The sequence below is a fragment of the Protopterus annectens genome, chromosome 1.part2 (assembly GCF_019279795.1).
Source record: "Protopterus annectens isolate FY-2018-M chromosome 1.part2, PAN1.0, whole genome shotgun sequence".
Taxonomy (NCBI): Eukaryota; Metazoa; Chordata; order Ceratodontiformes; family Protopteridae; genus Protopterus; species Protopterus annectens.
This window is the reverse complement of record NC_056727.1, coordinates 660,442,655-660,514,743: the sequence shown is the minus strand read 5'-3', so window position 1 is coordinate 660,514,743 and position 72,089 is coordinate 660,442,655.

Here is a 72,089-nt window from a genome sequence, read left to right as displayed (position 1 = left end):
TCCCCAATATCAAAAATATTGGAAAAATGCATTCATACCCAAATAATGCCCTTCCTAACCATAAACCATCTTATCTCTCAAACCCAACATGGCTTCTGCCCTGGCCATAGCACTATGACTGCTCTTCTCTCTTTCCTAGATATAGTCAACCACACCCGTGACTCTGTAAAATAGTTTCGACAGTTCTATTAGACCTCTCAAAGGCTTTCGATATAATCTCCCATACCCATCTCCTCATCCACCTTGCTAATCTAAACCTTTCTCACAATACCCTGTCCTGGTTTTCAAGTTACCTATCAGACAGACCTCAAGCTGCAAAATGGAGGAAGGGCACCTCAAACTTCCTTCCCACTGCTGGAGTTCCCCAAGGATCCATTCTTGGCCCAATGCTATTTAACATCTTTGTCAATGATTTCCACTCTGCCATCCCAAATACTAAAATAGTATAATATGCTGACAACTCCACTTTAATCTGCTGTGCCACCAACCTCCCGGAACTTCAATCATACACTCAAACTGCCTTCTCCACCACTGAGAACTGGATGCTCCAAAACCATCTATCTCTAAACGCTAACAAATCCAAAATACTACTCTTCCCACCCTCAAAATCCTCCCCTCTTGATAAAAATTCTTTCCAAATTAGAAGTCACAACAATTCTACTATAGAAATTGTTCCCTATGCCAAACTACTTGGGGTCACCATAGATGAACACCTAAAATTTGACACCCATATTCAACTAAACATCAAGAAAACACACCAAAAACTTGGCCTTCTATACAGAAACATGCACTATCTCTCCTTCTACTAGACAAACCCTCGCCACTACCTACCTTCTCCCCTCTCTATTGTATGGTGCCCCTCCACTAACTAACTTATCTGCCTCCATCTCTTCCAAAATAGAAAGTTGTTACAATAAAACCTCTAAATTTGCCATAAAAGCCAAATACTCCTCCCACAATTGTTCTGCACTCTACTTACTTAACTGGCTAGAACTTCCCAACCATCTCGACTACCTCCAACTTACTACTGCCCATAGGCTATTATTTAACCCCACTATATGCTCTGCTCTTTCCAACATCCTACAACCATACACCCCTAACAGGCCACTTAGATCTGCTCACCTAAACCTTAGCACTGTCTACAAACCATACCACCCTGCTGGACGGCACCTCCTGTTCTTCTCCTTAGCCAAAAAATGGAACTCTCTCCTCCTTTTCTACAAACTATAAAAAACTTTGATAACTTCAAAAGCCACCTCCATTCCTACTTTTTCTCTAACTGGAAGTGCAATTGCACTTTCCCCACCTAGCCTTCTTCTCTCTCCACTCTAAATTGTATTTTCCTTACTTCTCTTTTCCTTACTACTTAACTCCCCTGGAAATGACTCATTCTTCAGTGTTATATCATGTACATTATGTATATATTGTAAATAGTTTGCTCTCCCTTTCTCCCTTCCCTATCATTTGTACTTCTTCTGACATAACTGCCTTAACAAGACTCATATTCTATGTAACCATTGAAAAATTCATCTCAACATATGACTCATATGCTAAGTAACCAATGTACCAGTTCATGTCTCTAATTTTATAATGTACCTGCATCCTTAATATTAACCTTAATTTGCTATCTTAATGTATCTGCATCTTGAATTGTAACTTTAATCTGAAAAATTTAATGTTTACTATGTAATGTGGAGCTTTTCTCCCCGGGCCTCCACTGAAAACGAGCTCCTGAGCCCAGCTCCTCCCCAGTCATCAAACTGAAATAAATAAATAAATAAATAATAAATAAAACCACAAGACACTACTTTCTACTATACAGTGCTAGTCAAAAGTTCAGAGATCACACAGAAATACTTAAAATAAATCAGTAGTACAGTTCTGACATTACAGAAAAATACTTAGTCTAAACTTTATAGCTTCTAGCTATCTACAAGAAAACACACTTCTAAAATAACTTACATGTAAGCAAGAGGCAGTGCTTTGAGTTGGATGTCAAGACAAAATACTTAACAATCTCTGGTTCTCACTGTTTAAATTGAAACTGCAGTTCTGCTAAAACCTTATATCATCTTTTACACTTTCCTGGTGTTCCCATGCTACACATTAACTACATTTACATTCTTAGCATCTCCCTTTTGTTATCTTGCAGCTGTTCAGGAGCAGAGCAATAAAAATACATTTGCATGTTTAAATCTAGCAATTTAACTCTTGGTTAAAACAATAGAAGGAATTTCTTCAGCTAGACTTTTTGACACCACTGTCTACTTGAAAGGGTCACCACATGCTTTTACTGGGTCAGTAGAGAGCACTGTTGCCACATTTTTGTAACAGCATTTCTTTACATTTAAGACAAGTTTACATTTATATTTACAAATGATAGAATTATCTGCACAATTCTATCTGGCTAGGCTGGTAGTCTTCACCCTTCTCTACCAGTCTTCACATGTGCATATTGCAAGGATTACTTGTAACAATTCACAATCATTTTTGGGATTGTGAGGGCTCTATAGCTAGTATAATAATAAAAGGATATTTATTGTGATAAAGCATGAATGTGACATATCATGGTTCTAATAATCTCTTTTCTTTTTTATCTCACTCCACCCCTTACCTTTTTTGTGGGGGGATTACCTGCAATCACAATGTTCTGATGTCACACATTTCTGCCAACAAACCAAATGCATTTCAGCACAGGTAGGTGGGCCAACCACTGTGTCTTCGCCTGCCAACCCTCCACTGGCTGCCACACCAACACCCAGCACCTCTGGGATGCAACCTAGCAGTATTGCCTTTGCCACCCCTGCCCTACCTGGTCCATCCTAGTCAGGTAGAAGTGCCGCAGCTATTAGTGCAGTGGTACCCACCAGGAGTACTGATGGATGTGGTAATTATGTCACCCACCAGGATGGTACATGATCTAATAGAGAGTGGCCTAAGTGCCATCATCAGCCGACTGGAGAAGTTGCTACTAAAAATAGAAAAGATACTCCCAAATCAAGCCATCTCACAGGCAACTGAAGAATGGGACCATGATGATAGTTCTGAGGGTGAGGACTAGATTCTCACTGTTCCCACAATTGATGGGCATGTGCCTCTGATGTCCCCTACCTATCCAAAATCATGGTGTCCATCACCATCTCTGTGTCTGCCTTGTATGTCCTGTTTGACTGTATCTCTTTCCTCACCTACCCTACCTACCCAACCCTCACTTTCCTAGGTCCCTTCCCCAACATTCATCTCTTTTTGAAACCAAAAAAACACCAAAATGGGTACCTGTCCCATAAATATGTGTCCCATACATTGCTCTCCACTTCACATATGTGTCTTCTCAACACACTTAGTTTGTTCCAGTTGGCTATACAATATTATTGCATTGTTGCCACCCATCCATATTGTGGTAACAGTCCAAATTTATCAAATTTTGTCTAAGTGTGCATACTACTTGGTGAAGAAGTGGATATCTATGGTTTGTTCCTAATTCCCTCCTGAAAATGCCTGTATTGTTTCCCCTTTGCTCTTCCCCTTTGCTCTTCCCTCTGCTTGCCACTTCATTTCATCACGTTTCACCATGAAGTGGTAAGGGATCTGGGATCATAAGTAGACTGCAACCTGAAATTCGACCACCATGTGTCTACTGTAGTAGGAAAGGCTTCCTATGTAGCACACTTGATTAGTAAAGGCATCACTTTCAGAGAAAAGGAGATTATAACCCTTCTATACTCGGCACTAATCTGGCCCATAATTGAGTATAAAGCCCCATTCAGCATGTACCATACAAAGCACCTGCAGCAACTGGAGACACCTCAGAGGTTTCTAACAAAGAAGATCAAGGGACTCCAGCACATGCCGTACACAGACCAACTAAAGTCCCTGTCATTATAGTCTGTATTGTATAGACTTCTTAGAGGAGACTAATGCCTGGTTTATAAAACAATCTCAGACCCTAACCTAATGAACTTGTTGCATATTCACAAATCAAATGAGACTGGAGATACTTGTTCCAGGGGCATAAATATGACCAATGACCTAAATAGGACATGCTGGAGGGACAGACTGCTGCATCTTTAGAATAGGCTGACAATTCATGTGAATTATGACACTGTTCAAGAGGAACCTGGACAAGTGGAAGGGGCACCATAAATTCTTACCAGGGATAGAGGCCACAACCCTCCTGGACATGGGCAGTCATTACTAAATGCAATACTGGGTACTGACTAGCACATTTATAGTATTTTATTGGGATGAATCAGCTGAGCTTGAAATGACCTCCAGGTCACTAGCCTAGTATACTCCTATGATCCTATGTTCCTATCACTTCCATTTTCACATGTTTAATCTGGTCAAAAAATATAATAACACACAACACACATAGCAAGAAATGGCTCATAAAAATGCCTTCACTTTTTGTTCTCTGCATTTGAATGGAGTTTAGCATCATGCACCAATGTCGTCTGTCCCTATTTTGGTCCTTTGTCCCCCATTTTGTCAAGGTTTTTCCAGATTTCTTACACTAAGCGGCTGATAGGTATGTACAGCATGTATATCATACTAGCTGCCAGGAATTCCTCCCATAACATATCTTGAAAGCCTGACACATGAAACATTAATAAAAAACAGATGTATTTACAGTTAACCCCAATCAGGCCAGTTACTGTATGTCCATATTTGTGCACAGTTTGGCAATGGGCGCTGGTGGACACTGCTACTTCACAAGTCAATGTTGAATTCTTGGAATTCAAATCACACATATGCTAATACTTTCCCATCCTCCACACAAATCAGCTTGTCTGTGATGTGCTTTGTGAAGAGGTATATAGCATGTCTAACTCTGGTTACTGGGCTGTAATCCTCCAATACATGGAAATTCATTCATTCATACAAGAGAAGGGCAGTGACATATGTGCTTGACTGAAAACATACTTTCTGATATTCATGTGTGCCCTGCAGCAATGCATTTGCAAATTATATATCAGTACTTGGGCCATTATCAAATAGACTCTGGAATTACATAGCCTGACTGCACTGGTACATTTGTTATGGGTTTATAGTGCCTTATCCCACTGATATTGTTAATAACTTGTATTAATATTGACATATCTCCATCCAAATATGAAGACACATAAAGCTATCATTCCACTACTCGAGTTTCCAACAGCCAGAAAAACAGGTACATGTCTGTCTCACATCTGCAATATGCATTTATGAAAGCTTATTTCACATGGGTTGCCAGGATGGATTGATAAGTACTTTTGCAACTTGCGCCCACACAATCATATCACAAATACTGGCTTTGCAGCCAAGTTTCATAATAGTATATGTTACCTGCAACACTATGATGGTGTTATCATCTATAAAGTGCACTCTGATAGTGTTAAAATCAGATGTCTGCATTGGTGTGAGCATTAAGTGCTGTGTTCTCTAACTTGTGTTAACTAGATCGATAGGGGATCTAATCTCACGACGATCAGCTTGAGTATGTGTGCCTATGTCTGGGTGAGTCTGTATGTATTCAGATGAACATGAGTCCAGGTCCTGCTGCCTTCACTCAAGTAACATTCATAAGATACTTTTATATTGCTACATGACTCCACAGCAGTTTCATACAGCCCTCCCAACATCTTCTTCTTCCCAGCATACCCTGGTGATGTCATGTTCTATAAAGTGCACTTTGACATTATTAAAATCAAACTTCTTTGATGATGTTAGTGTTAAGTACTGTATTCTTTAGCTTGTGTAAATCAATATTTATTTATTTTATTTATTTATTTGCATTTGTTGACCAGGATAGTCCTCTGGGCCGAGTCGGCCCATTTTCAGTAGAGGCCTGGGGAGAAAAGCTCCACAAAAAAAATCACAGTAAATTACATTACATTTACATATATGTAAGGTTACATTACATTACTTGTTGATATACAATATTCAGTCCAATGTACTAGGTAACATTAGTAGAATAGGAAATTATATTATTCATGTTTAAACCAGACTGACAGAGAAAAAGCTTAGTAGGTATTCATGTAAGAGACAAAAAGAAGGGTAGGAAACATAATTTAAGGAGGTAATTTAGGTAGGAGCATGAAAGGGACATTCCCATTTGGAGGATAGATGTGAGAGAAGAGCTGGATTTTGAAGTCATTATGGTTAGGTATGTTGCGTAGGTGAGAGGGGAGAGAGTTCCAAAGTTTGGCTATTGTACAGGATAGTAGAAGTTGGCCTGGGGGATGAGAGGGTTTGTGTACTTGAAGCAGGTTTTGGTTCTCTGATCTTAGGGAGCGGGAGGGAGTGTAAGGTGTTAGAGCTATGGCTAGGGATGGACAGTCAGATGGTTTAAAGATGAGCTTGTGAGTAGTGGTGAGTTGCAGATATCTAAGGTAGTTGGGGAGTTTTAGCCATTTGAGGATAAGTAGTGAGTGGCAGTGATGAGATGAACTTTTGGAGTTGGTAGCAAATGTGCTAATTTTGTGGTAGCAGGCTTCTAGTTTGGAGCACAGGCCTAGTTGGAGGTTGGTAAATAGGGGAGCGCCGTACATAAGAGATGGGAGGAGGAAGGTATTTGCAAGCGTTTGTTGGGTGGAGGGGCTGAGATAGCGATTGTGTCTGTATAGGAGACCAATCTACTGATGAGTTTTTTTGATAGCAGAGTATATGTGAGAGTCAAACTTTAGGTTTTCATTAATAATGATGCCTAGCAGTTTGGTTGAGGGGACTATTTCTAATGGAGTTTTATTATGGCTTGTAATGCAGAACAGGTTTCTGTCTAAAGTGGAATTTCTAGTAGGGGTAAAGATAATTAGTTTTGTTTTGTAGGCATTTAGGGCAAGGTGATTGGCTTTCATCCATGATTCAGTTTTGGAAAAGGCAAGTTGGATTTTTATTAGTGGTTCAGAGGGGGAGGAGGCTGAGGAGATGATGGTGGAGTCATCTGCATATTAGATGATGGAGGCTTCAGGGATGGAGAGGTGGAAGTTGTTGATAAATATGTTAAAGAGCAGAGGACCTAGAACTGAACCTTGAGGGACACCGGTGGGTGTGGGTAGGAAAGGAGAGGTAGATTCTTTCCACTGGATGGCTTGTTGGTGGTTGGATAGGTAGCTGGTGAACCAGGCAAGGGTGGACGATGAGAGATGTAAGGATAGGAGCTGGGATATGAGTAAGGAATGGGAGATGGTGTTGAAAGCTTTTGAAAGGTCTAAGAATAGTGATGATACATATTTGCCATTATCACGTACTAGGTTGATAGTCTCTAGAAAGGAAAAGAGGGCAGTGATGGTACTGTGGCCGAGGTGGAAGCTGTGTTGGGTGTGGGAGAGAAGTTTGTTTAGGTTTAGATGCTGCATGATTTGTGCGTGGATAGTTTTTTCTAGTATTTCTGAGAGAGGGGAGAGTATGGCTATAGGTCTAAAATTGGTTGTGTCTTTGTTTTTACCACCTTTGTAAAGTGGAATGATGCATGCTTGCTGGCAGATGGTTGGGATGTATGATTCCTGTATAGATCTGTTTATGATAATAGACACAGGATAGGCAATGGTTTCAGCAGATTGTTTGAGGAAGGTAGGTGGTAGATTATCTGGTGCATTACAACAGGGTTTTAGCTTGAGGAGAAGTCTTTTTATTGTGTTTGTTGGGATGGTTTTGAGGGTAAAGGGGGAGGAAGGAGGAGGTTTGCTGGTGCGGGGAGGGGGTAGGAGGGGTGGTCAGGGAAGGAGGAGGATAGTTTTACAGTGCAATCTATGAAGAAATGGTTGAAATTAGTGGCAGTTTGTAGATCGGTGAGAGTAGGGTCTGGGCATGGCTTGCTTTTATTGCCTGGGTGAAGGATATAGGAAACGGAGCTCCAAAATTTTTTTGGATTGGATAAGTGCATGGATTGGAGTTTGTTGTACTAGCTTTTGCAGTCTTTGGTTATTAATTTTTTTGGCTAAGTTCCATAGTTGTTTAAATTCTAGGAGGACATTGGTGGTGTTTTGTTTTTGATATAGTTTCCATTTTTTGTCACGCTGATGCATGATGTTTTTAGTTTCATGGGATAGCCAGGGGCAGGCATTTGATTTGATTCATTTGGATCTTAGAGGGGCCTGTTGATTTTGGATTGTTAGGAATGTATTGTTAAAATAGGATAATGCATCGTTAAGTGGGACAGTTTTTAGGGGTGACCAGTCAGTGTGCTTCAGGCATTCTGAGAATATCTGAGGGTTGAAGGAGGATAAGTTGCGGGTTAGGATATATTGGTGATGTTTTAGTGGGGTGGAGGATATACGGTCAACGAAGGTAGGTAGGTGGTCGCTGAGAGGATCAGGTAGAAGACTTGTGGGCAAGGTGGGGGTGGGTAGTGAGTATCCAGTCTATGATGGTACCAGAAGTTCCATCTTTGTTAGGCCTAGTTGGAAGGTTTATGAGTTGGGTGAAATTGTACAGATTGATTGAATGGGATGGGGTGTCAGAGTTGAGGGAGGCCCAGTTAATATTTACATCACCAAGGATATAGGTTTTGAGTTTTATATTGGAGCTAAACCAGGATAGTATGTCTTCTAATGTTTTGGTATTATTGCCTGGGGGGATATAGATGGAGCAGATGCATAAAGATTTACTGTTGTTAAGCTTTAAGTAGCCTAATGATATTTCAGCATTGGAGAAGGTAGGGATGGGGTTGGTGTATGGAGTTAGAGTATGGGTGGATGGGTAGATGATAGCCACTTCACCACCTTTTTTCCGGGTTCTATCATTGCGAAGGATTTCATAGCCAGGAGGAAGAATTTCATTGTCAGTGATGGAAGGTTTAAGCCATGTCTCAGAGATGGCTGTAATATCGGGTTGTTTGTGAGCAAGCCAGGAATGTAGGTTGGGGATTTTATTTCTGAGGCTTTGCGCATTGAAGGTGGTTAGCCAGATGGTTTGGGGTTTGAGGGGTTTGTTGGGGCTGTTGCTTAGATGTCTGACTGAGTTGGGTCCTGGGTTTGGGTGGATGTCGTCTGATAGAGAGAGGGAGTTGTTGTGGAAGAGGTGTTGGAGGTTATGTATGGGAAATAGGGAAGAAGGGTTGTTGATGGGGAGCCTTTTTCTAGAGATGATGGTATGAAAGAGGTGATGGGAGGAAGGAGTTGCGAGTACGTAGGATTTGAAATAATGGCTTGGTTTGGAGCAATATAGTTCAGGTGAAATTAGGCTATAAGCTGTGGACATATATGGGAGGTCTGTGATGGTGGCTTGGGGGTTTAGAGGTGGGTGGGTGTTACAGAGACTTGTAAGGAAGGTTAGACAACAGACGGACATAAGAAGGCTGATTAGTATTAATGTGTGTGTGGAGAGAGTAGCCATAGTAGATGGAGTGTGTAGGGTAAGTATGACATTGTGGATGGGAGTGGCTAACTGCAGGCTGGGTGTGGCAGAGGGTGGGTTAGGGTAGGTATAAATGTACAGGCACTGGGGGCAGGTGAGATTTGGGGGCAGGGTAGGGGAGCGGAGTGAGCCCACAGGGCGAACAGAGCAGGATGAGCCAGGTAGGAGTGAGAGGTCCACACAGAGCAGCAAGAAACAATCAGTTAGTGGGGCTCTGTAGCTGGGACTGTGTTTAAGCTAGAGGGAGGTAAATTGGAGTGGGAGTTAGTCAGTTTTAGAGGTATAGGGCAGAGCTGGGCTTTCTCCATTTTTCAGGGTGTAATGTTTAAGTTAGCTTAGGTTTGAAAGTGAGAACAGCAAGCATGAAAGTGAGCACTTCACTGTAGTGGGAGTCTGCTGCCACCTAGTGGTGAAATGGGGGAGGGAGACAGAAAAAAATAGATGGCTTTGAGGAAAAGACTAAGGAACAAAGCAACCGGAGGAGGGTAAAGGGCTGCAGTAGGCTGCTAATGTGCTCACTAAGGGTAGGGTACAATTAGTATTTAATACTTTCCAAGAGCTTAGGCCAGATACATACATGCTAGATAATGCAGGTTTTGAGGGGAAACACTTTAGTAGGCAGTCTGAGGTAGTTGTCCTGTGCAGGGGGTATTCATGTTTAATGTTTATGTTTGTAGAGGGGGGAGCACCCGAGGAGCAAGAAGCTAGATAATGTAGGTTTTGAGGGGAAACACTTTAGTAGGCAGTCTGAGGTAGTTGTCCTGTGCAGGGGGTATTCCCGTTTAATTTTTATGTTTGTAGAGGGGCAGCACCCAAGGAGCAATATGCTAGATAATGCAGGTGTTGAGGGGAAACACTTTAGTAAACAGTCCAAGGTAGTTGTCCTGTGCAGGGGGTATTCCCATTTAATTTTTATGTTTGTAGAGGAGGGGAGCACCAGAGGAGCAAGATGCTAGATAATGCAGGTTTTGAGGGGAAACACTTTAGTAGGCAGTCCGAGGTAGTCCTCCTGTGCAGGGGATATTCACATTTAATATTTGTGTTTGTAGAGGAGGGGAGCACCCGAGGAGCAAGATGCTAGATAATGCAGGTTTTGAGGGGAAACACTTTAGTAGGCAGTCCGAGGTAGTCATCCTGTGCAGGGGGTATTCCCGTTTAATTTTTATGTTTGTAGGGGGGGGGCACTCGAGGAGCAAGACGCTAGATAATGCAGGTACCTCACTGCAGTCAGCTTGTCTGTTTTCTCTTCATTCAATTATCACTCTGGAGACAATTTTACACCATGATGTGATTCCACAGCTCTGTCAGACCATCCTCCCAAAATCTTTCTCTCAGCATACAGTGATGATGTTATCCTCTATAAATTGCACTATGACACTACTCAAGCCAGGAATGTAGGTTGGGGATTTTATTTCTGAGGCTTTGCATTGAAGGTGGTTAGCCGGATGGTTGGGGGTTTGAGGGGTTTGTTGGGGCTGTTGCTTAGATGTCTGGCTGAGTTGGGTCCTGGGTTTGGGTGGATGTCGCCTGATAGAGAGAGGGAGTTGTTGTGGAAGAGGTGTTGGAGGTTATGTATGGGAAATAGGAAAGAAGGGTTGTTGATGGGGAGCCTTTTTCTAGAGATGATGGTACGAAAGAGGTGATGGGAGGAAGGAGTTGAGAGTATGTAGGATTTGAAATAATGGCTTGGTTTGGAGCAATATAGTTCAGGTGAAATTAAGCTATAAGCTGTGGACATATATGGGAGGTCTGTGATGGTGGCTTGGGGGTTTAGAGGTGGGTGGGTGTTACAGAGACTTGTAAGGAAGGTTAGATAGCAGAGGGAGATAAAAAGGCTTATTAGTATTAATGTGTGTGTGTGGAGAGAGTAGCCATAGTAGATGGAGTGTGTGGGGTATGACATTGCGGATGGGAGTGGCTAACTGCAGGCTGGGTGTGGCAGGGGGTGGGGTTAGGGTAGGTATAAATGTACAGGCACTGGGGGCGGGTGAGATTTGGGGGCAGAGTAGGGGAGCGGAGTGAGCCCACAGGGCGAACGGAGTGGCAAGAGCCAGGCAGGAGTGAGAGGTTCACACAGAGCAGCAAGAAACAATCAGTTAGTGGGGCTCTGTAGTTGGGACTGTGTTTAAGCTAGAGGGAGGTAAATTGGAGTGGAAGTTGGTCAGTTTTAGAAGTATAGGGCAGAGCTGGGCTTTCTCCATTTTTCAGGGTGTAATGTTTAATAGTTAGCTTAGGTTTGAAAGTGAGAACGGCAAGCATGAAAGTGAGCGTTTCACTATAGTGGGAGTCTGCTGCCACCTAGTGGTGAAATGGAGGTGGGAGACAGAAAAAATAGATGGCTTTGAGGAAAAGACTAAGGACCAAAGCAACCGGAGTGGGGAGTAAAGGGCTGCAGTAGGCTGCTAATGTGCTCACTAAGGGTAGGGTACGATTAGTATTTAATGCATTCCAAGAGCTTAGGCCAGATACATACGCTAGATAATGCAGGTTTTTGAGGGGAAACACTTTAGTAGGCAGTCTGAGGTAGTCGTCCTGTGCAGGGGGTATTCCCATTTAATTTTTATGTTTGTAGAGGGGGAGCACCCGAGGAGCAAGATACTAGATAATGCAGGTTTTGAGGGGAAACACTTTAGTAGGCAGTCAGAGGTAGTTGTCCTGTGCAGGGGGTATTCCTGTTTAATGTTTATGTTTGTAGAGGGGGGAGCACCCGAGGAGCAAGATGCTAGATAATGCAGGTTTTGAGGGGAAACACTTTAGTAGGCAGTCCAAGGCAGTCATCCTGTGCAAGGGGTATTCCCGTTTAATGTTTATGTTTGTAGGGGGGGTCACTGGAGGAGCAAGATGCTAGATAATGCAGGTACCTCACTGCAGTCAGCTTGTCTGTTTTCTCTTCATTCAATTATCACTCTGGAGACAATTTTACACCATGATGTGATTCCACAGCTCTGTCGGACCATCCTCCCAAAATCTTTCTCTCAGCATACAGTGATGATGTTATCCTCTATAAAGTGCACTATGACACTACTCAAGCCAGTTTTCTGTGGTAGTGCTGGCATTAAGTGTTGAGTTCTCCAGCTTGTGTAACTAGATAGGCATATACATGCATGCATACAAATATTTCAACCACAGGCATTAATGCCCTTCTAGTTTGCCATTATACTAAAACAATTGTTCCAATAATAAGTGTCCAGGCTGTTGTTAAAAATATCTAAACTAGTACTTGCATTAATGTAATTTGGTAGACTATTCCATGCATCAGCTACTCTGTCAGATAATCAATTAGTACACTTCAAATTCCTATAGAATCTTCTACAGAGGTTGTCTGATGATTCTCTAGTACTTTTAATAACCACAAACATTCCCAGAGGTAGTTGTCTCTAAATGCCCTTTATACCTGAATAGGATATTCTCTTAGATATCTGTAAGAGACACTGTACAAGTTCAGATATTTTAGTCTTCCATAATAACTTAAATTTTCACATCCATACATGCCCTTGGTATATTTCCACTGTACTCTTTCCAGTTTACGCATGCTTGTTTTCTTATAGGGTTCACATATTGTTATCTCATACTCACGTTTGGGTCTAATGTAACTACCAAACAATGACTTCATTATTTTTGATTTTTTTTAGACTTTATAAATCTTTTTATACAACCTATTGTTCTATAACTATCATTAACCAATTGGTTGATATGATTAGAAAAAATCATAGCTGAATCCACCCATGTATCCAGGTCCTTAAATGAGTCTACAGCTTCAATCACTGTGTGCTGTATTAAATATTCACCTTTCATTTATTTATATCTCCCAAATCTCATATGCTTAGTTTTTGATGTATTTATCAGCATATTATTCTCCTGTGCTCAAATGGTCAATTTAGTCAAGTTATTTTGCAGACATGCCTTGTCTGTAACACATGTAATCAGTTTACCCAATTTCAGGTCATCTGCATATAGACTGTAGAACACCTCAGATGAAAAAGTTAGATCTGAAAAATACAATCTAAACAAGTAATGGCCTAGGACAGAGCCCTGTGGGACACCCTGACTGTAACCAAGAATTTCATCTGTCCATTTGCTGTATGATACTTGCCATGTCCTATTTGTAAGCCATGCAGCTATCCATCTTATCAACAGTACATGAATACCTAGATGTATTAATTTATTGATCAGAGTTTTGTGTATGACCCTGTCAAATGCTGAAGTTAAATCTATACAAATTAACATCACAGCACAATTTTTCATTCATAGCTGTTATTATATTGTTATAGGACATCGTGCTACAGGTGGTACTATATCTTTTTTCAACATATGCATGCTGATATATGGTTTCAAGTCCCAACCTATCCAGTTCTGACAATAACTTATCCAATATTACCTTCTCCATTATTTTTCCAAAACATGAAAGTGGACTTAAGGGTCTGTATGACTCTGGGTTTGACCTACTCCCCTTTCCCTTAAAGACAGGTTTGATAAGCACATATCTCTAGTCTTGAGGAATATCCTCATATTTACATGACCTAGTGAATAATGGATATAATGGTACTGTAAGTTCTTGCTGAAGTATTCTCAGATCTTTGTTACTAATTCCTTCTCCTCCCTGTGCTTTGTTTGGATCCAGTTTATCCAGTTCTTTTTCAATGTAATCTAATTTGATTCCAGTATCTGGGGTTACCTGGATGCCACTAGGACAACTTATCACACCTTTTGAGGAGCCAAACTGTTTTGCATAAGATTTTATAACTATATCTATAATCTGTTGTGTCTGAGAATAAATTTTAGAATCTGCACACAGTTTATTAATGTGTGTCTTTACTCCTTCTATAAAAAGGTTTCCTATTGTGCTCAATATCTTTGTATAACTTTTCTTCAAATGTTTCTTGATCTTGTCTCACACTATGCTTAATCTGTTTGTCTAGCTTGTTTATTTCAGTTTTCACAGTTGTAGTTCAACCTCTCTTCCATTTCTTATAATTTTTATCTCTCACCTTAATCAAATATCTTGTTCTTATGGAAATATATCCCCTTGATGTTGTATGTCTAGATCCTGATGTTAAACGTTTTTTTTTTTTTTTTTTGCACTCAAATAATTTCTCTTTTAAAACTTTCCACATTCCATCTGCAGTTTTTCCACTGAACATCTCAACACAACGTTAGTAAGGAAATTATTCACAGCGTCTATTCAGGAATAAAAATTGCTTCTGATTGTAAAAAAACACTACCAGTTTGTTTTCCATAGTAACTGTTTTGCTTCCATATAATCTGTAACTAACCTTCTGTACATTGTCTTAGATTTCAGTTTGGCAGAATTATCTAGCAACAAATTAACCTTCCATGACCACTGCACGTCAATGGTCATAAAACTTGACTTGAAGTTATAGTAATTTCTTTGGGAACACAAACAATGTCTAGTATGTTCTGTCCCCTGGTAGTGTTTTTTTACAATCTGAAGCAATTTTTATTTCTGAATATATGCTGTGAATAATTTTCTTACTAATGTTGTTGAATCAATATTATTCTGGTAAATTTAAGTCCCCAGCTAATATGCTTCTTCCATCCTGTGTTTCATGCAAGAAATGTATGAATTCCTCTAGGTCATCTGCACTTGACTTTCATGGTCTATACACTCCAGCAACTGTTATATGTTCCAGGGTTGCCTTTATTTTCACAGTTACACAGTCTACAGTATTGGTGTTATCACCAAACATGTAATAATCACAGGTCTCATAGCTATCTTTAATCCCTATCATGATGCTTCCACCTGATTTTTGTTAGAATGTCTGTTTCCAGTCATTGTTCTTTAACCATGTTTCACAAACAATGACAATAACAATCTTCTGGGAGTGTAGCAAATTTTCCAGCAAAAAATGTATTATTAATGCTCCTAGCATTGACAACCATCAGAGAGGCATCAGCTGTTGCTATCTGTGAATTGTTAAATTTTCAACCTGGCAAAGATCCTGCCTAGTAGTTTGTCAAAGATTGCAAAATATCTGCTGCAAAAATGTTCTTCCCTGATCTTGACAAATGCACATCATAGTCTCCAAAAGGGCTGTCACTTCCCTAGATTGCTGAATACTTGCATCCAGAATTCCAAAGTTGTCAGGGGCATCATCTTGTTTCATACAGGATGAATGATCTTTGCAGAAAATAGATGCATAATTTCCTAAATGTGTTCTATTTGTTCTATGCCTAAAATTATTTAGTTCAGCACTCCAGTCATTAATATATGAAACAACAGTTCTCCAGGTCATCCTAATTGTACAAGTGTGATCATCATCATTAAGTCTAGCTTTACTTCTAACAATGGTAAGCAAATCATCCAACTTTTGAAACAAGGAACACAGATCACCAGTGTTATCAGCTGTTACGTTTAAATATCCATAGCTGCACTGTACAAGATATTTGTGCAGTAGCAAATCTTTAATTGCATACTCATTTAAAGAATCCATATTCAGCTTCAGATGAATAAAATATTGCAAAAAAAGAATAATCAAAATCAGTAATCACAGAATTCAAAGATAACTTAAATCAACTTATATGACAAAAAAATCGACTTCTATGACAAAAAAATTACACCAGCAGTATACAACTAAATAATAGCCATGCTCAATAGAACCAAGATCCTTTCCTCCAAAAAGCCAGTGTGGTGGCTCCCTGCCATTAATAAACTCTACAACAGAAGGAAGAAACTGTTGCAGAAAAAGGTGAAGTCCCAAGATTGGAAAAATTCCCTTATTAGCATCAACAAAAAGTTGAGATCCATCATCAAAACCTCCAAAGCCAGCTATGAAGGCAGAATTGTGGCAGACACTAAAAACAACCACAAAGCCTTCTATAGTTATATCAGGAATCTCCATGGCAATACCCAGATCCGCTCTGAGTTACCGCACAATGGTACCTCCTATACTGAGCCAACAGATATTGCCAACATACTGGCCGACAGATTCAGTGCCAACTTTACTACTCTCTCCCCTCCTAAAGGACCAATCCGAATACCAGAAGAATGCCAGGCACCCAGCATTACTGCAGCACAGGTTAAAGCCGCATTGTCTAAGGCCAAGAATACAGCTTCCATGGGACCCGACAATATCCCTGGCTGTGTTCTACATGAATTACAAAGTGAAATGGCACCACATCTGTATGCTCTGTTCACTCACAGCCTCACCTCGGGCTTTGTACCTTCTGAATGGTGCACTGCTACAGTCATCCCTCTCCATAAAGGAGGAGCGACTACAGATCCTGGAAATTATCCCCCCATTCTGGAATTCTGGAATTATAGCTAAACTCAATAAACTAGGCATAAATCCCTACGTCACAAGATGGGTTGCCAACTGGCTCACTGACAGAACCCACACTGTAAAAGTTGCAGACACCAAATCTGACCTCAAACCAGTGACAAGTGGAGTACCACAGGGTTCTGTCCTGGGACCACTCCTGTTTGGTATCTACTTCTCTGAAGTACAGGCTAACACAGAAGGCCTCTGGCTAACGAAGTTCTCAGATGCTGCAAACTAGGAGCCATAGTCAAGTCCCCAAATGATGTGAACATCCTACAGAAGGGCTTCTCTGAGACATGCCTGGTGTCAGAGCCATGGCCTCAAGCTCAATGCCAAAAAGTGCAGTGTCATCCCCTTTGGTAAAAACTCTGTACCCATGAACTACCACATAGGCAGCAATCTACTTAACACCGAATGCGTGATAAGAGACCTTGGAACCCAGGTGGACAGTAGTCTCTCCTTTGATAGTCACATCGCCACAGTAGTCAGGAAGTCCTTCTATGTGGTACACCTCATCATAAAAGGGTTCTCGTCCAGGAAAAAAGAGGTCATCCTTACCCTCTACTCATCACTCATTAGACCCATTATAGAGTACAACGCCCCTTTTGGAATGTACCTCACAAGACATCTGCAGCAGCTGGAAAGGCCGCAGAAGTACCTCGCAAAGAGGATTACTGGACTCAAACAAATGCCCTACACTGACCACCTCAAAAAACTCCAGCTTTACTCCGTAGCATATCGCCTACTCAGAGGTGATCTCTGCCTAACATATAAAGCTATGTCAAACCCAGAGCTGTTGGACATGCTACACCTAAAGAAATCCCAATCCCTCCGAGCTACACACTCTAGGGACCTAAACCTTGTCACCACAATAAACAGGACATGCTGGAGGGATAGATTCCTATTCCAGAGACTTCCCATACTCTGGAACAGGCTACCCATCTATGTCAAGCAAAGTTCTTCATTAGCACTCTTCAAGAAAAATCTTGATGAGTGGATGGGAAATAGGAAATACTCCCCGGGGATCACTTCTGTGTCTCTGCTCATCAATGGCACAGGAAAATAACTTTCTTGGGTGGCGTAAGCCAGGGAACCTTGTTGGCTAGGCTTGCATAGGCCCTTGGGCCAATTGCCTAGTACCTACCTATGAACCTATGAACCTATTAGCCTGATGAGTCTGATATGTAAGGCTATGGAGCACATCATCATGGACCTAATTAACAAGGATATAGGGAATCTCCAAACTCTAGATCCCATGCAATTTGGTTTTATGAAAGGTAGATCATGCCTGCTCAACCTGATTGACTTGTTTGAGTCAGTCACCAGAGCGGTGGATGAAGGTAAGGCAATTTATACAGCCTACCTCGATCTGGTCAAGGCTTTTGATACCATTCCTCACTCAGGAATCATTGATAAACTCAGCAAACTAGGCATCAACCCCTATATCGTTAGGTGGGTTGAAAACTGGCTCACAGATAGAACCCACAGTGCAAAAGTAGCTGACTCCAAGTCAGACTGCCAACCAGTCACAAGTAGAGTCCCACAGGGATCAGTCCTGAGTCCTCTCCTGCTTGGCATCTACTTCTCAGAAGTCCAGGTCAACACGGAAGGACTCTGGCTGAACAAATTCGCAGACGACTGCGAGCTGGCAGCTATTATTAACTCCCCAAGTGATGCAGACATCTTGCAGAAAGGCCTCACTGAGACCAATGACTGGTGTTGAAACCATACTCTTAAGCTTAATGCCAAAAAAATGCGTTGTCACCCCCTTTGGGAAAAACTCAGTAATTATCACATCGATAGGAGCCCACTGAACACTGAAAGTGTTATAAGAGATCTGGGGACACAGGTTGACAGCAATCTCTACTTTGACCAACACATTGCCACTGTGGTCAGAAAGTCCTTCTATGTGACACATCTCATCACCAAGGGTTTTGAATCCAGGAAGAAAGAGGTCATCATTTCTGTCTACTCTTCCCTCATTATACCAGTCATAGAGTATAATGCCCCATTTGGCATGTACCTCAATAGACACCTGCAACAGCTGGAGAGGCCACAAACGTACTTCACAAAGAGGATCCTAGGCCTTAAACACATGTCCTACATGGGCAGACTCAAAAAACTCCAGCTATTCTCTGCCTCATATCATCTACTAAGAGGCGATTTCTGCTTGACTTACAAAGCCATGTCTGACCCAGCTCTGTTAGAAATGCTACATCTAAAGAAATCCCAATTCCTCCACACCACATGCTCCAGAGACCGCAACTTCATTACCACAATCAACAGAACATGCTGGAGGGACAGGTTCATTACCCAGAGACTGCCCATGCTCTGTAATAGAATTCACATACATGTCAAGCAGAGCACCTCACTAGCCCTCTTCAAGAGAAATCTTGATGAGTGGATGGGAAATAGAAAGTTAACCCCAGGATCCCTCCAGTGGCTCTACTTGATAGAGGCACTGGGAACTAATAACGGGCGGCACAATGCCAGGGCACTTCTATGGGATAGCCTTGTAAAGGCCCCAGGGCCATTAGCCTAGTACACACCTATGAACCTATGAAGTACAATAAAGTTGCTCTGACCACACAAGTTCTACAAGCCAGACAAAAGTTGTAATTCCTTTACTACTATTGCTCTCAGTCGCACTTCTTTTTAACAATAACGATAAATAAATCACAAACCAAGATAGGATTGTTTAGATATGCACAGAATTTTCCTCTCTGCAGTCTGTGTAAACTTATAGCTGTCTAGACTCTTTTGGGTAGCTAGAGCTTGCCTAAGACCTATCCCTTTCTAACAACCAACAGTGAAATTAAAGGTAAAACAATAAATATATGACTCAAAGTAAATCTTGTTAAAAGTACTGTCCCCTCCTACCTACAAAGAGTGAAAAACAGTGACAACAAATAAAATATAAATTCAAATAAAACTTCTCTTACCATTCAACTCCACAGTAAATCACAAACCAAGGTAGGATTGTTTAGATATGCTCAGGATCATAGGGATCTAATCTCACAGCAGTCAACCTGTGTGTCTCTCTTCATTCAGCTATTACTCAGGAGGCAATTTTACACTGGGATGTAACTCCACAGGTCTATCATACCCTACTCCCAAATTCCTCCTCTCAGCATACAGTGATGTTATCATCCTCTATAAAGTGCAGTGTTATAGTGTTAAAGTCAAACTTCTGCTGTAGTTCTGCCATTAAGTGCTTGTGTAATTAGATAAGCAGGGGTTCTAATCTCTCACCAATCATCTTATGTGTTTTTCTTCATTCAGCTATCACTGTGGAGACAATTTTACACCAGGATGTGACTCCACAGCTCTGTTAGACCCTCATCCCACCATCTTCTTCTCAGCATGTAGTGATGATGTCATCCTCTATAAAGTGCCCTGTGACAGTGTTAAAGTCAGACTTCTATGCTGGTGTTACTCTTATGTTGTATGGAAAACTTGTATACTTAGATACGTGTGGTGTTTAAATCTGACCACAGTCTACTGTTGTGTGTGTGGATTGTAAGTATGTTATGGTCATTGTACAATGTTTTGAATTTCTTCTCATTTGACTCCCACACAGGAGAAGCTTTTACATGGCTGCCTGACTCCAGCATCTTCTTTTTTCCTTCGTCCACATAACATCTTTTTGCAGAACAATGAGGACCTCATTATCTGTAAGATGCATACACACATCATGAAGCAGATCTCCTCCATGACCCTTTAGAAGCCATCTCCTGACCACTGGATGCATGATTGGTAATTCACTCATGGACTGGTGCCCCTGTCCCATATGGGCAGAGGCAGTCTTTAATAAAATTAAAGCCATGCACACATACCCCTACTATCTCCCCTCACCTAGAGATGGTGATTTACATTTAAATGGAATAATAATGGCTAGGATTGCATGGTCTCTTGGCCCTTAACCTAGTAATCTCATGACCGTATGAACATTGCACATGTCAATGTTGTCACCCACATGGGCTATGTTAAGGTGTGGATGTATTGCAGCCCTATGACAGTGCATTTCAATCTGGGATATGAGTACTGTATTGGTGCCTGCTCCTGCCATTTGGTTACATGTTCCTTCCATAACAGCTGTAGTAATATGCCTCCTGAGGACTGCTGACATGGGATGATGCTATGTATATTGTTGCCTTAATAAGACATGTTCTGATAGTGGAGCATATCCACATTCTACACAGTTCTCATTCAAACATCACAGTAACAGCTGCAGTATGACACAGGTGTGCATGTGTTTACGTAACCTCTGGAAATGTTATCTGGCATACAGCAATATTACATCATAGGGATTACATGGGCACATACATCTTGGGTTCATCAATATGTTGTAACACTGTTATATGCACAAACACATGACATTTTCAGATTCACTTGCAACTTTGCTGAATTCATTGTATGCAGTATTGCTGTTCACAAAGATTATACATGTGTTCCCCAGCAGCACTGTGTGACTATTAGCATTTGCGTCATTAACTGTTTTGCATGATCCGCATCCACCTCAGTTGTAATGTGTCCATATAGGGTGTTAGGGCTGTCATCAACACATTTCCAATGATAAACAATTATGCATATGATGTACAACATATGTAATGCCATAAAATCGTTAGAGTTGTATGACTGTATTAACAGTTCCACTGTGTCACATGTGATCCATAGCCAAGGTTTTGATCACAGGAGGTGATGTACAGCTTGAAGTCCATTTGTAGCACAGGTACAGTTACATTGTGACTGTACTGCATCATGGATGTACCACTACACCACATCAGTATTTCCACTTGATAGTTTGCATGAACACATATGGATCTATGTTAAGATTTCATGGCAGTATAACATTTTCACTGGCAATGTCAGGGGGACAGTGATCATGTGACACATGTGTAGAGGTTTGACATGTACTTATAGAGGGTCCTCCATGTATTGTGTGGTATGTGCACAACATTATAGTGACGGCTTTCTCGATCATTTACACTTGACCTTGCACTGTTGTAATTTCTGTGCACATGGGAATAGTTGATGCATTGCCATCAGTTTCACATATTGCTGTACCATTCATTATAACTGATCACTTCTTAATTCACACATCATTTGCAGATGCTTCAGACAATATCCATTGCTATTACATGTGGCAGATGCATGTAATACCTAGCTATGTGTAGGGAATCTACTCATAACAGTGTGGTGTTTGTATGTGTTGTTATCCATATGGCTGATACCTACATCATTCAGGGATACTTTAGTCAAGTATATCACATTTGGTACAGTGAGCTCCCACACATCTGGTAGGCAATACAGACCTAGTCTCTGGGATGCATACCCATTAGGACTTGACAATGCAGACTTCCCTTCATGGTTTTCTTTTAGATGCTTGTGTGATATGTCTTTCTGTGCTACACCCAGTAAGTACACAGCTCAGTGACAGCATTGATGGCATGTGTTTGATTCTTGCAGGGGGGGATTGTGGCCTGTGTGTCATGCAAACCTTTCAACTAGCCAGGATTGCCCTGATTTCAAATCACAGTTTAACACTGTCCCTCTTAACCCCTCCAAAAAGTGGTGTTTTGGGTAAGGGGTGGTAGAGTCCCCTTATAAAATACTGACAAGCATTCTAGCTGTGCACATCTGTTCCTGCAGAACATGTATAATAAGTTACAAGCACATATTGTGTAAATACCGCAGATTAATTGTTATAATATTTCAAAAGTGTCCATGATTGCAATTGTTTCTTTCCTACATTTGTCCAGGAGTCTGCTGCTGTGTGTCCATCATTATTTGAGAACTATGGTGGCATGTCAGTCATAGTGCAGAAAGTCTTTTTGCAGTTCTTCAGAGTATGCACATACCCCCTGTTGTATATACCATCCTTGCTAAGTGCCTCCCCCTGTGAGCATGTTCATTGATGTGCATATATCACAACCATTCACCTCTGTTGACATGTAACCTTGTCTGACCATCACATATATACTATCATGTGTTTATATCATAATATTATCATGCAGGAGGTGTAAACAGCAGTATGTACTGTGCTACCTACATATGTGCTTAATGTCATGCTACTGACTTATCTTGAAACTGTACATAAATTGACATATGCTATCTTGGGGACATTCCCATATTTACCATGTCTTCTTCCTCCTTATTCATTCCTGTCATTCATATCTGTGCACATTTTCATCAGCACACTTTCCCTGCCCGGCATATCCTTCCTTGTAGTTGCCCTTGCTGTTTACCCTCCCTTTCTATTATTTCATTCTGCATATAACTGTTTTACTATACATTGCACTCAGCACACTTTGCTTTACTGTGTTATTACTACTGTTATTGCAGTATTTTCACCCCAGTAGTCATTGTGCTGTCTATACAATCTCGCGAGCAGGTTTGCTTGTAGGCAAACTCGAATGCTTCTTCTTTCTGTGCTCATGCTGCTTTGCATGGTTTCCCGGCCATCCTTGTTTGTATTCATCTAAGCATGATGAGCAGCATGAATATGAGATTAGCGCTGCTGCTCATCGTGCTAACTTGTAAACTTCATGTAGGCTTTGTGTGAAGCATGCAAGGAGTTTACTGAATTCCAGGGACAGTCTACATTATGTAAGAGAGCTGTCTTGATTAAATATTCAGTATACCAAAACTAATGACATAAAACTATGTCCCACCCATCTAATTCATCAAAAATAAAATTAACTTAAAAACAGTGTTGGGGGGTCAAGGCCTCCCTACCCAAACACATCTTCTATTTTAAATATATCTACTCCAAGGTTGACCAATAGTGGAGAAAAGGGCAAATTCCCTTACCCTACTTCTGCAATCTCAGGAAAAGCACACAGCATCACATCTTATTTGCAGTGTAAGTGAGTAGAACATGTCTATTCATTTACACTGCCAATGGCAAATAAGCTGTCTGGTGTAGACCTGCTGCATACAGTGATGAACCAGACTTCATTGTAATGCAGCAAAAGTACTTCTTGTCAAGTGTAGCTCAGCTAACTGATTGCACCATATTGTTGTGATAACAATGGCAAAAAAAAACAGAATAGACAAATTCCAATGTAGCTGTGCTACTTAGCAATACATGGCCATACTATTGAAAATATTTAAAATGTCCTAGCAACTATCTCAGAAAAATCTTTCATCATAGGATCATGGAAGGTTACTAGGCTAGCGATCTGGAGGTCATTCCAAACCTAGTCAATTCATCCCAGTGTAATACCATAGATACTCTAGTCAATACCCAGGATTGTATTTAGTTATGACTGACTGCTCATGGCCAGAAGGGTTGTGCATTATTCCCCATAAGATTTCACAGTTCATAATTCAATTCTACGGGTTATACTTAGTCGGTTATTTCAGATGTAAAGACAGGTGCCCAAATTTATATTCAAGTAATGTACATCACTGCATGATTTTATTAGGGGCAAGCATAAAACAAGCAAACAAGAAGCACTTCAGGAGAAATATGCATGATTTTCTGTTTGATGTGATGACAGCTTTGTATCTAATCTGAGTATTTACTGCATCCCACCTTCATGAGTTGCTGGTAGCCCAGGTGCATGTGAAAGTTCTCATGGCACCTATGATATCCTGACAAATGGCATTTCAGCCTTCCGTTGGAGGGCATCAGTACAAGGATAGCTCTATGAAAGTGTGGAGATTTTCCCATCAGCTATTTTGGACTGAAAACTAGGACTTTTAGATACAAGTTACTTGTGTTTTTTTTCTTGAATACAGTAGTAATGGAACACCTACCTGACGAATTTCTGACTGCCATGTCACAGTTCTTCATTAAGCTTCCTTTTCATGTATGAATATTTCAAATGCTAGAAAGCATCATTTTCAAGGATAGATAGTGGTTTTAGTTTTTATGTTGTAAACAAAACACATATTTATGGTTTTATGAGTTACTTATTCATCTCTTGACAAAAATGAAAATGTGCATGCCTGTAAAATGAATCTGTAGATGTCTGCAATGCATTCAATGATTTTTTTCTGAAATGTCAGAAACAATAGTTTTATTTCCTTTTGCTCACAGACAGTCCTAAAAGAATATGCTATTCTCGATAGTGCATACCTCCTTTGCTTGTGAATGTGAATTAAGTCACATAAATTGTCTACAAATAAAACCTGTGATTATTTTTTTACATACAGATCCCCTCACATATCTCTACACACACACACACACACACACACACACACACACACACACACACACACACACACACATGTACACACATCCTGTCTCCAGTCCTTCCTAAGACAGTCACTTTCTGTATGCATTCCTGATGTTGAAACGTGACAAAAGTGAAAGAAATAATGTTTCCAATAAAGTATTCAAACTGATTGCTTTCAGTCACATATACACTACTACCCTTCAACAAGCAAAATTAACAATTTTTTTATCACTGATTATGTAATTTTTCTTTGCTTTCACACACAGCTTACCTTCTTCCAGTGATGGCCACTTTCAGATAAAATTTCTGAGGCTTATGATGAAAGTGCGAGAAATATTGGCCACAGTAATGTATTTCAGATTATTGTATAGATACAGTTTTTTTCCAAGCAAGCCCTACCAATGCTAATTTAGCAATGATTAGGTAGTACTCCTTTCCACTCAAATGCAGCTAGGCTGCCCATTCCCAAATATATCCACCTTCCAATAACTGAGATTATGCCCTCTCCTATAAAGAGAGCTACTTTCTGTGTACAGCTCTGATATTTGACAGTGACATTTCTGTTTACTCTTCTGATGTTTGACAGCAAAGTAAGTGAAAGAAGCAATGCTTGCAGTAACATATTTCAACTTATTGCTCTCATGCATATATTCTACCTCTCTCTGGCAAGTCATATCAATCATCATTTAAAAGTGACCCTGTATTTGACTTTAGCTTTCACATATACAGTGGATATAAAAAGCGTACACACCCCTGTTAAAATGCCAGGTTTTTGTGATATAAAAAATGAGACCACAATAAATCATTTCAAAACTTTTCCCACCTTTAATGTGACCTATAACCTGTACAATTCAATTGAAAAACAAACCTGTTAGGGGAAAAAATATAAAAAATAAAAAACATACAATAAGCTGGTTGCATGTGTGCAAATCCTTAAACTAATACTTTGTTAAAGCACCTTTTGCTTTAATTACAGCATTCAGTCTTCTTGGGTGCACACCTACCATCAATTAAAGAGACTCTGATTAACCCCAAATTAAGTTCAGCTTTCCTAGTAGGATTTTCCTGACATTTACTCATTTGCCTGCTACAGCAAAAGCCATGGTTCACAGACAGCTTACAAAGCATCAAAGGGATTTCATTGTTGAAAGGTATCAGTCAGGAGAAGGGTACAAAAAAATTTCCACAGCATTGGATATACCATGGAACACAGTGAAGACAGTCATCAAAAAGGGGAGAAAATATGGGACAACAGTGACATTGCAAAGAACTGGACATCCCTCCAAAATTGATGAAAAGACAAGATGAAAACTGGTCAGGCAGGCTGCCAAGAGACCTACAGCAACACTGAAGGAGCTGCAGGAATTTCTGGCAAGTACTGGTTGTGTACAACATGTGAAAACAGTCTCCCGTATTTTCATATGTCTAGCCTATTGGGTAGGGTTGCAAGATGGAAGCCTTTTCTTACAAAGAAAACATCCAGGCCCAGCTAAAATTTGCAAAACAATACATCATGTCTCCCAGAAGCATGTGGAAAAATGTGTAATGGTCTGATGAGACCAAGGTTGAACTTTTTGGCCAGAATTCCAAAATGTACGTTTGGCACAAAAACAACACTTTGCAGCACCAAAAGAACACCATCCCCATGGTGAAGCATGGTGATGACAGTATCATACTTTGGAGTTGCTTTTCTTCAGCTGGAACTGGGGCTTTAGTCAAGGTGGAGGGAATTATGAACAGTTCCAAATACCAATCAAATTTGGCCCAAAACGTTTAGGCATCTGCTAGAAAGCTGAAGATAAAGAGGAATTTCACCTTTCAACACGACAACAACCTCAAGCATAGATCCAAATCAACAAAAGAATGGCTTCACCAGAAGAAAATTAAAGTTTTGGAATGGCCCAGCCAGAGCCTAGACCTAAATCCAATAGAAAATCTGTGGGGTGACCTGAATAGGACTGTGCACAAGAGATGCACTCGCAATCTGACAGATTTGGAACACTTTTGCAAGGAAGAGTGGACAAATATTGCCAAGTCAAGATGTGCCATGCTCATAGACTCCTATCCAAGAAGACTGAATGGTGTAATTAAATCAAAAGGTGCTTCAACAAAGTATTAGTTTAAGGGTGTGCACACTTATGCAACCAGCTTATTGTACATTTTTTTATTTTTTATATTTTCCCCTAACAGATTTGTTTTTCAATTGAAGTGTACAGGTTATAGGTCACATTAAAAGTGCCAAAAGTTTTGAAATGATTTACTGTGGTGTAATTTTTTTATATCACAAAATCCTGGCATTTTAACAGGGGTGTGTACACTTTTTATATCCACTATAACTGGCTATCTAAATTATAGCTACTATCTGCATATATATGTAATGTCTGACTGAAGTAAAAGTGAAATATATCACAACAGTAGTGTGTATTCAGTTATTTCCTTTCAGATGCATTCACTCATCTTCCCTGACAAGCCATGTCAGTTATTGTTCAGCAATGTATATGTCACTGTGTACAACTCACTTCCCCATCATCCAAGAATTGCTAATTTCTATGTACAAATGATGTTTGACTGTGAAGAAAGTGAAAAAATAACAACAAATAACTTGTTTTCCTTCACATTCACTGTCATATCTTGTCAGTTCATAGCAATAGTTACATCTGTCTGCATTCATACATAATCTGTCTCCCTTCCATGTACCATTAAAATTAATTTGAACCGTTGCTGTTTAGATGGTTGACATTGTTTAAAGGGATATAAATAATGGCCTCAAGAATGCATCTAATTTGTTTCTGTTGCAAACATGTACTACCTCTCCCTGACAAAGGTACGTTGATGGTGGTTCAACAGGGATCAAGTAGTGCCCCTTTGCTTTTGTGCAGTCTGCTTTCCCACCTGCAACCCATGACTTTGTGCACCTTGTAGATGCTGGATTCTTGATAGTAATCAAAGTAAAACAAATAACAGCAGCAGTCGTGCATTTGAATTTGCTGCTGTCATGTACTTGCCTCAACCCTCAGTCACTGCAATCTGAAAACAAAACTGCATTTTTCATTTATTGCAGTGTTACCACTGCTGACAGATATATCTGATGTTCTGTCAGTTGTTTCATTTTTTTTTTTTAGATAACTGTTCAGAATAACGTTCCTGATGATCAGTGTATCTGTTCACATGACTGATTTCTTGGCTAACAAATAGAGATAATTGGGTAGCCATTAACGTCAGCTAATCATAATAATTAATGTCAGTACTTACCTAACACAGTAACCAGTCATGAACTGAAAAGCAATGACCTATTATGTGAGAGGCATACCTCACAATTGTCCAGATTTTTGCAGAATGTCCAGATTTTTGCCTCATAGTTTTGGTCTGTTCCTCATAAAATTATGATTTTCTGGCAAATTACTGGTATGATCTGCAAACTGAAGTCACTGAATAATGATATACATTTGTGTTTCAGACTTCATATCCATCAGAAAAATGTATTCTAAGACAAATCATGTTATTCTAGCATCTTTCTAAGTTTCTAACAGCAATATTTAAAATATGTCCCTATTTTTGGGCCTTTGTCCCCCCATTCTGTCAGGCTTTGTCCAGATTTTTTGCACCAAGAGGTTGAGAGGTATGGTGAGAGGGAGGGAAGTAAGAAGGACTTGCTAATAAGTAGCACAATATCTCATTTCTGGGTTGGATTTTCCTATTCTAAGATATTCACAGGTAGTTATTTTATTGCCACAGTTAACTGTTAATAAGATAACTATTACTGTAAGACTTATGAGGGTGTGAATGTCTTTTTTATCATAAAACCATACTTTTTATGATTTTTAAGTAAAACGATCCATTCACCCAAATATCTTGGCATACGGCATTCTGTCCTCACACAGGTACAGGGATATCTCATTATTTATAGTAAAGGAGGTGTGCCTCATACTTTCCCCAATCTGTCACTATTTGAATAGCCTAGATCTCTTTTTACATTCCAACCAATATTATATAAATATAGAATATTTTAACCCAGACTCCTCTTCAAACATTATAACTTTACTCTAAGTTCACTACCAGCATCTATTTAACATTTACCAAGAAAATCTATAGTTGTTTGCAAAGTTATGTATGCCAACTTCCATGTGGTATAGACTATTTCTATCCTTCAGACTAGAGTGTCAAGAATTAAAAGTGATAGAATGGGGAGGTAGCTACTAGTACCATGCCTCCTGTCCCATGTGGTTAGTACTATGTGCAAGGTGCCCTGATCACTACCACTCTTAGACTGGAATTCTTGCAGAATGCCTATACTCTTATCAATAAATGTTTCACTCAACCCTACCTTCTTCATTATCTGAAACATGAACACCATATCATTTATTTTATTTTTCTGTCAAACAGGGCTATCCCTGCTTCTTCCGCCCACTAGACTTCAGACACTCAAACATTTTTAGAAGATGCCAACAATGATTTATTTCTGATCTTCCCTTTACAAAGCTGTTCTGGCATTCCAACACTGCTTCCATTAGCATAATGTTTTCTAACATTGCCACTAGGACCTTTGCTAATATTTTGGTATCAACGCTAACTAGGGAGTGTGGTGAATAGTTGATGTGGTCTTCCTGGTCTCCTGTCTTTAAACAGTAGTATTAATGAGGCCTCTTTTAAAACAGATAGATCCCAATTAAACAGCCTTTTCTCTTCTGCTATCTTCTACCCTACCATATTAGTTATGAATTATATATACTCTTTCTGCATTTCCTGAGCTTTTATTATGTTTGCTTCATTATGTGCATAACCACTCAAGTTTATCTAGTAAGTTAGAGTAGGGCTATATAACAATTTTGAATGATGTTTTTATTTCTTCTTCCCTGGTCCTTTTAACTGCATCAAGTATACTTGGATGGCTATCATGTAACAGGTTAAGTAGTTTTACCTCACTGATGTTTGTGTCTCATTACAAACAACAAGTAGGGCAACGTATCCCATTTCTTACCATCTGCTTCAATTACAAGTAGCAAACTGACATTTTTAACTGATTAACCTGAAACATTATCTCAGTTGGATCATAACCATTGACATAAAGGATCGTAAAAGGCATACCCTGGCTGGTAATTATCTCTTTAGAAATATCTAGTCTAGAGAATAATAACACTAATTCTCTGTCAATAGACTTAGCCTTATGTAATTGGGTTAGCTTTTAGAAATTTTATGAAATAGTTTGCTATTGTCAAGATATATTGATAACCATCATTATATCTTACCAGTGGCTCACCAAAAAGATATCTGGAACACTGACCACTGCACTCTTCCGTAAACCTTTTCAGAAGAACTATTATCAGCTGCTAGCTGTCATTCACTGCACATAGCTAGAAATATACTGTTGTCCCAGTTCTGTCTGCCTGGATGTATTTGAAGCTGTGTGAGTACAACAGAGGACAGATGTTTAATAGATTCATTCATAGAGGGTACTACAAGGAAGCTATCTCAACAGGGTGTTGAAGATGCCCACCTTTGGAACTACGCAACCGGATCTTCTAGCCAGGTGGCAAAAATTGAATCTTGATACTAGTTTTACTTACATCAAGATTCTCATCGAACAATATGACATTGTAATACGTGAGTTGACAACTGAGATTATGAAACTCGAGAATGAGCTGATTGAGCTCTTGGGGTATCGTGAATTAACTACACTTAGTAGCGACCTCAAGCTCATGCTAAATTCCATTGACACCAAGTCCTTGCAGGACAAAAAGAAGAAGTTGGAGAGGGATTTTCTTGATTTTCAAAAGGGCCAGGTCTTTTCCTGGCCTCGTGATCAATCACAACATAATGTCAATAAGGTGAGCAGTGTGATTAACTCCACCAGTGCTAGTACCAGTGTTTCCAGAACTGATGTTTTACAACGAGCTCCCGTTTCCAAGGCAATTGCCACTAGAAATACTTATGGCATTGTCGATTTAGTGATTCCGACGTACTCGAGTTCAGATAAGGGATCCGCCCCTAATATGACGTCAACAGGGAGCACGAACGACGTAGTTGCTCCATCTCCTTCAGTGTGTTCCAACTCCATTGATGGCAACACCATTTCCTCAACTACGAAACCACGACAAGTTTTGGTCGAAGCCCTTATTCATGCTGAAGGGCATGTAAACAACATTATTACTCCAACGACACCGGGGGTATTTGAAACGAGAGAAATGAAAGACACATGCCCCAAGCGTTTGCCTATTGATTCTCAGGCAATTACAGTTGAAGAGGAGGTTTTCGGCATGGGTGAAGGATATCCTTCTTTTCCGTTGCCCTTCAAACCATTCGAGAGACGGACTTGGTCTCCACAAGGTAGGGCAATAAAAAGGAAGAATACGGAAGAAGTTTTCCAGCAAACGAAGAAAATACTGAGATGAGTTCTCATGATTTGGTTGTTAATATTTCCAGGTATGTACTGAATGCACATGAGTTGTCTGTTTTGAATAGAGGTTTGGGTTTTATACCCTCTAGCTGTAACGAGCTTACAGATACTATTGTTGATATAAAACTTTTTACCAGGAATTTAGGTTTGAAGCTGCTCTATGGTGACAATAATAATGAAATAGGCGCTAATGTTCACAATATATTCAGGAAGCCTTCTACTTTTATGCCTCAGCAACATCCTTTGTTAGAGGCTTTTGAGCAAGCTTGTGAGAGTGACATTTTTGATTTATACAACAACAAAGAGATGAAACCCGATTTTTTTAACACTACTATGGATGAAAGGGAGGCGGTAATCAGCTTGAGGAATAATGACTTAATCACCATTAGGCAAGCTGACAAAGGAGGTGCGGTGGTCATTATGGACAAATCAATGTATTGTGATAAAATGGAAACAATGTTATCTGATAATGCCACTTATTTGCCATTGCATAATTATGACCTTAATAATTTGATTAGAAAAGTACATGGCTACCTTTATGACTTGCTGATAACTAATGTTATTGACAACGAATTGTATAAATATTTTTTGGTTGACAGTCCCCTTGTTCCTTCGTTTAGAGGTCTCCCGAAGATTCACAAAGAACTTTTGAATCCTCCTTTGAGACCTATTGTGTCCAGTAGAGGATGGCTCACTGAGCCCCTCTCCATTTATTTGGAGAAAATGTTTAAACCCATAGTAATGGGGGTTGATCAGGTCCTTAGAGACACCACGCATTTTTTGGAGAATCTGTCAGTATTTGTGGATTCTTCTCTTTTTTGTAATGATGATTTATTAGTAACACTTGATGTTAAGTCATTATTTACATCAATACCGAATGAAATTGGCATGGAATTTATTAGGCTCTTTTTAGTGAAGAAGAGCATTTCCAATGATAGGATATGTAGATGGATGTCCCTCCTGGAACTTATATTGGAGAACAATGTATTGTTGTATGACAAACGTTACAATTTACAAATCAAAGGGGTAGCGATGGGTACCCCATGTGCCAACGCCTATGCCAACCTGGTGTTGGCACATTGGGAAGATACCTTCGTCTTCAACAATAATGATGTTTTTGGTAAATATCTGAAATATTACAACAGGTTTGTGGATGACGTTTTTATTGTGTGGGGCAGTACGGTTGAACAGCTAATGGAATTTGTGACCTATCTGAATGCCACTACTGAATTTCTTTGTTTTGATTGTTCTCATTCATTTAATGCTATTGAGTTCTTAGATGTTAGAGTTGTTATGGTTTCTAATGGCTTTGACACGGAACTTTACAGAAAATCTTGTTGGAAGAATAATCTTCTGCACCGTAATAGCATGCATCCTAAGCACGTGCACAAGAATATAGTTAAGAATCAAATTATGAGAGTTTCTAGATTGACTACTCAAGACACTACTTTTGAACATAGTAAAGCGCAATTGACTGAGAACTTCATATCTAGAGGTTATAATGGCCGTGAGGTTCACAATGACATCAAAGAAGGTGATAGACTAAGAGCAGGTCTTGGTGCCCCTTTGATGAAAAGAGGCAATTCTAGATCAATAGTTACCATGAAACATGACAGTTGTCATGTTAATAGGTTAACAATACCTTACACCTATAGGAACAAACATATCACAAGAATCCTTAATAACAATTGGAAACTTTTGTTAATGGACGATAGTATCAAGAACCTTATAGAAGATACACCCCGCATAGCATACAAGAATATGTTGTCTCTTAATAGGTTGTTGTGTTATGATAGTAATTTTGAAGGCCCTATACGATCTGATAGATGTGGCACATTCCCCTGCCGTTCCTGTAATCAATGCAAATACATAGCCAATTCCAATAGCTTTACACATCCAGTAACAGGACGTGTTTATGTATTCAAACACTATGCTGATTGTAAATCCACCAATGCTATTTATGTAGCGGAATGTCAACAGTGCAAACAGTTTTACGTTGGCAAGATGAATAGGTGTTTACGAGAGCGCATTAGAGAACATATTTACGCCATTGATAGGAGTAATACAACCAATGCCTTGGCGCAACATGTTATTGTAAATGGACCGTCACATACCTTTAGATTCAAGGTTTTGGAATTGGTTATGAGAAGTGGTAGGTTAGGTAACATTAGGAATTTTACGGAAGAAAAGGAAGGCAAGTGGATTTTGAAACTTCAAGCCCATAGATATGGGCTTAATGATAGAGTCACTCTTAAGCCGTTTTTGGCAAACAGACCACTAAGGCATTAGTTTTTATATGTTTTTATTAATAATATATATTAAGCAATTGTTTTATTTTCCTAGATGTAGTTCTGGGCTAGTGTTATATTATTCATGTTCTTATTTTAAATTTGTTTTGATTTGCTATACCTAGATAGGTAGTGATGTCATTTCCTGTATTTAAACACATAGGTTTTTGACTGCTCTTTGATGTCTGAAGAAGCGTTGACTCAAACGTGAAAGTGCTTACCTTACTGCAGTTTTTATATTTTTTGTCTTTTAGCAGCATTAAATGTTGGATTTTATGGACTTTTTGTGTTTTTATTGAATATGCAGCTTATGGTGCACTCCTCAGTTATTATTACCTTCATTTGTGCTTTTGTGAACCGAGGGTGCTTAACCTAGCAGTACTTGTTTTTTCTTAGACTTAGCCTTATGTAATTGGGTTAGCTTTTAGAAATTTTATGAAATAGTTTGCTATTGTCAAGATATATTGATAACCATCATTATATCTTACCAGTGGCTCACCAAAAAGATATCTGGAACACTGACCACTGCACTCTTCCGTAAACCTTTTCAGAAGAACTATTATCAGCTGCTAGCTGTCATTCACTGCACATAGCTAGAAATATACTGTTATCCCAGTTCTGTCTGCCTGGATGTAATTGAAGCTGTGTGAGTACAACAGAGGACAGATGTTTACTAGATTCATTCATAGAGGGTACTACAAGGAAGCTATCTCAACAGCTAAAAATAAAGCTGACTCAAAAAGGAGGGCAAATTACTCACTTTTATTCATAACCATACTCAGGTTTATTCAACGTCATTTATCATTACATATGGATGAAATATTAGAAAGTTGCAAAACTTGGTGAAGACTGGGGTTTATTTCAAGCCGACAATGAAGCAATGACATGAGACAGTGAAGTGTCTTCTGGTTCAAAGGAATTAACAGGATAGATTTTTAGGAGGGATAAACCAATAGAACAGCTTCTATAACTAGATCAAATAATTTTATTTTTACATGGTACAGTATTAATTTGCTAGTCTCTGTGTGGTAATTTTTCAGCATGTAGAAATATAACTGAAAGTAGCCAGTTCAAATCAAACAATACCCCGAAGATATACCCTGGGATTCATTAACAATCGTGTAGGCTTCCCATGACGTCTACAGTATTGCAGTGCATTAGCGTTATGAGAAGAAGTATTTACTGAATATGCATGCTGCTCATTGCATTCATACGATTCCAAGCACTGTTTCATGGCCAGCAGTACTGTTGTTGGCCATGAAACAGTGCTGTAAGTGTGAGCACAGTGTAAACAGAGAAATAATTACCTGCAGGCAAACATTTTATGCGAGCACAAATGGATAGCTTATATTAAGTAAGGACAAATTACTTTTAAGCATGTAGATGCAGGGGGCATCTGATTGGAATAATTTACACAGTGCATGGATAATTGTGAGCAGAGGATAAATGGAAAAAATGTACTTGATGAATGCATTCAAATGTGATGATGCCAGAAAGAAACATTCTTCAATAGGAAGACATCCATATTGATGTTAATAATAAATAATCCTGTTTGCAACTGTTAATCCATGTATACAACTTAAAAATGGGCATGCTAACAATGGATGTGAGAGGGAGACGATGCAACATTGTAATAAAGGGGAATAAATGTGATACTAATATTGATAACTTGTCAAGTTGAGATACTAGTTAGCAAGGACAGTGGCTACCTTATGGATCATTCGCTTACCATTTATTGAATACGACATGTACATACAAGAAAGTATGTATGATAATTAATGGTGCTGCTGTAGCCTACAACTCCATCCTGTATAAACAGGGCTCGAGCTGTACAGCAGCTGTGTCATACACAGCTGAAAGGGACATGTTTTAATATTCGTCATTCGTCGACCATAGATAGGAGGTATATTACACTGACACATGTCTTAGAGAAGCATGTTTTTATATACATGTGCATCATAAACAGTAATGTAATAGCAATCAAAATACACAAGTGACAAATGACAAGAGAGATCTAAAGACATTGCAGTACTTCAAGTTCTCCATTTATAAATGGAGTGCATGTAATACAAGATTATTCTGGGCATGTTCAAAAAAACATTACAGCAAATAGTGCCATAACAGCATGTAAACAACACAAACACATATATTATTTGCATTAATAATAAATAAATACAAATTGAGAATAATATCTTCATGCACTGTTGTTTGTGTAATGTCAATGCTTTCATGGAATGTTATTTCTGCTTGGAATTGAACAGCAAGCTATGTAAACCCACTGACTACAAATATGGGTATGAATCACATGTGCCACAGTGGAAGTTATAACAAAGCTGTGAGACTCTACCTATGTGAATTCATTACATCATATGATTGTGTTGCAATTTGTATGAGATAAAAGGGATGAGAGAGGCATATTCCATTGTAATTGATGTTATTCACGCATAACGGCATTAGGACAGGTGATGCTTACAGTCAGCCAATGTGGGTTTTGAACACCTGACTATGGGACAACAGAAGCTACATAATATTGGAAAGAATGAATGCATCACAGTCACATTTGGTGCTACAAGTGCGAGATATTTTAGTCTTTTAAACCGTGACATCATTTTTATTGTTTCAAGGGAGATGTGTGTCACATATTTCTTTAAAATAGTGTTGCTATATGTGTGCTTCTTACACATTACCTGCTGTTAGGTATACCCAGACACAAGAGATGTGTACTATAGTCATCACTGTGACAGCAGAATGGCAATCAGGCGCAATGTGTGCATGATCATGGATTCAAACACATGCCTTACTAAGGCACAAACATAGAGCACATAGTCTCATGTCCTCAAACCACAGGAAAAGCCTTAGTAGTTCTCGTGGGAAAGACAAATGTCATCTCATGTCCTCATCATTATCAAAGAAAGCAATTCTGTGTGAAACAAAAGAGCAGAAATCATTATAATAGAAATAACCATCCATACATATACACAGCAGACATCTGGCTGACAACATTGTTACCTAACTGCACATTCACAGACACAGTGACACAAGTGAGTCTAAGGAGTGATGGCTGGATTTGAACAGGCTATCTAAGATCACAAGGTACAGAACACTGCCTGAATCACATGCAGCACATGAGGTGGCCTTTTACAACTGTGACAGTGCACATTTGAATAGATGATATCACCATTCTTTCATATGTTGATGTTCTTCTAAAAATATGCGAAGGCGGTTGACGTGCCCAGTAACACTATGCAGCTACACATACTACATGCATTACAAGCCTTAGCTACACAGCATGACAAATAAACACTCACAGACAGTAGTCCACCATTGCTGGATTTAAAGCGCCTCCTTCTTAACCAATGCAATCTACAGAGAACAGTATCAACAGCCAGTATCACGGGGTAACTCATACAACCAATTTGATGTGGCTCTTTTTTAGAGCATGATGTAAGCATTGTGTTTCCAAAAATGTTTATTGTCTGGGGTAATAAAAATCTATAGGGCAATCCTTTGCCAGTGAAGACACATTTCCTAAGTGGAGTTTTATATAAGGGGTGTTGTCGTGTACACAATTGTACATGACACTGCACACACTGACATTATTTACTTAATGATGGATTTGAAACACTACGCATCTATTTACACAATCTATACAAAACAGAATTAGCTGCATGTGCACAGGAGGACTGTGATTTGTAAGGCCACAGTGTGCAATTTTGACTTGCTGACCTCATTAGAGGAATGGAGATCAGATGTTTGTATTAAAAGTGGGATGAGGGGATGGGAGCACAGCTCTCATGTTAAAATCTCCCACTGTGTGGAATTTGATACAACATGACTATTTAAGAAGCTATATGCAACTGGCACTGAAGCCACACACAAGTTCCCCCCTGGGAGATTTGAACCACATATCTATCTAGTTATACAGTCTAGAGAACACTCCATTAGCTGCAAACACTACAGGTCAAATCTAGCTCATAAGGAGAGAGAGTGCACTTTTGTGAGTATGACCTCATCACTGTGTTGCAGATAAGAAGTTTGTGTTAAAGTGGGAAAAATCTACAGAGAGAGCTGTGTCCAAAGTTAAAGTTTTCTCCTGAGTGGAAGTGGATACAGCACATTTATCTCAGCACATTTATACAGCACCTTATCTCCTTTTCTATACTCATCCATCAATCACAACTTCATCCCACACTGCTCTCCTGACATTTCCTATAATCATACCTACCTGTATCTTACCCTTGCTGTACCCAATGACAGCTGTAAAATGTAACATCAATGTTCTGTTGAAACTAAGAATTCTAACTGCTGGAACTACTATATAATTTTTTACATATGTTAAACTAATGCTATTTCTCATAAACATACTGTACAGTGAACTTAAATTGTCAACTTATTGTTTGTAAATGTTATTTGTGGAGCTTTTCCCCGGGCCTCCACTGAAAAAGGACCCATGCCCAGTTGGACTTTCCCAGTAACCAAATGTAAAATAAATAAACTAAATATATTTGTTTTTGAAGGTTTACTTCCATGACACCAGTAGCACACAGAAACCCAAGTCCACCACTGAGAATCAACAACCTAACCAGTTGCCCAATCTACAGAACACAGTATTAGCTGCCAAGTGCCACAGGAGAAGTCTGACTCTAATGTGATCAAAGTGCACTTTTGACAGGAGGAGCTCATCACTGTGTCGCATAGCAGATGTTTGTGGTAAACTTGGGATAAGGGGATGGTGGAATACTCAGCCAAGTTAAGTTTTCCCCTGGCTGGAAGCTGATACAACATCTCTGTTCAGGAAGCTATATGTACCTGATACTGCAGCCACACTCAGAATGTCCAAACAGTAAGAATTGAACCTCTGCACTTTTGACAGGCTGACCTCATCAGTGTGTTGCAGACAGGGCCGGCCTTAGCTGAAATGGCGCCCTAGGCGAAGTAGTGCTCCGGCACCCCTTAAGCCCCACCCACACCACAGTCATGAAACACCCCTATTTGGGCCACACCCACAGGGTCACTCCCCAAGAAAGCCACTCCAGTTATTTCCTTAAATTATTTAAATGTATAGGAAGAATAACTATATTACAAGGTATCTTTAACTACAACTACTTCTGCATAGTATTTTCCACATTAAATACCAGATCCAGATCATGGGCAAATAGGGCCCTAGGCAGGGTAATAGACTGCCCCACAGAGCAGCCGCTCCTGCAGCAACCCCCCCCCCAGCAGCAGCCCCCTCCTCAGCCATTCCAATGTTCCATTATTTGGTTATTTCTCACCAGTTACCATGCATACTATTCTCTTATTTGCTTCTACAGTCATTACAGATATTGAAATAAAATAGCACAAACACAGGTAGCCATTTGCTAAACAATACAGTCTCACAATAAAAACAGATTTAGCATAAGCAGTAAACTTCTCTGCCCTTGAAACTCACATTCACTGAAATAGAAAAAATCATATTCATTGAAACGGCATGAAAACCCACATTTATAGAAAATGCATCTGGCCAGTGAAGAATTAAGTTTACCTTTGGGCTGTTTTCAAAACAGACTCCTTGCACACATTTGTTAGGGTCATGCATATGTGTATTTGTTCTTTGATTCACCTTCATGATTGCATTGAATTATATTCCCTGTATAATACAGCACCACTTGTTAAAGTGTTTTAAATTTGTAGTTTTAAAAATTATTTTAATAAGCAATGAAACAAAATGTATGAACCAATAACTACCCATTTCAGATATTTTCAACCATAAAAGGCCACTCAAGACTTCTGTCATTATAATCCACCAATATTACTTCATACTCACAATCTCTGCAGATGTAAAATCATCTGAATTTCACATTAAAGAAATCCATACCTAATGAAGAGGTTGGTACCGGCAAAATAACTTCACATATCAATATTTTATTTACAAATTCAGTGCCTGCTTTCCTTGAAGAATTAATTGCCTATATTGCATTAAAAATTTGATAATATTGCAATAGAAAATGACCTATTGCAGTAGGAAATGACCAACAAGTTCATAGTCACTAGGCATCTCATACAAAGGATATACTCAGGAGTGTAGAACCCCTATCCCCCTTATAATGCACCAAATAATCAACAATCATATGCGTAATGCAATATCAACACTCCATCTACATGATGTGGAAGTAGAATCCACAGCCTTCTGCACTAAAGGCAATTATGCTACTAACACTGCTTTCAGATTTTGATAAACAAAAAATAGCTAGTCGCACATAGAAACATTTACACTTTTTAGAGTATGTTTTAAAGTTGTAGTTTTGTACATTTTTCCAGTAAGCAATGAAACAAAATGTTTGAACCAATAATGACAAAACTACCCGTTTCAGAATATTTTAACCATAAACGGCCCGTCAGACATCTGTCATTGCAACCCACCATGCATTTTCTGAAGGAAATGAAGGCTGAAACTCAAATGTATGGCATTTAGTTATTTAAATCTTCAGTGATTTGCCAGAAAACCACAAATTTTATGAGGAACAGGCCAAAGATATGATGCAAAAATCTGAATAGTTGAGAGGTATGCATACCTCTCAATCTTACTGCAAGAAATCTGGACATTATGTGGATGCAATGACCATAAAAATAGTGACATATTTTAAATATTACATTTTTTTAACTTAAAGATGCCAGATCAACAGGATTTGTGTTAATTTGCATTTCTGAAGGATATGAAGTCTGAAAGTCATATATTTGAGATCCTCGGCAGGTTAAACTTCAGGCAAATGATGCTTTTGAGTTCAGTCTTTGGCCATCCATAAGTTACTCTCTTTAAGAACTACCTGTCAGCCTCATCAAAAAATCAAAGTCATCAGTAAGTTTATATTTTACTTTTATATAGAACATATTATTAACTTCTGCCAACCAACTTTAGTGGTCTCTTCTTTATGATACAAATCAACCTCATCATACTATAGTGTACCAGTGACACTTATCCAGGGACCAGTGCAGCCTGTCTCTAAAGTTCCTTGGCTGCCTACCTTCAATGAAATACTTTATTGCATTCTGCTTGCACAAGTAAACTGTTCCTACTTCCAGGTATGCCCATCCCAGCCTGTTTGGTATCCCAGAACTTTAAAACTTCAGATTATATGCTCATTTATCCCCTTCCCTCCTAGTACACTCATCTCCTTAGAATATTTTAGGCTGTGCCTTACTCTGTTGAGCTACGTTCCTGTCTTCATCCTTGTCATGAATTTATAGGGTATCTTGACTCTAAGCAGAATTTAAGAGAAATTATCCATTATGATGAGGACATACCTTTGATATCTGTCATGTTAATTGCTGATATTAGTGCTGCCCCAGACTATTTGATCACGTTAAAAAGAAGAAAAAGAATAGAGGTGGGCTGCAGTCTCTTTGGATAAAGTCAAAATCTCATAGAGATGAAGATGTCCATCTAATTCATATTCAGCATGTACATCATTCATGTGATGTATATACATGAAATAGGTTCATAGGTGTGTGTACTAGGCTAATGACCCTGGAGACTTTACAAGCCTAGCCCATAGGATTACCCTGACATTGTGCCACCCGACCTTAGATCCCAGTGTTTCTGTCTAGGAGAGCCACTGGAGTGATCCCTGAGGTGAATTTTCTATTTCCCATCCACTCATCAAGATTTCTCTTGAAGAGGGCCAGTGAGGTGCTCTGTCTGACATATATAGGAAGTGAATTCCATAAAATGGGCAGTCTCCAGGCTATGAACCTGTCCCTCCAGCACGTTCTGTTGATTGTTGTAATGAGGTTGAGGTCTCGGGAGCATGTGGTGCAGAAGGATGGTACGCAGAGCTTTCAGAACCCCTTTGCCCTAGAGCAGAGTATGCTCTTTGGGAGGATTTGTCCTCCCCTAGCCACCAGTAATTGTTTCCTTTCAGTTAATGTTTTCCTTTGGACCAAAGTGCTCACATGTAGTAAAATACAAGTCACACACGGCAATTATGAAGATGTTTTGTGTTATCTTTTATTCTGTAGTACTCACATTTGTGGGAGCCAGGTATTTAATTTTTTTTTATACCTGGCAAACAATGGCCACTAGCTCCTTCTTCTCATTCATTGGGTCTGTGGGACCATCTTAGCCACCCATTGGCAAAAACTGACCCACATCAGGGACACATGAGGACCTTGAGGGTGCTGGTACAGTGTCACAGTGCTGCTGGGGAGTGAGCCCTAACTCTCTCCCACCCTGTGGCAGCTTTGCCAGCTCTGCAGTTGCTGCCCACTGGAGGTGCATGTGAACTTTCACTCATACCCTATATCTCCTAAGTGGTATACAGCTTCCAGTGTGGAATTCACCCATCTGTTAACACTGCTATTGTAATGAGCATAGGTAACCTCTCTGCCCCCAAGGATGGACAAGCCAGTACCAGCCGTTCACTCCCATCCAGCCCCTACAGCACCTGTTGCACTAGTCAAACCCAGGTCATCTGGAACACAATAAGGGCTTTATCTTTCTGCAGCATGGGGTTGAACTCCCAAGCCCAGTTTGTTATTGTTTGTTATTGACACCTGTAGCTAAGAGTTTTGCTCTCCAACACAGTCCTCTCTTATTTTCTGACACTGTCTCCTAGAAGTCATTTTTTATTTTTATTCTATTCATTTGCTAATTGGATAAGTCCACTGGACACAAATGTCCCTTTTCGTAGATGATCCTTGAGTACTTTCTGATATTCTCAGAGTCACACAGTAAGCAAATGGAGGTACAATGAATAGGAGGACCTTGTACCCTGTTCAAGAAGCAGACAAACAGCTTAGAGGCTTAATCCTCTGCACTAACTGCAAGACAGTTAACACACAAAACTGCCCAGGCTTGTTGTTTAATGAAGTATATACTCTAGAACTAATCCAAAGAAACCTGTACTGTAGTAATGTACCTGATAGTGAAGCAGAGCCATCATCTGCTTTGCTTGTTCACAACTGCTGTCTGTGTGAGTTGTTTAATAATGCCACTTGCCAACATTCTTGTTGAAGCCTGAAACCTTCCTCATCCCGTGCTGTCTTGTAGATGTTGAATCAAGAGATGACCAGAGAATACAGCAGTTTGTGGGTTCTAAGTGTAAATGCATCTAGCATGAGATAGACAGAGGCATATGATAATGGAAATAGAGTAGAGGTATAGGGCTTTTAATCATGTCATTCTGCAGAGTCTGATATTTCTTCTGTGGCCTGTCTTTTTCTCATATGCTTCCTAGGCCAGCATGAGACTGATCTGTTGGTCTGAATTCACACAACCCTCTAGGCTTTGGTTTAAACACCAGAGAAGCTGTTAGAAAGACCAAAGCAAGCACGCTTCTGAACATGAGGATAATAGTTTAATTTTAGAAGAAAAGAGGAGCCATCAAGGTAGGAGTCTTTGGGCAGGATAGTGTTTATGTTTAAAAAAAAAAAAGAAAAAGAAATGATACAAAAAAGAATGATTGCACTAGCAGCACCAGTCATTTCATGACAACTCCGTTGCATTACGTATATGCAAACACCGTAAAGCGGTGATAACAAAAATAACATTGCTTAACGATCACGGCCATCGCAGTACAGTAAAAGCTGAGGGTGAGTCTATATTCATTATTTGAAGACCGACCCCTAAACCGGGAAAAGCCGAAAGACACAACAACAACTGTATCGCATGTCACTGGAGCTTTGTAAATCAGCGACAGTACTCCACCCCCCCCTTCCTTATTGCAACTTTATCAGTGTGCTACAACTATGTGATGTTACACTGCAGATCACAAGGGGTTAACTTGGTGATGGTATCCTTGAATTGCCGATTCCATTTGGCTATGTTAGAAAGGGAGTGTTGTGGCACATTCCATTCGGAAATCATCCCCCCAACTCCTTTCAGGAGCTCCAGTAGCTTACATTCCCTTTCCGAGTAGAAAAGGAGTTAGTGATTCATCCCTGATGTAGAAAAGGATTACACAAAAACAGTCATACAGGAAATAAAACCAAGTCCACACAAATTACCCTTTTTTTCTTTAATTCTGTATATACTTGTTTGTATTGTATGTTGGACTCGAACTCGTGGATGGACTTAACTGGAGCCGGTGGGATATTAAGACTGTCGGGCACCTTTTACACCTACAAGTGATGCGGGGTCCTGGGAGAGGGATAACTGATGCCTTTTGTGGTTGAATTTCAAAGAATCCTGATAGTGGAACAAACTATACTAATCCCCGTCACACATACACACACACGTAGGTAAAAGAAAACTTCGGCGCATCCAGCAACTACTAAAGCACTTTACTAGCTAACGTTTAATAAGTTGAGGTACCAGAAAGAAAAACAAGACAGTTTACAATGCTCTTCACAAAGGTAACATGTTTGGAAAGGAGCACAGCGTGTTAAGAAGTAGCCCCCCAAATGGTGCTTGTAACACGCTAGCCCCTACTGCTGTTTTTTTTTTTTTTTTATTCTTGAAACCTCCAGTCCTGGCCAACCTGCAGCTGTAAAAGTGGGAGGGGCGCTCGCTTCCCCCTCCTCGCCCTACGATTCCAGCGCCCTATGGTTTATTTATTTTAATTAATTTACTTTTCTTATTAAGAAAAGTAAATTAATTAAAATAAATAAATAAATAAACAGAAATTGCGCCCTTTACAAGGCCGGCCTGTACGGCGCCCTAGGCAGTCGCCTAGTTCGCCTATGCCTAAGGCCGGCTATGGTTGCAGAGATAATTGTTGTGTTAAATGTGGGATAAAGTGCAGAGGGATCCCTGTGCAAAGTTAAACATTCTTCTCAGTGGAAGTGGGCACGGCCCATTTGACATTGAAGCATTACTTACCTTTCACTACATCCCACCACACACACACACACACACACACACACACACACACACACACACACACACGTTTCCCAAAGTAGGAGGTGAACTTCATACATATTTAGTTACACAATCTAGAGAGCACAGTATTGGTCTTAAGCACCACAGAAGTGTAAGTTTAATGACGTGAAAAAGCACATTTGTAATTAGTAAACATTTCACTGTTTGTAACAGCTGTTAATGTGCATCAGAGGTTTTAGGACAAATGCATGTATGTGGACAGGCCAGCCCATCAGCACTGTGATTGTCCCATGTAGAGACATGCATATCTGCTAAGATTTATATACTGTCCTTTGTGTAAATTGCAATATTGTTAGGGACATGTACCAGTTTCACAGTACGGGACTCCAATGACAATCACAGTTGTAAACCAGTGGATTATTAATCAAGCATTCCTGCCAGTTCATTCCAGGATGACTGCACATTTGTCTTGTCCTATGTTTGCACAATGGGTATTGACAATACAAACAGAAATTTCCTAAACAGAACAAAGCAGAATAACACTGATGGAATATGTGTGAGTAGATTACCTATCATTGTACCACATTTGCAAATATAACCATTGGAGTGCAGACATTTAAATGAGTTAACATCACTCTGAAATCTAGATAACTTGTTTTTAAAATGCAATATATATACATATGGATGCTGTGTAACCTAAACAAAGAACTATTTGCTGTAATTTTTTTTATTGTCTGCTTGATGTGCAGTTCTGCCAAGCTCAATTGCACTGCTGATGGCAAAATATTAATGCATGCATAATCAGATCTTGAGGTGCTGAACTCAGAATGGGAATTAGTAGCACTCTGTGCCAATGTTCATGCAAAGAAACATTATACACATACAATCATGTGTGAATCGGATGGAATATAGAACAGATATGTGTTATGGTCATGTTTCAGGTGTCATGTTTTACACATTTGCCATGACAGTTGCAGTTAGTCAATCCTTATATGCATACTACAGGTGCATTATGAAACACATTAAGGACCAAGCATGTTCTTGCTGGTGGAAGCATGGCTTATGTAAACAGTTGTGAATCAAAGAGTTTTACTGGATGATAAAGAAATAGTAAGAAGAGATATACAGTTGGTGACAGGAATACACTATACAGACATACTAACACATTAGTTAATGTTTTTTTTTTTTTTTGCACATATTTGTGTTGTTTTATTGTTTGCTTTATCAGCATAATTATTCATGCAAGATCTGTGCAAGACAGGGTTCACAATGGGGAACAAGCACATTATTATAGCAGCAGGATAATTGTGTGTTTAAAAAGGTGTAGCCAACATTTACACCCTCAGGAGTTATACAAAACATTTAAAAACATTTTGACATACAGCTGGATTTAAACCTTGAAAGTATTGCAAGAAAAATCTACAGAGTCTAGTATTATCTAAACACACAGCACAGGAACTCCTACTTCACAAATTTTCCATGTGGCAACAGAGTGCAGAAAAAAGAATGTCTGTATTACTCTTTATTATCCTCGACATGAATGTAAGCTATACATTTTACTCTTCAGTTTGTTCAAAAGTAGGTTAACCTGACTAAACATAGCTAAACACAACAGCATGAAGGATACTACAGTAATGCAGCTGAAGACAAAACTCACAAGATTTTGCCATAAGCTGTGTACTTCCATTTAGCCTCAGTTGCATTTGGTGCGCAGCACCAGGCATTATACAAATGCAGAGGAGGAAGACTGATGAAACAGAATGGAGAAGATACATAGGGAGAGAGGGAGGCAAGGACCACAGACAGGGGGAGAGAGGGGTAGGGACTGTAGACAGGGGGAGAGGGAAGCAGGGACCATAGACAGGGGAAGAGGGAGGCAGGGACCGAAGACAGGGGGAGGGGGGCAGGGACCAAGCAGCTTATGACAGAAGAAGTATACTGTTGGCTTATAACAATATGTAGGCAACAGCTACGCATAAAATAATGTCCTAAAAACAACCAGCAATGCTTAGTTAATCCCTGGACTAGAACCCTTGCAAGTATGAACACACATTTCTCTATAGATCTGAGCAGTACATCATCATGCCACAAAGGAAGTCCTACTTCATGTACTTTAAATAACACAGTTGAAGGAAAGTGAAAGCCTTCTGAATCAGAAGGGGTGAACAGAGAGAGAGACAGAGACAGATGGTCAGAAGAGTAGCAACACTATGTTTTGTGGGACATGTAGGACCATCTGTATGGCGTGTTAACCTTACTTATTGACTCATTATTAAGCTGTCATGCTCTGTACAATAAAATGCTTGTTATACGGAGCAGTAAGGGGTAGGAGAGTGCAAAAAACATGAAGGCATAAAAAGGATAAGGTTGGTTTATTAAATCTCCCTGTTGGGACTGCAATATTTTTACAAATTATGTCTTTCTGCAGTACTCAAAGTGTATGTTAATAAAATGTTGTAAACAGAAAGAAATACAGAAGTTTGCAGTTAACTATCGGATAGGAATACAAAATGTCACAAAATAATAATTTGCCCTACAGTTGTAATTGAACCCATGATGCTATACACAAACATCAGTCTACAAACAGGAGAATTATCGCAGTATCCCACATAGGAACTTCAAACTCATTACATCTAGCAGCCTAAGAATTGTTACAGTAACTGTTTCACAGTAGTGTTATTTTGCCTGTATTTTGTATTCTTATGGTGCAATGGACTTAAGCACATTTGCATGAAAGAACCTGACTACTGCATCTGAAATTAAAATTTTCATCTTTTGACATAGAAAGCTGAAAGGCATTCACGGTCACTCAGCATTGGTGTGCTATGCCAATCTCTGTGCAAATGCTGAGGACAAAAAGTGAAGGCTTTTCCATGGGCATTGTGAGTGAAAGCATGTGGAAAAAAAGCTTGGTAGGACAGTCGTGAAAATGGGTGTGGCAAGCAGAGGGCAGGACACAGGGTAAAGAATATAAGAAATTGCAGGAGAGTGGTGAGAAAGCAACATAGCTATTCACTTCTTTACAACATAAATGTATTATTGCACACACAATCAAGTGCGTCAAGATGACACATGAGTGAAGTGGAGAACAATGTATGGGGTGTACTTTGGGGGGCAGGTACCCTTTTTTTTTTTTTTGCAGAGAAAGGAATCCTGGGGAAGGTACTTAGCAATGAGAGGGCCAGGTACATAGGGTAGGTTAGATAGCAGGTGCAGACAAACAGGACATACAGGACAGACAGCTATGGTGATAGACAACAGGTTGACGGACACTGTAACTGGGGAGTGGTAGGACAGCTCAAAGGCCCACCCATGTTCTGCTTGAGAACAATGACAATATAGCTCACACAGCTGAAACTGTCATCACTGTGTCCTGTGTCAGCTGCCTGTTTGCAATCCAATGTCCTGTGTCAGCTGCCTGGTTGCAATCCAACAAGGACCTTTTCTACCCTGTCAGTTCAGGCAATGAAATCCATCTCCATTATGTCCTCCACCAGCCCTGTCAGCTCCTGTCAGGTGACAAAATCTTTTCCTCCACTACTACTGCTCCTGGATGGTAGCACAGTATCACTGCACCAGTAGCGAGTCCAGGGCTACCTGACACAGGGCAGAGAGGGCAGGAGTTGTGGGAGTACTGACAGGATGTGACCCAGATGTGTTGGGTGTCAGTGCTGCCTGTGGTGGTGCCACCATAGCCACCTGTAAAGGAGGTATGATGGGCTGAACTCCAGGGATCGGCCTACTTTCCTGTGCTGATGGTCAGTTTGTTTTCAGCAGCAAAAAAAAAAGAGATAAAGGGTGGGGGAGACAAAAAAGAAAGAATTAGATCAATGGCTTGTCACATTATGTAATTATTTCAAAACATAAAACAACATGAGAATTTCATAACTACACTTAGCCACATCCATGTGTGATGGGAAGGCATTAATGTATCCTAAAATCAATATATCACAGTGGTATGATATGAGTAAAAAAATCATGCATTTCACTTTGCCATGTTAGATATCTGCTTTGTAAGGTAATAACAGTATTTGCAAATATGGAATTGTTAATGCCATGCATTATTGAAGTTAAATTACCTTAAAAACATTACCTTGCAAACAAATCTAATAGCTGTTTGTAGATATTGAATCCACACACAATTTATTTAAGGTCTTCATTGCCTAATGCAATAATCAAGAGCTAGTGGAGCAGGCATGAAGGCATGATATTAAAGTTAAAGTATGCCTGCTCTAGATGATATACAGTGATGGACTGAGAAACTTTCTGTGCCTTGCAATCAGAACAGATGCATACCTCCCCTTGCCTCCCTGAGGTAAGTTAGTCTCATGCCTCATAGTTTTCTGCAATTTCTGCTGTATCTGTACAGTAGAAAAAGATGAAAAAAATAATATATATATATATATATATATATATATATATATATATATATATATATAAAAGCATAATGATTACAGGTTAGGAGTCAGTATAGTTACACAACTGAGGGATATTTGCAGTCCTAACTTCATCCCCCCATCAGCTGAGGAGGCCCTCCTTGCGCCTCTTCATGTCACTGTAGTTATGACAACATTGCTCCCAAATGCATCGGATGCCGTCTGCACTGAAGACTGCCTTGGCTGAGCTATTCCAAGCCTCAGTCTTATGCTGAGACCCAGCAAATTCCCCCTGCAGTACCCTCCAGGTGTAGAACTTTATGATGAGTGCCACAAAAATCCTGGATTCCTCAACACCCCACTTTTGTGCTCTGAATGACACACCATCTCTGCCAGCTATGCCTGCAGTAGTCAACCCAGAAATATCGATCTGAAATGGTGTCCAATCCAGATCTCACATGTAACAGCTTGTGTACAAAGATGCACAGCCTGGCATTGGGATTTGGCCATGTGCAAGACTCAAAATCTTAAGACATGTTTCAGTGTTAAATCCTAATATGCATTGTGGTGTTTGTTATGATCTTGGTTTGCTTGAGGAAAAATGGTATGACTTGTGACATATTGGTATGGTGGGAGTTAGATACTGTTAAAGATTGATTGATACCACTTCAGAATCAAACCCAAGAGAAAATAAAGGATAAAATTTTATAGTTTGCTGATTAACCGTCAATATCACAGAAGAACTTACTTATGAATATACTAATTACTGGTATACTAATTTAAGACTTACTGTACACATACTTAGAGACGCGTGTATGTCTTTGACTTTACGTAGTCATGGGACCCCTCTTTAAAACTATTATTTCGCTGGAATTGAACCCAGCATTGGCTGCTTCATTGCGTTTAGAATCATAGCACTTACACCATGTGCCATTTGGAAAGCTGCCCAACAGCTTGAATTTATTCACTGAGCATTATCCAGAGTGCTGAAATCCACACACTGGCACTAGACTTGTTTGTGGAACAGAAGACAGTCTAAATTTAATTTTTCACTTTTTCCTTAGGCAATCCTGTCTTGGTTTGTGATTTACTGTGCTGACTGGTAAGAGAAGTTGTATTTGAATTTATATTGTACTATTATCACCGTTTTTAACTGTTTGTAGGTAGGAAGGTACTGCTTGTTAACAAGACTTACTCTGATTCATATTTTGTTGTTTTATGCTTATTTTCACTGTTGGTTGTTAGAAAGGCATCGGTTTTAGACAGGGAAGCTCCAGCTACCCCAAGGAACCTAGACAGGTATAACTTTACACAGACTGCAGAGAGGAAAATCCTGAGCATATCTAAACAATCCTATCTTGGTTTGTGACTTATTTTTCTTTTCTGTTAAAAAGAAGTGCGACTGCATGCGATAGTGAGTAAAGGAATTACACCTTTTGTCTAGCTTGTAGAACTTATATGGTCAGAACAACTTACTGTACTTTATTATTTAGTTGCATATTGCTGGTGTGATTTTTTTGTTATAGAAGTTGATTTAAGTTCTCGTTGAATTCTGTAGATATTGATTTGGATTATTCTTTTCTTTTGCAATATTTTATTCATTTGAGGCTGAACATGGATTCCTTAAATGAGTATGCAATTAACGATTTGCTACTGCACAAATATAGTGTACAGTGTAATAAATGCTATGCATATTTAAAGATAACATCTGATAACATTGGTGATCTGTGTTCCTCATGTCAAAAGTTGGATGATTTGCTTACCATTGTTAGAAGTAAATCTAGACTTAATGATGAGGATTGCACATGTGCAATTGGCATGGCTTGGAGAACTGTTGTTTCATATATTAATGACTGGACTGATGCACTAAGTAATGTTAGGCATAGAACAAATAGAACACATTTTGGAAATTATGTATCTATTTCAGTGATTTCAAACCTTTTGGGTTTGGCATGTCAGAAGCTGCTGGAACAAAATAGGAACAAAATAATTCAGTGCACTTTACATTAGCAATGAATGCAAAAGCAGTGTCTTTGGCAACTTGGGTGTTGGTGATTGCTGGCGTGTCACCCAAAACATTGTAGCATGTGTCACCTTTGACATGCATGTCATAGGTTCGCCGTTCACTGATCTATTTTCTGCAAAGATCATTCAACCCTTTTGAAACAAGACGATGCCCCTGACATCTTAGGAGTTCTTGATTCAAGTATTCAGCAATCTGAGGATCCAGTTTGTTTAGAAGGAAACAAAAAAAAAAGAAAGAAAGGAAGAAGTTCACAACAAATAACAAGGAACAATAAGAAACTGATTAATGACTGTAAAGGAAAGAGAATGTGTAATAAAAAGGACACTGCCTTGTTATGTAACACACAGGTGACAGGAAATTATATTTTTCTATCAGAAAACCTTCAGTCTACAGAAAAAGGCACCCTCTTTCCAACGGAGAAGGTAGAAAAAAAGAGGCAAGGGACAAGTCAAAAGGAAGAAATCAAAACTGAATGGAGAAGGACTGAAGCACATTACTGTAAGGAAAAAGAAGAGAAAGACAGATGTTGACCACATGGCTCAAACTGTGGATTTACAACATCAGCTGGATGAGAATTTAATACACAATGAAAACAGTGGCATTAATAAGACTAATAGTGATGAAGATCTATCATTTGTAACAATTGATAGAGCAGATATTACTGTATTAGAAGCTGAAGATTCTTCAGAGCTGGTGAGCAAAGATATTCTTGTAATTGGAGATTTAATTATTAGAGGAACTGATACATATGTTTGCAGAGATGATAATGAACATTGAATAGTGTCTTGCTTGCCAGGAGCAAAAAATAGAAGATGTGAGACAAGCCTTGGAATGTCTTAATGCAAGGAAGTACAGATCTGTTGTTTTTTATTCATGTTGGTACAAATTATGTCACTTGTAAGGATTCTCTGACTGCTAGTAGGGGACTGACAGCCCTCTTAGATAGTATAGCTTGTACTGGTGTTAGGATGTAATTTTCATACGTCACCTATAGAAAGGATAGTCAGGTCACAGCGAATGAAAAGATTTTTTAGGTAAATGTGTAGAGCATCCAAGCCTTGTTTTGAGCACACTTGTTCAGACAGGAAATTATTCACAGCATATATTCACGAACAACAATTGCTTCGGTTTGCAACAACAAAAAAAAAAATAGCAGGGGAAGGAACATACCAGACATTGTTTGTGTTCCCAAAGAAGTTAGTGTAACTTCAAGCCAAGTTTTACCACCATCAATGTGCAGTGATCATGGGGTTATAAAGGTTAATTTACTAGATAATTCTGCCAAACTGAAATCTAAGCCAATGCACAGAAGGTTAATTATAGATTATATAGAAGCAAAACTGTCACTATGTAAAATTAACTGGAGTGAGGTGTTCAGTGGAAAAACTGCAGATGGAATGTGGAAAGTTTTGAAAGAGAAATTGTTTGCATGCAAACAGATTAAGCATAGTGTGAGACAAGATCAAGAAAAATTTGAAGAAAATTTATATAAAGATATTGAGCATAATAAGAAACCTTTTTATAGATACATAGGATGTGGAAGGAGTAAAGACACACAAATTGATAAACTGTGGGCAGATTCTAAAATTTATTCTCAGACACAACAAATTAGATATATTTACAAAATCTTATGCAAAACAGTTTGATGCCACAAAAGGGGTGATAAATTGCCCTAGTGACATCCAGATAACCCCAGATACGGGAATCAAATTAGATTATATTGAAAAAGAACTGTGCAAACTGGATCCAAACAAAGCACAGGGAGCAGACGGAATTAGTAATAATGACCTGGGAACACTTAAGCAAGAACTTACAGTTCCAGTATATCTATTATTCACTAGGTCATATAAATATGGGGAGATTCCTCAAGATTGGAGACATGTGCTTATTAAACCCGTCATTAAGGGAAAGGTGAGTAGGACAAACCCAGAGTCATATAGACCCCTGAGTCTACTTTCATGTTTTGGAAAAATAATGGAGAAAGTAATATTGGATAAGTTATTGTCGGAACTGGATAGGTTGGGACTTGAAACCATATATCAGCATGCATATGTTGAAAATAGATTTATTACCACCTGTAATATGATGTTCTATAACAATATAATAACAGCTATGAATGAAAAATTGTGCTGTGATATAATTTATATAGATTTAACTTCAGCATTTGACAAGGTCATATACAAAACACTGATCAATAAATTAGTGCAACTAGGTATTGATGTACTCTTGATAAGATGGATAGCTGCATGGCTTACAAATAGGACATGGCAAGTGTCATACAGCAACTGGACAGGTGAAATCTCGGTTTGGTTACAGTCAGGGAGTCTCACAGGGTTCTGTCCGAGGCCCTTACTTATTTAGATTGTATCTTTCAGACCTAACTTTTTCATCTGAGGTGTTCTACAGTCTATATGCAGATGACCTGAAATTGGGTAAACTGATTACACATGTTACAGATAAGGGATGTCTGCAAAATAACTTGACTAAATTGACCATTTGGGGACAGGAGAATAATATGCTGAGAAATACATCAAAAACTAAGCATATGAAATTTGGGAGACATACATTGAAAAGCGAATATTTAACACAGCATACAGTGAATGAAACTGTAGACTCATTTAAGGACCAAGGTATATGGGTAGATTCAGCTATGAGTTTTTCTAATCATATCAACCAATTGGTTAATGATAGTTATACAACTATATGTTGTATACAAAGATTTATAAAGTCTAGGAAATCAAAAATAATGAAGTCATTGTTTGGTAGTTACATTAGACCCAAACTTGAGTATGGAATAACAATATGGAAACCCTATAAGAAAACAAGCATGAGTAAACTGGAAAGAGTACAGTGGAAATATACTAATGGCATCCACGGATGTGAAGGTTTAAGTTATGAAAGGCTAAAATATCTGAACATGTACAGTGTTTCTTACAGATATCTAAGAGGCGATCTTATTCAGGTATATAGGGCATTTAGAGACAACTACCTCTGGGAGTGTTTGTGGTTATTAAAAAGTACTAGAGAATCATCAGACAATCTATGTAGAAGATTGTATAGGAATGAGAAGTGTAATAATTGGTTTTCTGACAGAGGAGCTGATGTATGGAACACACTACCAAATTACATTAAAGCAAGTACTAGTTTAGATATTTTAAGAACAGCCTGGGTACTTGTGATGGGAACAAGTGTTTTGGTATACTGGCAAGCTAGAAGGGCATTAAGGCCCATGCTTGAAATATTTGTATGTATGTATGTGTATGTTTGCATGCTGCTGAGTAGAGCACAAATGCAAAAGGCATTAGTAAAACAATATGACTTAGAAAAAAGCTGACAATACATTGAATTCAATCAATGGGTATACCCAGCAATGACCAGAGAAAGAAATGCATTCAAATGACACAGTCATCCTTCTCATATCTCATTGCAACATCAGAAATGTGATTTGCGGAACACATTAGCAGACTTGTAGTTAAGAACAAATAATGTAAAAGTGAACAGATGACAGCTCACATGCTGTTAACAATACTGAGAATATTTGACTTTTACACAAAACATGGTGATCTAAAATGTGTGTAAATATGTATTCAGACCCTCCCTCTATAAAATTAACAATTAGCTGGATTCAAGCCTTGCATCACCTGTCTTATTTCTTTCACTTCACTTCACTTATACATTGCAACACACGGATAGTTATTTGACAGGTGGAATTTATTTACTATGTATTAGTCAGAGTGCTGATGGCTACATTCAACATGTGACAAGGTATCAATTGACTACACAGATAAAACAGCAACAGTTCCTGACCTGTGCCCTTTGTACTTTGCAGTTAGATGTATGCATGGCTATGATAATGACAACAGGGAAGATAAACATTCCTCACACAATAGAAAAAATATGAACACTGCACCTCTTTGCTTCTGTTTATTTTATGAACACCATGTCTTTGCTTCCTAACAAGACTGTTGTGTGCTTTGCCTTGCAGTTGACCTATGTTTCAGTGATTCAATGAATATGTACTTCATTTTCTGAAAAACAATTTATATCAATGTTAGGAATGTTGCTGTCATAAGTCAATCAGTGGTAGTCACAAAAGGTCTTATAAGTCTCTTCTCCCTGGCACACCCCATTTGATACTGCAGTCAGACAAATCATTCACAATTACCTAGCAGATAACACCTCTCAGTGCTCATCCTGGCAGAGGTAGGGTGTGTGCTTGCAATCATGTAGATGCTTAAACTATGTTTATATCCCCTGCACTTAGAGAAAATGGTGGAATTCATGAATGCTAATGGGTTCACACCTCATTCGCATATTCATGGTGCTGAGAGGGATGAATCTGTACTATGTAAAGGTAATCAAGTAGCTAATGAACTTGTAGCAGAGGAGACTGAATACAGAAAACTCAGTACTGCTACTTACTGTTACTTGCTTTGCAAACTGTTCTTTCTTCTTTCACAAATAACTTGCTGCAAAGGCAGGTTGCTGTTTCAAACACATTTATATATTTAAATATTATTTATGGTTTGCATTTCACAGTGCAAGTATTGCTGTACTGTCTGCATTGTTCTCAGTAGCTCTTGACACAGGCATATATACCACAGTTATTTCTTGACCATGCAATATTTTTCTACATAATGATAACATTTTAATGGGAGTTATACCACCATACATAGACACAGAGAAAGATATTTAATTCAGGCTCAACATCACCATGGATCATTCATCCTAGAGAGAGAGAGGCAGGGGTGACAACTCCTCCTTTAATGTCCACTAAATAAATAAATAATTGGCAATGCATACATATACATATGTCATATCTATATAGCTATTTATCTATCTATAAAGAGAGAGGTAGAGATTCAAGGGAGGATAGAAGAGTCACAGACAGAGAAGGTGAGGAAGAGGTAGAAGGGGGGAATGGGGGGAAGGGTTAGTCCAGTGAAAAATAACAATTTCTATGAAAATTGCCATATTTTGCAGCTGAACGGGAATTCTCTTCTTTTTCTTCTGTCATTTGCTTGCTGATGCTTGTAATCACTGTCTCGTCTTTTTTCATATGTAGGGACATCTGGCTCTGCTATTACATGACCACCTGCATATGATAAGCACATCTTCTGTATTCTTATTAATACCCAAAAGGTAGATGTATGTGTAAATTGAAAGTATTGCTTTAGCATCTTTTAAATTGTAATATATGCTTCATATAACACAGGTTTGATTATTGTTTATTCTCTTTTTCTTTTTTTCCCTCACTTGTTATCATAGCTGATCCTGCCAGTGGCACTTTAGAAGTCCTTCCTCCTGATGTTAGAGTATCGGTAGCTTCTGCTAATGATGGTGGTGATAAGAGGCACAATCTGATGGTGCAGATGGTCAGTCTGACATTGAGGTTGTGCCTCCATTATTTCTTGTCCCTATTTTGGACAAATTCAGAATGCTTACACATACACATCACACAGAGACCTCAGACATACTACAGATTCAGGGTGACACAGCTGATCAGGGCAGTGTGGTTACTCCAGTTGTAGAACTAGTTGATTCTCCCCATAGCCATTGTTAGGGTGAGGTGCCACATAGGCGGGTGCTCAGAGGAGACCTGCTGCCCACCCTGCTCCTGATGTTGGTATGTCAGTAGGTGCCAAATGATGTACGTTTAGGGCCATCACTGAGGCACAGGCACATTCCACAAGGGTCTCAGAAGAGATAGTGTAAGTACTAAACATTTTGCATTCTAACATGCAGAACTGCCTCAACTATATGGGTGGCTCCTTGGATAGGATGAATGATACACTAGATTGGGCAGTATCTGTAAAGGAACATCTGATGGGGGAGGGTCAGCATGCATGAAAAAAAATCTTGCTTTTTTCCCACTTTTCTGAGATTTAAAAAAGTTCAGTTACAGGCTTGCTGTTCTTGAACTGTTTGTAAGTTTCTGTGAGGCCATTTTTTGCTTAGGCTAAAGGAAAGTCTCTCTGTTGATCAGTGGCAGTGAAAAACATTGAGCAGCCTGCCTGCCCCTGTGGGAGTGGTTACTGACTTGAAACTGTAGTTTTATTGGCCATTTTGGGACAATTCCAAAACTCCTTCATCTTCCTCTCTTAAAACATGGTTGCCTCGTGGTTTTGGCGTGTTTTTAGGCTTGTTGGCTGTTAGTGAAGCACCCACCAAGAGGAGAAAACACTGAGAGAAGAAAGGAGCCACTTTTGAATATTTTTCCTCTGTTTATTTGCTAAGTTTTTCTGCATAGCCTCATATTTTGAGCATTTTCTGGCTTGTTAAATTTGATTTCTGCATTAGTAACTGTATTTAGAGCACAACCTAGAGCTGTTTACTGAATTTCCTGTTTGCACTTATTTTTAAAATCGTTTTTTTTCTCAAAACTTGCATTTTATCTGTCTTTGGCCTAGCACTCTTGTGTAGGGTCATTTACTGCACTGTTATAACTTGCTGATACTTGTTAACCTCTGCTATCTCTGAAAAAACAAAAAAAAAAAATCTTGCTTTTTCCCACTTTTCTGAGATTTAAAAAAGTTCAGTTACAGGCTTGCTGTTCTTGAACTGTTTGTAAGTTTCTGTGAGGCCATTTTTTGCTTGGGCTAAAGGAAAGTCTCTCTGTTGATCAGTGGCAGTGAAAAACATTGAGCAGCCTGCCTGCCACTGTGGGAGTGGTTACTGACTTGAAACTGTAGTTTTATTGGCCATTTTGGGTCAATTCCAAAACTCCTTTATCTTCCTCTCTTAAAACCCTCTTTTGCACGGTTTTGCATGTTTTTGAGCATAGCGCAACAACGGGCAGTGCCGCCTAATTGGGTTTAAACTATTCCTGGCTCCACAAAGTCTGCTCTTCACTTTTTCCCTTAGAACTGCTCTATCTCTCAATTTAAACACCATATTCTCATTCTAAGGCCCTTCACTGGTCCAATTAAGTAATCCTACAAGTTAGCACTATTAAACCATAAGCACTACTTACTCTTATAGTCTCTACGATTACCCTGTCCTCTATTGGTCCATCTTAAATTCAGTTTCCCTGTTACTCTAGCATGTCCAAAGGTCAGTCAATGGTTTCCTCTCCAGTCCAGCTGGTGAATCTGGGAATTTTGAGGCAATGTTACAACTGTCTCAAGTACACGGACAACCCTCTCCTCCTCCAAACAGGTTCAAATATATGTGAGATGCAACTATTTAGCCAAACTGGAGGCTGAGCTCTCTCATCTCAAAACTGGTGTAACCAGTCAGGAGGAGAAGGTAACCTCACACAACACAATTCCAGTATCACATAGTCCCACCACATCAGAGAACCAAACACATAAATACACAAAACATACTCAGAGGCTCTAAATAAAAAATCTACCTAAGCAACAGAGACCTCCAAAGCAGACATCCAAGCAAACGCTACCTCAAAACAAAACACATACAACACATAACCCACAAAGTCAGTGTGCCAAGCAGCCACAGCCCTTAAGGCTGAATAACACACCTGATACTCTTGTTATAGGTGACTCTATTGTCAGACACACTGGCGTCCCCACTCACCAGGCTGAATAAAGAGAAGGTCATGGTGAGCTGCCTGTCAGGTGCTAGGATCCGACACATAACGCAAGCGCTCAGGTCACTCCAAAGCAAATACAAATATGACTCAGTCATTGTACATGCTGGTGTGAATGACCTGAGACGTACCTCCCTGGACTACATGAAAAGAGACATAGAGGAGCTCTCTGATCATGTAGCCCAGGCTGGTATGACCCTGACCTTGAGCAGCATCTTACCTCACCTAGAATGATGCCACAGTACAAAGACAAAATGATCGATTTTAACAATTGGCTAAAATTTTGGTGTCATTCAAAGGGGATCCAGTGTCTGTCAGCCTGGGATGACATGCTCGACAAGCCACGTTGCTTCGCTAGGGCTTCACAGTAATAATGACCTGGGAACACTTAAGCAAGAACTTACAGTTCCAGTATATCTATTATTCACTAGGTCATATAAATATGGGAAGATTCCTCAAGATTGGAGACATGTGCTTATTAAACCCGTCATTAAGGGAAAGGTGAGTAGGACAAACCCAGAGTCATATAGACCCCTGAGTCTACTTTCATGTTTTGGAAAAATAATGGAGAAAGTAATATTGGATAAATTATTGTCGGGACTGGTTAGGTTGGGACTTGAAACCATATATCAGCATGCATATGTTGAAAATAGATCTATTACCACCTGTAATATGATGTTCTATAACAATATAATAACAGCTATGAATGAAAAAGTGTGCTGTGATATAATTTATATAGATTTAACTTCAGCATTTGACAAGGTCATATACAAAACACTGATCAATAAATTAGTGCAACTAGGTATTGATGTACTCTTGATAAGATGGATAGCTGCATGGCTTACAAATAGGACATGGCAAGTGTCATACAGCAACTGGACAGGTGAAATCTTGGTTTGGTTACAGTCAGGGAGTCTCACAGGGTTCTGTCCGAGGCCCTTACTTGTTTAGATTGTATCTTTCAGACCTAACTTTTTCATCTGAGGTGTTCTACAGTCTATATGCAGATGACCTGAAATTGGGTAAACTGATTACACGTGTTACAGATAAGGGATGTCTGCAAAATAACTTGACTAAATTGCCCATTTGGGGACAGGAGAATAATATGCTGAGAAATACATCAAAACTAAGCATATGAAATTTGGGAGACATACATTGAAAAGCGAATATTTAACACAGCATACAGTGAATGAAACTGTAGACTCATTTAAGGACCAAGGTATATGGGTAAATTCAGCTATGAGTTTTTCTAATCATATCAACCAATTGGTTAATGATAGTTATAGAACTATATGTTGTATACAAAGATTTATAAAGTCTAGGAAATCAAAAATAATGAAGTCATTGTTTGTTAGTTACATTAGACCCAAACTTGAGTATGGAATAACAATATGGAAACCCTATAAGAAAACAAGCATGAGTAAACTGGAAAGAGTACAGTGGAAATATACTAAGGGCATCCACGGATGTGAAGGTTTAAGTTATGAAAGGCTAAAATATCTGAACGTGTACAGTGTTTCTTACAGATATCTAAGAGGCGATCTTATTCAGGTATATAGGGCATTTAGAGACAACTACCTCTGGGAGTGTTTGTGGTTATTAAAAGTACTAGAGAATCATCAGATAACATATGTAGAAGATTCAGTAGGAATGAGAAGTGTAATAATTGGTTCTCTGAGAGAGTAGCTGATGCATGGAACAGACTACCAAATTACATTAAAGCAAGTACTAGTTTAGATATTTTAAGAACAGCCTGGATACTTGTGATGGGAACAAGTGTTTTGGTATACTGGCAAGCTAGAAGGGCATTAAGGCCCATGCTTGAAATATTTGTATGTATGTATGTGTATGTTTGCATGCTGCTGAGTAGAGCACAAATGCAAAAGGCATTAGTAAAACAATATGACTTACAAAAAAGCTGACAATACATTGAATTCAATCAATGGGTATACCCAGCAATGACCAGAGAAAGAAATGCATTCAAATGACACAGTCATCCTTCTCATATCTCATTGCAACATCAGAAATGTGATTTGCGGAACACATTAGCAGACTTGTAGTTAAGAACAAATAATGTAAAAGTGAACAGATGACAGCTCACATGCTGTTAACAATACTGAGAATATTTGACTTTTACACAAAACATGGTGATCTAAAATGTGTGTAAATATGTATTCAGACCCTCCCTCTATAAAATTAACAATTAGCTGGATTCAAGCCTTGCATCACCTGTCTTATTTCTTTCACTTCACTTCACTTATACATTGCAAAACACGGATAGTTATTTGACAGGTGGAATTTATTTACTATGTATTAGTCAGAGTGCTGATGGCTACATTCAACATGTGACAAGGTATCAATTGACTACACAGATAAAACAGCAACAGTTCCTGACCTGTGCCCTTTGTACTTTGCAGTTAGATGTATGCATGGCTATGATAATGACAACAGGAAAGATAAACATTCCTCACACAATAGAAAAAATATGAACACTGCACCTCTTTGCTTCTGTTTATTTTATGAACACCATGTCTTTGCTTCCTAACAAGACTGCTGTGTGCTTTGCCTTGCAGTTGACCTATGTTTCAGTGATTCAATGAATATGTACTTCATTTTCTGAAAAACAATTTATATCAATGTTAGGAATGTTGCTGTCATAAGTCAATCAGTGTTAGTCACAAAAGGTCTTATAAGTCTCTTCTCCCTGGCACACCCCATTTGATACTGCAGTCAGACTAATCATTCACAATTACCTAGCAGATAACACCTCTCAGTGCTCATCCTGGCAGAGGTAGGGTGTGTGCTTGCAATCATGTAGATGCTTACACTATGTTTATATCCCCTGCACTTAGAGAAAATGGTGGCATTCATGAATGCTAATGGGTTCACACCTCATTCGCATATTCATGGTGCTGAGAGGGATGAGTCTGTACTATGTAAAGGTAATCAAGTAGCTAATGAACTTGTATTGTAGTAGAGGAGACTGAATACAGAAAACTCAGTGCTGCTACTTACTGCTACTTGCTTTGCAAACTGTTCTTTCTTCTTTCGTAAATGACTTGCTGCAAAGGCAGGTTGCTGTTTCAAACACATTTATATATTTAAATCTTATTTATGGTTTGCATTTCACAGTACAAGTATTGCTGTACTGTCTGCATTGTTCTCAGTAGCTCTTGACACAGGCATATATAACACAGTTATTTCTTGACCATGCAGTATTTTTCTACATAATGATAACATTTTAATGGGAGTTATACCACCATACATAGACACAGAGAAAGATATTTAATTCAGGCTCAACATCACCATGGATCATTCATCTTAGAGAGAGAGAGGCAGGGGTGACAACTCCTCCTTTAATGTCCACTAAATAAATAAATAATTGTCAATGCATACATATACGTATGCCATATCTATATAGCTATTTATCTATCTATAAAGAGAGAGAGGTAGAGATTCAAGGGAGGATAGAAGAGTCACAGAGAAGGCGAGGAAGAGGTAGAAGGGGGGGAATGGGGGGAAGGGTTAGTCCAGTGAAAAATAACAATTTCTATGAAAATTGCCATATTTTGCAGCTGAACAGGAATTCTCTTCTTTTTCTTCCGTCATTTGCTTGCTGATGCTTATAATCACTGTCTCATCTTTTTTCATATGTAGGGACATCTGGCTCTGCTATTACATGACCACCTGCATATGATTAGCACACCTTCTGTATTCTTATTAATACCCAAAAGGTAGATGTATGTATAAATTGAAAGTATTGCTTTAGCATCTTTTAAATTGTAAGATATGCTTCATATAACACAGGTTTGATTATTGTTTATTCTCTTTTTCTTTTTTTCCCTCACTTGTTATCATAGCTGATCCTGCCAGTGGCACTTTAGAAGTCCTTCCTCCTGATGTTAGAGTATCGGTAGCCTCTGCTAATGATGGTGGTGATAAGAGGCACAATCTGATGGTGCAGATGGTCAGTCTGACATTGAGGTTATGCCTCCATTATTTCTTGTCCCTATTTTGGACAAATTCAGAATGCTTACACATACACATCAAACAGAGACCTCAGACATACTACAGATTCAGGGTGACACAGCTGATCAGGGCAGTGTGGTTACTCCAGTTGTAGAACTAGTTGATTCTCCCCATAGCCATTGTTAGGGTGAGGTGCCACATAGGCGGGTGCTCAGAGGAGACCTGCTGCCCACCCTGCTCCTGATGTTGGTATGTCAGTAGGTGCCAAATGATGTACGTTTAGGGCCATCACTGAGGCACAGGCACATTCCACAAGGGTCTCAGAAGAGATAGTGTAGGTACTAAACATTGTGCATTCTAACATGCAGGACTGCCTCAACCATATGGGTGGCTCCTTGGATAGGATGAATGATACACTAGATTGGGCAGTATCTGTAATGGAACATCTGCTGGGGGAGGGTCATCATGCATGTGGCCATAGAGTTGCTACATCTTCTGGTGTTAGCCAACATGACCATGCAAGATCCCTCTCCTGTGGCACTACTTCCATTGCCCTGTCATTGATTGTGGTGTCCACACACAGACATGGTAGGCCATGTTGTCATGGTCCTGGATGCAATCATGATGACAGCTCATCCAGCAGACACCAGTCATGGTCAGGCAGCACCCCAAATTCTAGCCAGAGCCATGGAACTACCAGTGCAACTCCTGGCAAAGGTAGGTCTCGTGGTTGGGATGATGACACTGAACTGACTAGTCTATCATGCAGGGCTCACACCTGTCAGAGATGCACAGCACAATGCTTGATTCTGTTCATGAAGACACACACATATTCATCAAATAGTTGCTAATACCACTTCACACACGCGCGCGTGCACACACACACACACGCACACACACGCACACACACACACACACATACACACACACACACACACACACACACACACACACACACACACACACACACACACACACACACACACACACACACTCTCTACTTATCTAATAAATGCTGTTAACTGCTAATCATATTTTGCTACTGGCCATGCAAATTGGATACTTAAGGAATAAAATTTTGTTTTACTTGCATACACTCACTTCTTTGGTGTCAGAGTTGCCCTCCTATTCCTGCCTGCCCACCCCCACTCTGTGTAAGTAATGATGACTGGGCCATGCCCTTTGCACATTTCTTTTTGACTTAGGGTTTCTTATATGTCTGATGTACAGAGTGGATAGTTAATGTTTGCTTACTCAGAACCTTCCTTCAATTAAACTGTATTCCAGAATGCTTTTATTCATAGATCACAATCAGTTGTGTTTGATTACTTCTGTAATTGTTGACCCTCACTGAGAATGATATTGTTTATCATGGAACAGACTGTAAGCATTTCAGCAGATGTGGCTGGGTCATACTGCAGGGCACCTCCTGAGGTGTCTAGACAGTGGAACCTTGATCTGAGCAAGCCAAATGCACATTCTTTGACATTTCTAGTTTGAGTGTGGGCATCGTTAGATCCTTGCTCAGTGGCATCATGTGGGTTTCTCATGACTGTCATAAGCAACAGTTTCTGGGCATAATAACTTGCATCCAACACTAGGTGCCCTTGTGGAAAGTGACCCCTAGCAGGCCTTTTGTACAACTTACAGGTGTGCCATATATGTGAGTCATGGAAACTGCCTGGGTTACCTGCACAAACATTTTAGATGATCTCTTGGGCATTACAGACAACCTGATTGTTTATCGAGTGGTATCTTTTTATGTTAATTTATCTCCTTCTATATTCACCAGGTGGGACTTTTCTTTCTATGTGTGCACAATCTATGGTCCCTAAAACTTTAGGGAAGTGTGCTATTGCATAAAATTCCTGTATGGTTTTCACTCTTTCTTCTGAGGTTCATGGGAAACAGATATAGCCCCTTGCATGTTTTAGCATTGCATTTAGAAACATATGTGATATTTTGGAAGCTCTAGCCTGTGACACCCCTAATATAAGCGCTGTGGGCTTCTGAAATTATACCTGTAGCTAATCTACATAATAGTACACAAACCTTGGTTTCCACTGGCATGGGTCCTCTACGATTTCTCCTAGGGTTTCAGATGAGGGCAGGAGAGGTTCCCTATTTCCTCTAGTGTTTCCCTGCCCACCTAGTATGGCTCTAATATTTTTGCGTTCTGAAGTCCATAGTAATTCAGATGGGGTATCAACACCCTGCTCCTTCTTGGCCAAGGTCTGGCAGCAGCACCACCTTGAATTAAAGCCTGTTGCACATACAGGGTAATGATGGCAGCAGCAACTGCTAACATCTTATTTTTTAGAAGTGGAATCATGGCTGTAATCCAAACAGTTATGGATTTCAGGACAAATGACTACACTGAGTGTACATGATTGCTTTATAGCTTCCTGAATAGCTTTACCATTTACCTTTGTTCTGTGGCTCTACACTAAGTCTAGAACTGTTTAATGAATACAAAATAGCAAGCTATTATGTGCACGTGCACCATGCCACCTAGATGATAGCTGCACTTCATGTAGCTGTTAATGTACTGATCATATGTCATAGTGAATGGATGATTTATTTGGCAACATGCACATGTTCAGTTTTCTAAGTAGGCAAAATCTTATTTAAGCTTAGCAAATGAGTGTATGAGAATCTAAGTGGTATTAAATATCAGGAAAGACTCTAATTCACTATATTATCATAAGTATTAAGCATCCAGTGGCATCTTTCAGGTCTATTGACGTTGATAGGCTCAAGCAATTAGTATCAAATAAAATTGGGTGGCAAGACTGGCTTACACACAAGGAAGGATGCTGGATAATAACACTAGGAACTTTATTTATCCCAGGATTCAATGAATTTTAATAAATATACTTTTGCTTCTGCTGAATATGGTTTGGGTATAGTTCTGTATATTGAGTAAGGTATATTTTTTGGGTTCATAACACTACATGTGTGTATGCAATTCTTTGTAATATGAAAAGGAAGTCAGCATTGTTATGTTTCATTTGCTGCGTTAGAGTGGAGACTTTATTTATTATAGACTATAAAAAGATGATGCTTGAGACGGTAACAACATGGCATCTCGTAGCCACCATCTGATGAAGTGACGAAACGAAAACGTATGTTTTGAACCTTAATGCTGGTGATTTCAATAAAAGTGTGATTTTAATTGACTGAGTGTTGACACTGTCAAAAAACATGTGGTACATTTGGCAATTTCTTCGCTGATTGGGAGCTTTATTGTGCGTCTCTGGGTTCTTGTTTTGGATTTATTGGTTTTCATTGGAGCCCTTGCATCTTTTTGTGTTTATATGTTTCATTTCCTGTTTTTAATACATTTTTATATTAACCATAACATAAGTAACATCTTTATTTCACAGTCATGATTCATGCTGCAGCTTATGTAAGATTGGTCAGCCTAAAATGGCTTTGTTATCAGTGGATAGAGAGATACGCACAGAGGAAGGTACAGTTAAGCATTGAAACCAGTTTACTTTCAGTGAACTATTCTGCTTTCATTATATTGGTAATAAATAAATTAAAGTCTATGGAGTAAAGTGGTGATTTACTGCTTGTTGTCCATGCACTCTAACATGTCAGAAGCCTTTCAAGAGAGGCTAAGTATTTTGGTTCATCCCAGTACAAGCTCATGATTATGCACTTTTCTAGAGCTTCCCACTCTAGGTAGTTGGAGACATTCTTCCTTGCTGATAATTCATCTCCAGGCATGAGGATCCACCTCCTATTGAGGTACAACAACAGCCTGTACTCAAACGCTGATTTTGTAATATTCAGGACAATGAGGCTTTCCCTGGAGATTCTAGTGAATCTGTCATTGCTTAGAAAAAATGATTTTTGTACCACACTAAATCACATAATTGGTTTTGTAACAAGCCATTAATCCAACATGAAATAATTTGTCCTCTAATTAATACATAGCATTACCTGACTGCTCTTAAAGAAGCATCATTATATGTTTACATCACACAATGGTACTAGCATTGTTTTATTGTCAAAGTGCCTATGAATATAGCATTTTTACAATATTTACCCGACACAGAACATTCTACACCCCAAAATGCTACAATCTGTATAACCAAGCAATCTATCCATTAAACGTATTTCTTCTGCACAGAAAATTGAAAAAAATTTTCTGCTGGTAAACAAGTCATGGCTGCATAGGTAAGGTCAAAGTCTGGCCCATTATTTGAATAACTGTGCTTCAGAGAGTTTGTCATCGATCATCTGTCACATTGTCAAATCAGCAATACTAATTTAAAAAAAAATTAAATCATATAGTTCAGACACATTAATGTGTGTGGTCAGTCTCTGTAAATTAAGATAACTATTGTTCACTGTATTTTTTTAGCCTCTTTCTTCCTCCCCAGGGCTATATGGCAACAAATATACATTATTTTCTCCATGAAACATACTCAAATAAAAAAAAAAAAAAACGTAGAAAATTTCTAAAAACTTTCTGTCTCCAAATATTGGCAACCATTTATCTCTCAAGGTTGTATCACAGTATTGGGATTCAAAACAAGCCAGTGACTTTTCCCTACATTTTTCCTCTTTCACCATCTTAACACCATACTTGCCAATGTGAGAAAGACCCTCCCCAGGATTCAGCATGCTCTGCACAGTGTGCAGGAATAGTGGAAGAGCTGCTCCACGAAATATGGCCGACAAGCAATCCAGGAATGAGCTCCCGGGACATGCACAAATGCTCCTACACTATTCCTGCACAGACACAGCTCCTATATGCTAATTATCCCATTTGGAGATGAAAACCATGCAACTGAGATGAATTAACGATCCAGGAAGCAGGCAGGCATCTGTGCAGGAATAGTGTAACCTGCAGAAATGTATTCAGCTACTAACCGAATACATTTCTGCAAATTATAAAATGAAGGCATGACAACTCCAAAGAAAGCATGTACTCAATGTAGTAGGCATGCCAATGGCCAAATAGATGGCCATTGGCATGGTAAATAGTTGCAAAATTATAAAAAATAACTTTTATTTTTTTTTGGCCAATTTAGGTCGTTTAAGCATAGGGCAGCGATGTTCAAATGGGTTTGGCCCGAAAATAAAAAAAAGTTGGAAATAAGCTTTTAAACCAAAATCAGCATTCTGCCATAATAGTCAATGGCATGCAGAAGACAACAATACCATTGAATAGTGGTTGCTAAGGGAGAAGGCTGAGTGTCATCTTGTAACCATACATTAGCAGTCAGTTTTATGCAAATGAGGGGGCTGATACTGAATCACAGATTTCCCCTCAGTGTTACCTAGCACCCAACCGTGAAAGTGTAGCAACACTATGGTACAAGCCTAAGAGGTAGATGACCTCATAAGGGAGGAGTGTCATGCATGCTGTAAGCTTATTGGACCTCTGTGGCCTATGTTTGCCCTTAGCTAAGCACAGCTAAGGAAGGGGGGGTGTCTGAGGCTGCCTTGCTTACATTGCCTAAACAGGTGTGCACACCCTGCACTGGGTTTTAAACAAAAAAAAAAAAAAAAAAGGAGATAGCAGCTATGTTCTCATCTGAACACTGGGTATGAGCGGCACACCTCGGGGCTTAAACAGGAAGGCAATGGGAAGGGAAAACAGCAGTAGGAAGGCAATCAAAAAGAACTAGCATAGCTGGCAGGTGAAATGTATCAGAATCAGCCAATTACACAGACAGCAGCCTAGCACACTACTATAAATTATACAAACACCTTCCACTCTGTTTTTTCCCAAAAATTTTACACCACCGGTGTACACAGATGGGGAAGTTTTACCTGACAAAACTAACAAAATGATAGGGGCCACTGTCGCTCTCATACATCAATATATGGAAGAGGCTGAGGCTGGCGAGGATGAGAATGCTGAAGACCAGCCCACAGTAAGGAGAAGGAGGAGAGTGTACAGACCCAGGGTAACCTACCAGGGGCTACATGAGCTGGAGATAGTGGAGCACTATAGGGTGGACAGGGATATCCTACAGCAAATTGCTGAGCTGTGCCAGCCACGCCTCACACACAGAAACAACAGAGGGGAACCCATCCCAGTGGATACCAAGATATGTGCAGACTTAAGAATACTAGCCACAGGTACCTTCCAAAGGAAAACTGGGGATATCATGGGGATCTCACAGGCATCAGCATCTAGAGTACTCCACCAGTTCCCAGATGTTATGTCAGCACATACCAGTGAGCACATATATTTCCTCAACACACATGAGGCATTGACCAGCAATATGCATCTCTTCTACCAAATAGCAGAATACCCTGATGTAGTGGGTGCTATAGACTGCACACACATACACATCAAAGCACCACCTGGCGAGCAGGGTACGGTCTACATAAACCGCAAGGGTTTCCCCTTCATCAACTGCCAAGTCATGTGCGATGCCCAGGGCATTATAATGAATGTGTGTGCTGGCAGCTCTGGAAGCAATCATGGCTCCAATATCTGGCATATGACAGAGCTGTACCAGAGATGTGCCAGTGGGGACATCCCATATGGCCACTTAGTGGGGGATGTTGGTTACGCACTGGAGATGTGTCTGATGACACCCATCAGAAATGCACACACACCCGAACAAGAACTCCATAATGAGGCACACGCACAAATGAGAATCATAACAGAGCATGTGTTTGGGATTCTCAAGTCATGGTTCCGGTGCCTGGACATATCTGGTGGAGCCTTGCAGTACTCTCCAGCTACATGTACACAAATTTTCATTGTATGTGCCATGCTACACAATATGATCTTGCAGAAACAGCTGCACTAGGAACAGCATGGGGCAGGGCCACACAGCCCCCGACCATTGCCAAGGCCAGCACAGGCACAGAGTGATTCATAGGAGGAACAACCTGAGCCTGCCCATGTAGGCAGAAGGAGGCATGCCCAGTAAGCCCAGGCTTTGGCAAAGAGGAAATGCATAGCACATACACTGACATGGTAGGAACCCAGGGAATGACACCTCTCTCTGACTCGCACATACAGTAAAAGGGATGCCAAACATGACACTACCTGTGCTTTACCATGTATAGGGAGTGTACAATGTGCATCCAACATAGTCAGCCCTCTAGCACCATCCTCAATAATGGCAAAGCCACAAGTAACTCACTCTTCCTATCAATTGCTGCTAGTATGTTCTGATAGTTGTAGCTATGGTATGGATGTGAGCATGCAAGGGAATCAGGTGGCTGAATGAGATGGCAGCAGACAGTGGACACCTATATGGGCAGCATGGACTCCATAACAAATACTGGTGTCAACAAAGTAGGCAGTACTAGACAAGGTGACAAATCCCACTGCAGTACATGTGGTGGCCCAAATGTGTGTCCATAGGACACACACATGCATGTCAGTGAGGTTCACATACCCAACAACAGCTTCGGCCAGCAGGACAGGTGTAGATGACCATAAATAAAGGCTGTGCTAAGGCCTCCAATTAATGGCAATGGATAACAGCCCCCCCTCCAGACCTACACAGACAGTCTACAACAGGTCAGGCAGTTGTATGTTAGTTCTGCAGGGTATGAAGTCTGAAACTAAAATGTAGGTCAATAAAACCAAAGATCTGTACTCTACTGATATGCCTCTAGTCTGCATGATAGGTCAGAATACAAAACGAAATGGAAGCCAACAAAATACCTAAAATACCAGTACAGTCATAGCAAATGTTTACAGTTGTCAGGTGTGCCCCCCACCCCCACAATCCTATGTAGAAATGCAGTAACATGAACGAGTGGGGTTAATAACAGTGGAGGACAGATTACCTGAGCTGCCCAATTTACAGGATAGATTGTTGCATGTGTACAATATGCAGGGCTCTGTGTGCTAGGTTGTTATATGTTGTACATTGTATGGAAGTGGTCAGCATGTAGGCATGGAGGATTGCGTCCCAATGGCCTATGGCCAGTACTGTCGATGAGAGAGCCATGTTCTGACAACTGCAGTGCCAACCACAATGCATCCCAGCAAGACCCAATTCAGCAGTCATCCATACTCATTGTTCAGATGTCAATATCTGTCACCATCTGAAACATGGGCATGTGATGAATGTGGGCCCAAACATGCACACAGTACACAGGTGGAAGAACCCTAGATAGAGTACATAAAATGTAACTGTCAACTTCACACACCTTTGGAATTGTACATACAGGGTAGCAGCACATTAATTGTCCATGTAGTACGGAATACTGATGTATTCTGGCCAGTCACTGGCAGACCACAAAAGGTGCAGTTATGAAGTAATGAAAGAATGCCTATGTCCCCACACAAGGCAGCATAAGTGGAATATCCCAGGTATATCTCACATGCACTCAGCTCACACCACCATCATCCACAGGTTTATCACAGGTCATATCCCTGCTGTTGGGAATGAGTACAATATGACCCCCACTTCTGTATGGGAATATCCACAGAATGCAGCATGCTGAAGAGGTGTCCTATGCAAGTGTGTCCCTAGCTGTAAGCAGCACCCTGCCAGCATCCAGAACAATGGATTAATATGGACAGGAATTATTGCCATTAACACCTCACACACTTATCCTCTTCATTCCAGGGGAATCCAGTGGCTTGCAGCCTGGGACTGTAGGAGTGACAGAATGCACTGGCATGCTACAGATGGCTTGCATCACTACCAAATGCCCTACAGTCCTCTGTCAAAGGTCTGTGCCTCACCCATACTGCCAGTGTATGTTATCTCATGGGGTCCCAACTAACCAACATAACGCAGTCCACAGAACACAAATGCAAGGCCATTATGACAACTCCCAGTAGCATGCTCAACATGTACTACTGCATGAACTGTGGACCAACCCCTAAATAACGCTGGGATGAAGGGACAACTATAGGCATACTTCACAGATATCACTCGCATAATGTTAAGAAGAGGATAGAATAACAGAGTGAGGGGTGTAGAAGCATGGATGTCATGCAGTGTGCGAAGTCTGAAACTCTGATGTGTGCCCATACTGCCCCTGCCTGCAAACCCAGTAATGGGTCGCTTCAAACCTGCTCATAAACCACAATATGAAGGGGAACTGACCAGATATATGAGCCCTGCTTTTGAGTAACCTGGGTGAATCTGTACAGCTGAGAGGTATGGCCACAGCAGGATATAGCCATTCTGTTATGTCGTTACAAGCATGGGATCCTCAGCCACCACAGTACCATTGTGCTGGACCATTTACACAGATCCATCAGCAAGTGTCTGCAGCTACCCCTCCAGAATGGCATGAGTGTGCAAGAATATGTAGGCTGCAGACCACAATACTGGGCACAGCTTCATTCAACTTGTATTTCCCAGGAAATAACTGTGAGTAAATAAGCATATCTGTTGGTAGTTGATGACATAATACATCACAGTGTAAAACAGTACATGTCTGAATATCTCTGCTAACACGAACCATGTAACACAAGCAGCACAGACAGCAATAGTTACAGTATCCCACTATCTTTTGCCCATTGTGACTCCATATTGTCACCCTATCTACAGATATCATGCAGAAACAGGTTGCTAGTGGTAGGTGTAGAACACAAAATCCTGCACTGGAGTACAACCTACCTGGAATGGATTCACACACTCAATAGAGAAGGTCATACTGGGCATGCTCCTATACTTAGAGAAATGAAGCTCATGTCTGACAACAACAGTGGAATATACATATCTGTCAGTCACAGATGTCTGTGCATACACACCACATTGCACAACATTCATGCTTTGCACACACATTGGATAGGAATACTCACACATATCCATGGCAAACACACTATAATGGGTCAAACATACCCACACAGAGATGTGGGGAAAGGAGAGGCAGACAGTGACAAAGAGATTGCCATCATGAGACCTGTCCCACCCACCACACATCCA